Source organism: Podarcis vaucheri (assembly GCF_965113315.1).
Source record: "Podarcis vaucheri genome assembly, chromosome: 5".
NCBI lineage: Eukaryota > Metazoa > Chordata > Lepidosauria > Squamata > Lacertidae > Podarcis > Podarcis vaucheri.
This window is the reverse complement of record NC_138763.1, coordinates 91318759-91390346: the sequence shown is the minus strand read 5'-3', so window position 1 is coordinate 91390346 and position 71588 is coordinate 91318759. Positions and strand designations below refer to the sequence as shown.

The 71588-nt window shown below is 42.6% G+C and overlaps 1 protein-coding gene across 4 annotated transcripts; it reads left to right on the top strand.

Annotated features, from left to right (window-relative positions):
- Nucleotides 1-43733: 43733 nt before the first annotated feature.
- Nucleotides 43734-71207, top strand: LOC309532860 (uncharacterized protein). 4 transcript variants are annotated; one of them, XM_082223618.1, is made up of 8 exons: nt 43754-44417; nt 50333-51117; nt 56246-56407; nt 61331-61518; nt 63816-63963; nt 64336-64362; nt 65664-65782; nt 71101-71207. In XM_082223618.1, exons 1-8 carry the CDS (start codon nt 44303-44305, stop codon nt 71195-71197), a joined length of 1641 nt encoding a protein of 546 aa, XP_082079744.1. In that variant the 5' UTR covers nt 43754-44302; the 3' UTR covers nt 71198-71207. The 4 variants fall into 4 exon arrangements, with proteins under 4 accessions (XP_082079746.1, XP_082079745.1, XP_082079744.1 ...); XM_082223617.1 differs by having other exon boundaries at nt 43758-44417; nt 61331-61514; nt 63812-63963; XM_082223620.1 differs by lacking the exon at nt 65664-65782 and having other exon boundaries at nt 43734-44417; nt 61331-61514; nt 63812-63963.
- The last annotated feature ends 381 nt before the right edge of the window (nt 71208-71588 follow it).

Below are 71588 nucleotides of genomic sequence, written 5' to 3'. Positions count from 1 at the left end.
ATTTTTCAGTGAAATTGAGAACGTCAGATTTTTGCTGAAATTGTGACCGCGCGGCTTCAGGATTTTTTCAAAAAAAGATGTGCAGACGTCGAGGGCAAATTCTGTTTCCGATGATAAAAACCCATCTGTTTTCACCGAAAAACATTTCAGAGGATCGTTTGAAACAGTTTAGCACCGTATTTGAGTGAATTGTAGAACGTCAGATTTTTGCTGAAATTGTGACCGCGTGGCTTAGGGATTTTTTCAAAAAAAGTTGTTCAGACGTCGAGGGCAAATTCTGTTTCCCATGATAAAAACCCATCTGTTTTCACCGAAAAACATTTCAGGGGATCATTTGAAACAGTTTAGCACCGTTTTTGAGTGAATTGCAGAACGTCAGATTTTTGCAGAAATTGTGACCGCGCGGCTTAGGGATTTTTTTAAAAAAAAGTTGTACAGACGTCGAGGGCTAATTCTCTTTCCGATGATAAAAACCCAGCTGATTCCACCGAAAAACATTTCAGGGGATCGTTTGTACCAGTTTGCCAACATTTTTGAGTGAATTGCAGAATGTCAGATTTTTGCTGAAATTGTGACCGCGCGGCTTAGGAATTTTTTCAAAAAAGGTTGTTCAGATGTCAAGGGCTAATTCTGTTTCCCATGATGAAAACCCATCTGTTTCCAGGAAAAAACCTTTCAGGGGATCGTTTGCAACAGTATGCCAACATTTTTCAGTGAAATTGAGAACGTCAGATTTTTGCTGAAATTGTGACCGCGCGGCTTCAGGATTTTTTCAAAAAAAGATGTGCAGACGTCGAGGGCTAATTCTGTTTCCGATGATAAAAACACAACTGTTTTCACCGAAAAACATTTCAGGGGATCGTTTCAACACTTTGCCAACATTTTTCAGTAAATTTCAGAACGTCAGATTTTTGCTGAATTTGTGACCGCGCGGCTTAGGGATTTTTTCAAAAAAAGTTGTTCAGACGTCGAGAGCTAATTCTGTTTCTGATGATAAAATGCCATCTGATTCCACCGAAAAACATTTCAGGGGATCGTTTGCAACAGTTTGCCAACATTTTTGAGTGAATTGCAGAACGTCAGATTTTTGCTGAAATTGTGACCGCGCGGCTTAGGGATTTTTTCAAAAAAAGTTGTTCAGACGTAGAGGGCTGATTCTGTTTCCAGTGATAAAAACACATCTGTTTCCACAGAAAAACCTTTCAGGGGATCGTTTGCAACAGTTTGGCACCATTTTTGAGTCAATTGCAGAATGTCAGATTTTTGCTGAAATTGTGACCGCGCGGCTTAGGGATTTTTTTCAAAAAAAGTTGTTCAGACGTCGAGGGATAATTCTGTTTCCAGTGATAAAAACCCATATGTTTCCACCGAAAAACCTTTCAGGGGAACGTTTGAAACAGTATGCCAACATTTTTGAGTGAATTTCAGAATGTCAGATTTTTGCTGAAAGTGTGACCGCGCGGCTTAGGGATTTTTTCAAAAAAAGTTGTTCAGACGTCGAGGGCTAATTCTGTTTCCGATGAGAAAAACCCGTTTGTTTCCACCAAAAAACCTTTCAGGGGAACGTTTGAAACAGTATGCCAACATTTTTGAGTGAATTGCAGAACGTCAGATTTTTGCTGAAATTTTGACTGCGCAGCTTAGGGATTTTTTCAAAAAAAGTTTTTCAGACGTACAGGGCTAATTCTGTTTCCAGTGATAAAAACCCATCTGTTTGTACAGAAAAGCCTTTCAGGGGATTGTTTGCAACAGTTTGGCACCATTTGTGAGTGAATGTCAGAACGTCAGATGTTTGCTGAAATTGTGACCGCGCGGCTTAGGGATTTTTTCAAAAAAAGTTGTTCAGACGTCGAGGGCTAATTCTGTTTCCGATGATAAAAACCCATCTGTTTTCACCGAAAAACATTTCAGGGGATCGTTTGAAACAGTTTAGCACCGTTTTTGAGTGAATTGCAGAACATCAGATTTTTGCTAAAATTGTGAAAAAAAGTTTTTCAGACGTTGAGGGCTAATTCTGTTTCCGATGATAAAAACACATCTGTTTTCACCGAAAAACATTTCAGGGGATCGTTTCAACACTTTGCCAACATTTTTCAGTAAATTTCAGAACGTCAGATTTTTGCTGAATTTGTGACCGCGCGGCTTAGGGATTTTTTCAAAAAAAGTTGTTCAGACGTCGAGAGCTAATTCTGTTTCTGATGATAAAATGCCATCTGATTCCACCGAAAAACATTTCAGGGGATCGTTTGCAACAGTTTGCCAACATTTTTGAGTGAATTGCAGAACGTCAGATTTTTGCTGAAATTGTGACCGCGCGGCTTAGGGATTTTTTCAAAAAAAGTTGTTCAGACGTAGAGGGCCGATTCTGTTTCCAGTGATAAAAACACATCTGTTTCCACAGAAAAACCTTTCAGGGGATCGTTTGCAACAGTTTGGCACCATTTTTGAGTCAATTGCAGAATGTCAGATTTTTGCTGAAATTGTGACCGCGCGGCTTAGGGATTTTTTTCAAAAAAAGTTGTTCAGACGTCGAGGGATAATTCTGTTTCCAGTGATAAAAACCCATATGTTTCCACCGAAAAACCTTTCAGGGGAACGTTTGAAACAGTATGCCAACATTTTTGAGTGAATTTCAGAATGTCAGATTTTTGCTGAAAGTGTGACCGCGCGGCTTAGGGATTTTTTCAAAAAAAGTTGTTCAGACGTCGAGGGCTAATTCTGTTTCCGATGAGAAAAACCCGTTTGTTTCCACCAAAAAACCTTTCAGGGGAACGTTTGAAACAGTATGCCAACATTTTTGAGTGAATTGCAGAACGTCAGATTTTTGCTGAAATTTTGACTGCGCAGCTTAGGGATTTTTTCAAAAAAAGTTTTTCAGACGTACAGGGCTAATTCTGTTTCCAGTGATAAAAACCCATCTGTTTGTACAGAAAAGCCTTTCAGGGGATTGTTTGCAACAGTTTGGCACCATTTGTGAGTGAATGTCAGAACGTCAGATGTTTGCTGAAATTGTGACCGCGCGGCTTAGGGATTTTTTCAAAAAAAGTTGTTCAGACGTCGAGGGCTAATTCTGTTTCCGATGATAAAAACCCATCTGTTTTCACCGAAAAACATTTCAGGGGATCGTTTGAAACAGTTTAGCACCGTTTTTGAGTGAATTGCAGAACGTCAGATTTTTGCTGAAATTGTGAAAAAAAGGTGTGCAGACGTCGAGGGCCAATTCTGTTTCCGGTGATAAAAACCCATTTGTTTCCACCGAAAAACGTTTCAGGGGATTGTTTGCAACAGCTTGCCAACATTTTTGAGTGAATTGCAGAACGTCAGATTTTTGCTGAAATTGTGAAAAAAAGGTGTCCAGACGTCAAGGGCTAATTCTGTTTCCAGGGATAAAAAACCATCTGTTTCCACCAAAAAACCTTTCAGGGGATTGTTTGCAACAGATTGGCATAATTTTTGAGTGAATTGCAGAACGTTAGATTTTTGCTGAAATTGTGACCGCGCGGCTTAGGGATTTTTTCAAAAAAAGTTGTTCAGACGTCGAGGGCCGATTCTGTTTCCAGTGATAAAAACACATCTGTTTCCACAGAAAAACCTTTCAGGGGATTGTTTGCAACAGTTTGGCACCATTTTTGAGTCAATTGCAGAATGTCAGATTTTTGCTGAAATTGTGACCGCGCGGCTTAGGGATTTTTTTCAAAAAAAGTTGTTCAGACGTCGAGGGCTAATTCTGTTTCCGGTGATAAAAACCCTTCTGTTTCCACCGAAAAACCTTTCAGGGGATTGTTTGCAACAGCTTGCCAACATTTTTGAGTGAATTGCAGAACGTCAGATTTTTGCTGAAATTGTGAAAAAAACGTTTCCAGACGTCGAGGGCTAATTCTGTTTCCGATGATAAAAACCCATCTGTTTCCACCGAAAAACCTTTCAGTGGATTGTTTGCAACAGCTCGCCAACATTTTTGAGTGAATTCCAGAATGTCAGATTTTTGCTGAAATTGTGACCGCGCGGCTTAGGAATTTTTTCAAAAAAAGTTGTTCAGACGTCGAGGGCTAATTCTCTTTCCGATGATAAAAACCCATCTGATTCCACCGAGAAACATTTCAGGGGATCGTTTGTTAGAGTTTGCCAACATTTTTGAGTGAATTGCAGAACGTCAGATTTTTGCTGAAATTGTGACCGCGCGGCTTAGGGATTTTTTCAAAAAAAGGTGTCCAGATGTCGAGGGCTAATTCTGTTTCCGGTGATAAAAACACATGTGTTTCCACCGAAAAACCTTTCAGGGGATTGTTTGCAACTGCTTGCCAACATTTTTGAGTGAATTGCAGAACGTCAGATTTTTGCTAAAATTGTGAAAAAAAGGTGTCCAGATGTTGAGGGCTAATTCTGTTTCCGGTGATAAAAACCCATCTGTTTCCACAGAAAAACCTTTCAGGGGATCGTTTGAAACAGTATGACAACATTTTTGAGTGAATTTCAGAATGTCTGATTTTTGCTGAAATTGTGACCGCGCGGCTTAGGGATTTTTTCAAAAAAAGTTGTTCAGACGTCGAGGGTTAATTCTGTTCCCCATGATAAAAACCCATCTGATTCCACCAAAAAACCTTTCAGGGGATCGTTTGTAACAGTTTAGCACCATTTTTGAGTGAATTGCAGAACGTCAGATTTTTGCTGAAATTGTGACCGCGCGGCTTAGGGTTTTTTTCATAAAAAGTTGTTCAGACGTTGAGGGCTAATTCTGTTTCCAGTGATAAAAACCCATCTGTTTCCACAGAAAAACTTTTCAGGGGGTTGTTTGCAACAGATTGGCACCATTTTTGAGTGAATTACAGAACGTTAGATTTTTGCTGAAATTGTGAAAAAAAGGTTTCCAGACGTCGAGGGCTAATTCTATTTCCGATGAAAAAAAACTATCTGTTTCCACCAAAAAACCTTTCAGGGGATCGTTTGTAACAGTTTGCCAACATTTTTCAGTGAATTTCAGAATATCAGATTTTTTGTTGAAATTGTGAATGAGGCTTAGAGATTTTTTCAAAAAATGTTATTCAGGCGTTGAGGGCTAATTCTGTTTACGAATATAAAAACCCATCTGATTCCACCGAAAAACATTTCAGGGGATCGTTTGTAACAGTTTGCCAACATTTTTGAGTGAATTGCAGAATGTCAGATTTTTGCTGAAATTGTGACCGCGCGGCTTAGGGATTTTTTCAAAAAAAGTTGTTCAGACGTCAAGGGCTAATTCTGTTTCCGATGATAAAAACCCATCTGATTACACTAAAAAACCTTTCAGGGGATCGTTTGCAACAGTTTAGCACCATTTTTGAGTGAATTGCAGAACGTCAGATTTTTGCTGAAATTGTGAAAAAAAGGTTTCCAGACGTAGAGGGCTAATTCTATTTCCGATGAAAAAAAACTATCTGTTTCCACCAAAAAACCTTTCAGGGGATCGTTTGTAACAGTTTGCCATCATTTTTCAGTGAATTTCAGAATATCAGATTTTTGTTGAAATTGTGAATGCGGCTTAGGGATTTTTTCAAAAAATGTTATTCAGGCGTTGAGGGCTAATTCTGTTTACGAATATAAAAACCCATCTGATTCCACCGAAAAACCTTTCAGGGGATCGTTTGTAACAGTTTGTCAACATTTTTGAGTGAATTCCAGAATGTCAGATTTTTGCTGAAATTGTGACCGCGCGGCTTAGGGATTTTTTCAAAAAAAGTTGTTCAGACGTCAAGGGCTAATTCTGTTTCCGATGATAAAAACCCATCTGATTTCACCGAAAAACATTTCAGGGGATCGTTTGTAACAGTTTGCCAACATTTTTGAGTGAATTGCAGAATGTCAGATTTTTGCTGAAATGGTGAAAAAAAGGTGTCCAGACGTCGAGGGCTAATTCTGTTTCCCGTGATAAAAACCTATCTGTTTCCACCGATAAACCTTTCAGGGGATCGTTTGCAACAGCCGGACAACATTTTTGAGTGCATTGCAGAATATCAGATTTTTGTTGAAATTGTGACCGCGCGGCTTAGGGATTTTTTCAAAAAAAGTTGTTCAGACGTCGAGGGATAATTCTGTTTCCAGTGATAAAAACCCATATGTTTCCACCAAAAAACATTTCAGGGGATCGTTTGCAACAGTTTAGCACCATTTTTGAGTGAATTGCAGAACGTCAGATTTTTGCTGAAATTGTGACCGCGCGGCTTAGGGATTTTTTCAAAAAAAGTTGTTCAGACGTCGAGGGCTAATTCTGTTTCCGATGATAAAAACCCATCTGATTCCACTGAAACACATTTCAGGGGATCGTTTGCAAGAGTTTAGCACCATTTTTGAGTGAATTTCAGAACGTCAGATTTTTGCTGAAATTGTGACCGCGCGGCTTAGGGATTTTTTCAAAAAACGTTGTTCAGACATCGAGGGCTAATTCTGTTTCCCATGATAAAAACCCATCTGTTTCCACCAAAAAACCTCTCAGGGGATCGTTTGTTACATTTGCCAACATTTTTCAGTGAATTTCAGAATATCAGATTTTTGTTGAAATGGTGACCACGCGGCTTAGGGATTTTTTCAAAAAAAGTTGTTCAGACGTCGAGGGCTAATTCTGTTTCCGATGATAAAAACCCATCTGATTCCACCGAAACACATTTCAGGGGATCGTTTGCAACAGTTTAGCTCCATTTTTGAGTGAATTGCAGAACGTCAGATTTTTGCTGAAATTGTGACCGCGCGGCTTAGGGATTTTTTTCAAAAAAAGTTATTCAGGCGTTGAGGGCTAATTCTGCTTCCGATGATAAAAACCCATCTGATTCCACCGAAAAACATTTCAGGGGATCGTTTGTAACAGTTTGCCAACATTTTTGAGTGAATTGCAGAACGTCAGATTTTTGCTGAAATTGTGAAAAAAAGGTGTCCAGACGTCGAGGGCTAATTCTGTTTCCGGTGATAAAAACCCATCTGTTTCCACCGATAAACCTTTCAGGGGATCGTTTGCAACAGCCGGACAACATTTTTGAGTGAATTGCAGAATATCAGATTTTTGTTGAAATTGTGACCGCGCGGCTTATGGACTTTTTCAAAAAAAGGTGTTCAGATGTCAAGGGCTAATTCTGTTTCCGATGATAAAAACCCATCTGATTCCACCCAAAAACATTTCAGGGGATCGTTTGAAACAGTTTAGCACCATTTTTGAGTGGATTGCAGAACGTCAGATTTTTGCTGAAATTGTGACCGCGTGGCATACGGATTTTTTCAAAAAAAGTTGTTCAGACGTCGAGGGCTAATTCTGTTTCCGATGATAAAAACCCATCTGATTCCACCGAAACACATTTCAGGGGATCGTTTCAACACTTTGCCAACATTTTTGAGTGAATTGCAGAATGTCAGATTTTTGCTGAAATTGTGACCGCGCGGCTTAGGGATTTTTTCAAAAAAAGTTGTTCAGACGTCAAGGGCTAATTCTGTTTCCGATGATAAAAACCCATCTGATTACACTAAAAAACCTTTCAGGGGATCGTTTGCAACAGTTTAGCACCATTTTTGAGTGAATTGCAGAACGTCAGATTTTTGCTGAAATTGTGAAAAAAAGGTTTCCAGACGTAGAGGGCTAATTCTATTTCCGATGAAAAAAAACTATCTGTTTCCACCAAAAAACCTTTCAGGGGATCGTTTGTAACAGTTTGCCATCATTTTTCAGTGAATTTCAGAATATCAGATTTTTGTTGAAATTGTGAATGCGGCTTAGGGATTTTTTCAAAAAATGTTATTCAGGCGTTGAGGGCTAATTCTGTTTACGAATATAAAAACCCATCTGATTCCACCGATAAACCTTTCAGGGGATCGTTTGCAACAGCCGGACAACATTTTTGAGTGAATTGCAGAATATCAGATTTTTGTTGAAATTGTGACCGCGCGGCTTATGGACTTTTTCAAAAAAAGGTGTTCAGATGTCAAGGGCTAATTCTGTTTCCGATGATAAAAACCCATCTGATTCCACCCAAAAACATTTCAGGGGATCGTTTGAAACAGTTTAGCACCATTTTTGAGTGGATTGCAGAACGTCAGATTTTTGCTGAAATTGTGACCGCGTGGCATACGGATTTTTTCAAAAAAAGTTGTTCAGACGTCGAGGGCTAATTCTGTTTCCGATGATAAAAACCCATCTGATTCCACCGAAACACATTTCAGGGGATTGTTTGCAACAGTTTGGCATCATTTTTGAGTGAATTTCAGAACGTCAGATTTTTGCTGAAATTGTGAAAAAAAGGTTTTCAGACGTCGAGGGCTAATTCTATTTTCGATGAAAAAAAACTATCTGTTTCCACCAAAAAACCTTTCAGGGGATCGTTTGTCACAGTTTGCCAACATTTTTCAGTGAATTTCAGAATATCAGATTTTTGTTGAAATTGTGACCACACGGCTAAGGGATTTTTTCAAAAAAGATTGTTCAGACGTCGAGGGCTAATTCTGTTTCCAATGATAAAAACCCATCTGATTCCACCGAAACACATTTCAGGGGATTGTTTGCAACAGTTTAGCACCATTTTTGAGTGAATTGCAGAACGTCAGATTTTTGCTGAAATTGTGACCGCGCGGCTTAGGGATTTTTTCAAAAAAAGTTGTTCAGACGTCAAGGGCTAATTCTGTTTCCGATGATAAAAACCCATCTGATTTCACCGAAAAACATTTCAGGGGATCGTTTGTAACAGTTTGCCAACATTTTTGAGTGAATTGCAGAATGTCAGATTTTTGCTGAAATGGTGAAAAAAAGGTGTTCAGACATCGAGGGCTAATTCTGTTTCCCATGATAAAAACCCATCTGTTTTCACCGAAAAACATTTCAGGGGATCGTTTGAAACAGTTTAGCACCATTTTTGAGTGAATTGCAGAACGTCAGATTTTTGCTGAAATTGTGAAAAAAAGGTGTCCAGACGTCGAGGGCTAATTCTGTTTCCGGTGATAAAAACCCATCTGTTTCCACCGATAAACCTTTCAGGGGATCGTTTGCAACAGCCGGACAACATTTTTGAGTGAATTGCAGAATATCAGATTTTTGTTGAAATTGTGACCGCGCGGCTTATGGACTTTTTCAAAAAAAGGTGTTCAGATGTCAAGGGCTAATTCTGTTTCCGGTGATAAAAACCCATCTGTTTCCACCGATAAACCTTTCAGGGGATCGTTTGCAACAGTTTAGCACCATTTTTGAGTGAATTGCAGAACGTCAGATTTTTGTTGAAATTGTGACCGCGCGGCTTAGGGATTTTTTCAAAAAAAGTTGTTCAGACGTGAAGGGCTAATTCTGTTTCCGATGATAAAAACCCATCTGATTCCACCAAAAAACATTTCAGGGGATCGTTTGCAACAGTTTAGCACCATTTTTGAGTGAATTGCAGAACGTCAGATTTTTGCTGAAATTGTGACCGCGCGGCTTAGGGATTTTTTCAAAAAAAGTTGTTCAGACGTCGAGGGCTAATTCTGTTTCCGATGATAAAAACCCATCTGATTCCACTGAAACACATTTCAGGGGATCGTTTGCAAGAGTTTAGCACCATTTTTGAGTGAATTTCAGAACGTCAGATTTTTGCTGAAATTGTTACCGCGCGGCTTAGGGATTTTTTCAAAAAACGTTGTTCAGACATCGAGGGCTAATTCTGTTTCCCATGATAAAAACCCATCTGTTTTCACCTAAAAACATTTCAGGGGATTGTTTGCAACAGTTTGGCACCATTTTTGAGTGAATTGCAGAACGTCAGATTTTTGCTGAAATTGTGAAAAAAAGGTTTCCAGACGTTGAGGGCTAATTCTTTTTCCGATGAAAAAAAACTATCTGTTTCCACCAAAAAACCTCTCAGGGGATCGTTTGTTACAGTTTGCCAACATTTTTCAGTGAATTTCAGAATATCAGATTTTTGTTGAAATGGTGACCACGCGGCTTAGGGATTTTTTCAAAAAAAGTTGTTCAGACGTCGAGGGCTAATTCTGTTTCCGATGATAAAAACCCATCTGATTCCACCGAAACACATTTCAGGGGATCGTTTGCAACAGTTTAGCTCCATTTTTGAGTGAATTGCAGAACGTCAGATTTTTGCTGAAATTGTGACCGCGCGGCTTAGGGATTTTTTCAAAAAAAGTTATTCAGGCGTTGAGGGCTAATTCTGCTTCCGATGATAAAAACCCATCTGATTCCACCGAAAAACATTTCAGGGGATCGTTTGTAACAGTTTGCCAACATTTTTGAGTGAATTGCAGAACGTCAGATTTTTGCTGAAATTGTGAAAAAAAGGTGTCCAGACGTCGAGGGCTAATTCTGTTTCCGGTGATAAAAACCCATCTGTTTCCACCGATAAACCTTTCAGGGGATCGTTTGCAACAGCCGGACAACATTTTTGAGTGAATTGCAGAATATCAGATTTTTGTTGAAATTGTGACCGCGCGGCTTATGGACTTTTTCAAAAAAAGGTGTTCAGATGTCAAGGGCTAATTCTGTTTCCGATGATAAAAACCCATCTGATTCCACCCAAAAACATTTCAGGGGATCGTTTGAAACAGTTTAGCACCATTTTTGAGTGGATTGCAGAACGTCAGATTTTTGCTGAAATTGTGACCGCGTGGCATACGGATTTTTTCAAAAAAAGTTGTTCAGACGTCGAGGGCTAATTCTGTTTCCGATGATAAAAACCCATCTGATTCCACCGAAACACATTTCAGGGGATCGTTTCAACACTTTGCCAACATTTTTGAGTGAATTGCAGAATGTCAGATTTTTGCTGAAATTGTGACCGCGCGGCTTAGCGATTTTTTCAAAAAAAGTTGTTCAGACGTCAAGGGCTAATTCTGTTTCCGATGATAAAAACCCATCTGATTACACTAAAAAACCTTTCAGGGGATCGTTTGCAACAGTTTAGCACCATTTTTGAGTGAATTGCAGAACGTCAGATTTTTGCTGAAATTGTGACCGCGCGGCTTAGGGATTTTTTCAAAAAAAGTTGTTCAGACATCGAGGGCTAATTCTGTTTCCCATGATAAAAACCCATCTGTTTTCACCTAAAAACATTTCAGGGGATCGTTTGAAACAGTTTAGCACCATTTTTGAGTGAATTGCAGAACGTCAGATTTTTGCTGAAATTGTGACCGCGCGGCTTAGGGATTTTTTCAAAAAAAGTTGTTCAGACGTTGAGGGCTAATTCTGTTTCCAGTGATAAAAACCCATCTGTTTCCACAGAAAAACCTTTCAGGGGATTGTTTGCAACAGTTTGGCACCATTTTTGAGTGAATTGCAGAACGTCAGATTTTTGCTGAAATTGTGAAAAAAAGGTTTCCAGACGTTGAGGGCTAATTCTTTTTCCGATGAAAAAAAACTATCTGTTTCCACCAAAAAACCTTTCAGGGGATCGTTTGTTACAGTTTGCCAACATTTTTCAGTGAATTTCAGAATATCAGATTTTTGTTGAAATGGTGACCACGCGGCTTAGGGATTTTTTCAAAAAAAGTTGTTCAGACGTCGAGGGCTAATTCTGTTTCCGATGATAAAAACCCATCTGATTCCACCGAAACACATTTCAGGGGATCGTTTGCAACAGTTTAGCTCCATTTTTGAGTGAATTGCAGAACGTCAGATTTTTGCTGAAATTGTGACCGCGCGGCTTAGGGATTTTTTCAAAAAAAGTTATTCAGGCGTTGAGGGCTAATTCTGCTTCCGATGATAAAAACCCATCTGATTCCACCGAAAAACATTTCAGGGGATCATTTGTAACAGTTTGCCAACATTTTTGAGTGAATTGCAGAACGTCAGATTTTTGCTGAAATTGTGAAAAAAAGGTGTCCAGACGTCGAGGGCTAATTCTGTTTCCGGTGATAAAAACCCATCTGTTTCCACCGATAAACCTTTCAGGGGATCGTTTGCAACAGCCGGACAACATTTTTGAGTGAATTGCAGAATATCAGATTTTTGTTGAAATTGTGACCGCGCGGCTTATGGACTTTTTCAAAAAAAGGTGTTCAGATGTCAAGGGCTAATTCTGTTTCCGATGATAAAAACCCATCTGATTCCACCCAAAAACATTTCAGGGGATCGTTTGAAACAGTTTAGCACCATTTTTGAGTGGATTGCAGAACGTCAGATTTTTGCTGAAATTGTGACCGCGTGGCATATGGATTTTTTCAAAAAAAGTTGTTCAGACGTCGAGGGCTAATTCTGTTTCCGATGATAAAAACCCATCTGATTCCACCGAAACACATTTCAGGGGATCGTTTGCAACAGTTTAGCACCATTTTTGAGTGAATTGCAGAACGTCAGATTTTTGCTGAAATTGTGAAAAAAAAGGTTTCCAGACGTTGAGGGCTAATTCTGTTTCCGATGATAAAAACACATCTGATTCCACCGAAACACATTTCAGGGGATCGTTTGCAACAGTTTAGCACCATTTTTGAGTGAATTTCAGAACATCAGATTTTTGCTGAAATTGTGACCGCGCGGCTGAGGGATTTTTTCAAAAAAAGTTGTTCCGACGTTGAGGGCTTATTCTGTTTTTGATGATAAAAACCCATCTGTTTCCACCAAAAAACCTTTCAGGGGATTGTTTGTACCAGTTTGCCAACATTTTTGAGTGAATTGCAGAATATCAGATTTTTATTGAAATTGTGACCGCGCGGCTTAGGAATTTTTTCAAAAAAAGTTGTTCAGACGTCAAGGGCTAATTCTGTTTCCCATGATAAAACCCCATCTGTTTTCACCGAAAAACATTTCAGGGGATCGTTTGAAACAGTTTAGCACCATTTTTGAGTGAATTGCAGAACGTCAGATTTTTGCTGAAATTGTGACCACGCGGCTTAGGGATTTTTTCAAAAAAAGTTGTTCAGACGTTGAGGGCTAATTCTGTTTCCGATGATAAAAACCCATCTGTTTTCACCGAAAGACATTTCAGGGGATCGTTTGAAACAGTTTAGCACCATTTTTGAGTGAATTGCAGAATGTCAGATTTTTGCTGAAATTGTGACCGCGCGGCTTAGGGATTTTTTGAAAAAAAAGTTGTTCAGACGTTGAGGGCTTATTCTGTTTCCGATGATAAAAACCTCTCTGTTTCCACCAAAAAAACCTTTCAGGGGATTGTTTGTACCAGTTTGCCAACATTTTTGAGTGAATTGCAGAATATCAGATTTTTGCTGAAATTGTGACCACGCGGCTTAGGGATTTTTTCAAAAAAAGTTGTTCAGACGTTGAGGGCTAATTCTGTTTCCGATGATAAAAACCCATCTGATTCCACCGAAACACATTTCAGGGGATCGTTTGCAACAGTTTAGCACCATTTTTGAGTGAATTGCAGAACATCAGATTTTTGCTGAAATTGTTGAAAAAAAAGGTTTCCAGACGTCGAGGGCTAATTCTGTTTCCGATGATAAAAACCCATCTGATTCCACCGAAACACATTTCAGGGGATCGTTTGCAACAGTTTAGCACCATTTTTGAGTGAATTTCAGAACGTCAGATTTTTGCTGAAATTGTGACCGCGCGGCTGAGGGATTTTTTCAAAAAAAGTTGTTCCGACGTTGAGGGCTTATTCTGTTTCCGATGATAAAAACCCATCTGTTTCCACCAAAAAACCTTTCAGGGGATTGTTTGTACCAGTTTGCCAACATTTTTGAGTGAATTGCAGAATATCAGATTTTTATTGAAATTGTGACCGCGCGGCTTAGGGATTTTTTCAAAAAAGGTTTTTCAGACGTCGAGGGCTAATTCTGTTTCCGATGATAAAAACCCATCTGATTCCACCTAAAAACATTTCAGGGGATCGTTTGCAACAGTTTAGCACCATTTTTGAGTGGATTGCAGAACGTCAGATTTTTGCTGAAATTGTGACCGCGCGGCTTAGGGATTTTTTCAAAAAAAGTTGTTCAGACGTTGAGGGCTAATTCTGTTTCCGATGATAAAAACCCATCTGATTCCACCGAAACACATTTCAGGGGATCGTTTGCAACAGTTTAGCACCATTTTTGAGTGAATTGCAGAACGTCAGATTTTTGCTGAAATTGTGAAAAAAAAAGGTTTCCAGACGTCGAGGGCTAATTCTGTTTCCGATGTTAAAAACCCATCTGATTCCACCGAAACACATTTCAGGGGATCGTTTGCAACAGTTTAGCACCATTTTTGAGTGAATTTCAGAACGTCAGATTTTTGCTGAAATTGTGACCGCGCGGCTGAGGGATTTTTTAAAAAAAGTTGTTCAGACGTCGAGGGCTAATTCTGTTTCCGATGATAAAAACCCATCTGATTCCACCGAAAAACATTTCAGGGGATCGTTTGCAACAGCCTGACAACATTTTTGAGTGAATTGCAGAACGTCAGATTTTTGCTGAAATTGTGAAAAAAAGGTGTCCAGACGTCGAGGGCTAATTCTGTTTCCGGTGATAAAAACCCATCTGTTTCCACCGAAAAACCTTTCAGGGGATCGTTTGCAACAGCCTGACAACATTTTTGAGTGAATTGCAGAACGTCAGATTTTTGCTGAAATTGTGAAAAAAAGGTGTCCAGACGTCGAGGGCTAATTCTGTTTCCGGTGATAAAAACCCATCTGTTTCCACTGAGAAACCTTTCAGGGAATCGTTTGCAACAGCCTGACAACATTTTTGAGTGAATTGCAGAACGTCAGATTTTTGCTGAAATTGTGACCGCGCGGCTTAGGGATTTTTTCAAAAAAAGTTGTTCAGACGTAGAGGGATAATTCTGTTTCCAGTGATAAAAACCCATCTGATTCCACCGAAACACATTTCAGGGGATCGTTTGCAATAGTTTGGCACAATTTTTGAGTGAATTTCAGAATATCAGATTTTTGTTGAAATTGTGACCGCGTGGCATAGGGATTTTTTCAAAAAAAGTTGTTCAGACGTAGAGGGATAATTCTGTTTCCAGTGATAAAAACCCATCTGATTCCACCAAAAAACATTTCAGGGGATCGTTTGCAACAGCTTGCCAACATTTTTGGGTGAATTGCAGAATGTCAGATTTTTGCTTTAATTGTGACCGCGCGGTTTAGGGATTTTTTTCAAAAAAAGTTGTTCAGATGTCGAGGGCTAATTCTCTTTCCCATGATAAAAACCCACCTGTTTTCATCGAAACACATTTCAGGGGATCGTTTGAAACAGTTTAGCACCATTTTTGAGTGAATTTCAGAATATCAGATTTTTGTTGAAATTGTGACCGCGTGGCATACGGATTTTTTCAAAAAAAGTTGTTCAGAAGTAGAGGGCTAATTCTGTTTCCAGTGATAAAAACCCATCTGTTTCCACCGAAAAACCTTTCAGGGGATTGTTTGCAACAGTTTGGCACAATTTTTGAGTGAATTGCAGAACGTCAGATTTTTGCTGAAATTGTGACCGCGCGGCTTAGGGATTTTTTCAAAAAAAGTTGTTCAGACGTCGAGGGCTAATTCTGTTTCCGATGATAAAAACCCATCTGATTCCACCGAAACACATTTCAGGGGATAGTTTGCAACAGCCTGACAACATTTTTGAGTGAATTTCAGAATATCAGGGGATCGTTTGTAACAGTTTAGCACCATTTTTGAGTGAATTTCAGAACGTCAGATTTTTGCTGAAATTGTGAAAAAAAGGTGTCCAGACGTCGAGGGCTAATTCTGTTTCCGGTGATAAAAACCCATCTGTTTCCACCGAAAAACCTTTCAGGGGATCGTTTGCAACAGCCTGACAACATTTTTGAGTGAATTTCAGAATATCAGGGGATCGTTTGTAACAGTTTAGCACCATTTTTGAGTGAATTTCAGAACGTCAGATTTTTGCTGAAATTGTGACCGCGCAGCTGAGGGATTTTTTCAAAAAAAGTTGTTCAGACGTCGAGGGCTAATTCTGTTTCCGATGATAAAAACCCATCTGATTCCACCGAAACACATTTCAGAGGATCGTTTGCAACAGTTTAGCACCTTTTTTGAGTGAATTGCAGAACGTCAGATTTTTTTTAAATTGTGACCGCGCGGCTTAGGGATTTTTTTAAAAAAAGTTGTTCAGGCGTTGAGGGCTAATTCTGTTTCCGGTGATAAAAACCCATCTGTTTCCACCGATAAACCTTTCAGGGGATCGTTTGCAACAGCCTGACAACATTTTTGAGTGAATTGCAGAACGTCAGATTTTTGCTGAAATTGTGAAATAAAGTTGTCTAGACGTCGAGGGCCAATTCTGTTTCCGGTGATAAAAACCCATCTGTTTCCACCGAAAAACCTTTCAGGGGATCGTTTGCAACAGCCTGACAACATTTTTGAGTGAATTGCAGAACGTCAGATTTTTGCTGAAATTGTGAAAAAAAGGTGTCCAGACGTCGAGGGCTAATTCTGTTTCCGGTGATAAAAACCCATCTGTTTCCACTGAGAAACCTTTCAGGGGATCGTTTGCAACAGCCTGACAACATTTTTGAGTGAATTGCAGAACGTCAGATTTTTGCTGAAATTGTGACCGCGCGGCTTAGGGATTTTTTCAAAAAAAGTTGTTCAGACGTCGAGGGCTAATTCTGTTTCCGATGATAAAAACCCATCTGATTCCACCGAAACACATTTCAGGGGATCGTTTGCAACAGTTTGGCACAATTTTTGAGTGAATTTCAGAATATCAGATTTTTGTTGAAATTGTGACCGCGTGGCATACGGATTTTTTCAAAAAAAGTTGCTCAGAAGTAGAGGGCTAATTCTGTTTCCAGTGATAAAAACCCATCTGTTTCCACCGAAAAACCTTTCAGGGGATTGTTTGCAACAGTTTGGCACAATTTTTGAGTGAATTGCAGAACGTCAGATTTTTGCTGAAATTGTGAAAAAAAGGTGTCCAGACGTCGAGGGCTAATTCTGTTTCCAGTGATAAAAATCCATCTGTTTCCACCAAAAAACCTTTCAGGGGATCGTTTCAAACAGTATGCCAACATTTTTGAGTGAATTTCAGAATGTCAGATTTTTGCTGATATTGTGACCGCGCGGCTTAGGGATTTTTTCAAAAAATGTTGTTCTGATTCCACTGAAACACATTTCAGGGGATAGTTTGCAACAGTTTAGCACCATTTTTGAGTGAATTTCAGAACGTCAGATTTTTGCTGAAATTGTGAAAAAAAGGTGTCCAGACGTCGAGGGCTAATTCTGTTTCCAGTGATAAAAACCCATCTGTTTCCACCGAAAAACCTTTCAGCGGATTGTTTGCAAAAGTTTGGCACAATTTTTGAGTGAATTGCAGAACGTCAGATTTTTGCTGAAATTGTGACCGCGCGGCTTAGGGATTTTTTTAAAAAAAAAGTTGTTCAGACGTCGAGGGCTAATTCTGTTTCCGATGATAAAAACCCATCTGATTCCACCGAAACACATTTCAGGGGATCGTTTGCAACAGTTTGGCACAATTTTTGAGTGAATTTCAGAATATCAGATTTTTGTTGAAATTGTGACCGCGTGGCATACGGATTTTTTCAAAAAAAGTTGCTCAGAAGTAGAGGGCTAATTCTGTTTCCAGTGATAAAAACCCATCTGTTTCCACCGAAAAACCTTTCAGGGGATTGTTTGCAACAGTTTGGCACAATTTTTGAGTGAATTGCAGAACGTCAGATTTTTGCTGAAATTGTGAAAAAAAGGTGTCCAGACGTCGAGGGCTAATTCTGTTTCCGGTGATAAAAACCCGTTTGTTTCCACCAAAAAACCTTTCAGGGGATCGTTTCAAACAGTATGCCAACATTTTTGAGTGAATTTCAGAATGTCAGATTTTTGCTGAAAGTGTGACAGCGCGGCTTAGGGATTTTTTCAAAAAAAGTTGTTCAGACATCGAGGGCTAATTCTGTTTCCCATGATAAAAACCCATCTGTTTTCACCGAAAAACATTTCAGGGGATCGTTTGACACAGTTTAGTACCATTTTTGAGTGAATTTCAGAACGTCAGATTTTTGCTGAAATTGTGAAAAAAAGGTGTCCAGACGTCTAGGACTAATTCTGTTTCCGGTGATAAAAACCCATCTGTTTCCACCGAAAAACCTTTTAGGGGATTGTTTGCAACAGCCTGACAACATTTTTGAGTGAATTGCAGAACGTCAGATTTTTGCTGAAATTGTGAAAAAAAGGTGTCCAGACGTCGAGGGCTAATTCTGTTTCCAGTGATAAAAATCCATCTGTTTCCACCGAAAAACCTTTCAGCGGATTGTTTGCAACAGTTTGGCACAATTTTTGAGTGAATTGCAGAACGTCAGATTTTTGCTGATATTGTGACCGCGCGGCTTAGGGATTTTTTCAAAAAATGTTGTTCTGATTCCACTGAAACACATTTCAGGGGATAGTTTGCAACAGTTTAGCACCATTTTTGAGTGAATTTCAGAACGTCAGATTTTTGCTGAAATTGTGAAAAAAAGGTGTCCAGACGTCGAGGGCTAATTCTGTTTCCAGTGATAAAAACCCATCTGTTTCCACCGAAAAACCTTTCAGCGGATTGTTTGCAACAGTTTGGCACAATTTTTGAGTGAATTGCAGAACGTCAGATTTTTGCTGAAATTGTGAAAAAAAGGTGTCCAGACGTCGAGGGCTAATTCTGTTTCCGGTGATAAAAACCCGTTTGTTTCCACCAAAAAACCTTTCAGGGGATCGTTTGAAACAGTATGCCAACATTTTTGAGTGAATTTCAGAATGTCAGATTTTTGCTGAAAGTGTGACAGCGCGGCTTAGGGATTTTTTCAAAAAAAGTTGTTCAGACATCGAGGGCTAATTCTGTTTCCCATGATAAAAACCCATCTGTTTTCACCGAAAAACATTTCAGGGGATCGTTTGACACAGTTTAGTACCATTTTTGAGTGAATTTCAGAACGTCAGATTTTTGCTGAAATTGTGAAAAAAAGGTGTCCAGACGTCTAGGACTAATTCTGTTTCCGGTGATAAAAAACCATCTGTTTCCACCGAAAAACCTTTCAGGGGATTGTTTGCAACAGCCTGACAACATTTTTGAGTGAATTGCAGAACGTCAGATTTTTGCTGAAATTGTGAAAAAAAGGTGTCCAGACGTCGAGGGCTAATTCTGTTTCCAGTGATAAAAACCCATCTGTTTCCACCGAAAAACCTTTCAGCGGATTGTTTGCAACAGTTTGGCACAATTTTTGAGTGAATTGCAGAACGTCAGATTTTTGCTGAAATTGTGACCGCGCGGCTTAGGGATTTTTTTAAAAAAAAAAGTTGTTCAGACGTCGAGGGCTAATTCTGTTTCCGATGATAAAAACCCATCTGATTCCACCGAAACACATTTCAGGGGATCGTTTGCAACAGTTTGGCACATTTTTTGAGTGAATTTCAGAATATCAGATTTTTGTTGAAATTGTGACCGCATAGGGATTTTTTCAAAAAAAGTTGTTCAGACGTAGAGGGCTAATTCTGTTTCCAGTGATAAAAACCCATCTGTTTCCACCGAAAAACCTTTCAGGGGATTGTTTGCAACAGTTTGGCACAATTTTTGAGTGAATTGCAGAACGTCAGATTTTTGCTGAAATTGTGACCGCACGGCTTAGGGATTTTTTCAAAAAAAAGTTGTTCAGATGTCGAGGGCTAATTCTGCTTCCCATGATAAAAACCCATCTGTTTCCACCAAAAAACCTTTCAGGGGATTGTTTGCAACAGTTTGGCACCATTTTTGAGTCAATTGCAGAACGTCACATTTTTACTGAAATTGTGACCGTGCGACTTAGGGTTTTTTTCAAAAAAACTTGTTCAGACGTCGAGGGCAAATTCTGTTTCCCATCATAAAAACCCATCTGTTTTCACCGAAAAACATTTCAGGGGATCGTTTGCAACAGTTTGCCAACATTTTTCAGTAAATTTCAGAACGTCAGATTTTTGCTGAATTTGTGACCGCGCGGCTTAGGGATTTTTTCAAAAAAAGTTGTTCAGACGTTGAGAGCTAATTCTGTTTCTGATGATAAAATGCCATCTGATTCCACCGAAAAACATTTCAGGGGATCGTTTGCAACAGTTTGCCAACATTTTTGAGTGAATTTCAGAACGTCACATTTTTGCTGACATTGTGACCGCGCGGCTTAGGGTTTTTTAAAAAAAAAGTTGTTCAGACGTCGAGGGCTAATTCTGTTTCCCATGATAAAAACCCATCTGTTTCCACCGAAAAATATTTCGGGGGATCGTTTGCAACAGTTTAGCACCATTTTTGAGTCAATTGCAGAACGTCAGATTTTTACTGAAATTGTGACCGCATAGGGATTTTTTCAAAAAAAGTTGTTCAGACGTAGAGGGCTAATTATGTTTCCAGTGATAAAAACCCAACTGTTTCCACCGAAAAACCTTTCAGTGGATTGTTTGCAACAGTTTGGCACAATTGTTGAGTGAATTGCAGAACGTCAGATTTTTGCTGAAATTGTGAAAAAAGGTGTCCAGACGTCGAGGGCTTATTCTGTTTCCGATGATAAAAACCCATCTGATTCCACCGAAACACATTTCAGGGGATTGTTTGCAAGAGTTTAGCACCATTTCTGAGTGAATTTCAGAACGTCAGATTTTTGCTGAAATTGTGACCGCGCGGCTTAGGGTTTTTTTCAAAAAAAGTTGTTCAGACGTCGATGGCAAATTCTGTTTCCAGTGATAAAAACCCATCTGATTCCACCGAAACACATTTCAGGGGATTGTTTGCAAGAGTTTAGCACCATTTTTGAATGAATTTCAGAACGTCAGATTTTTACTGAAATTGTGACCGCATAGGGATTTTTTCAAAAAAAGTTGTTCAGACGTAGAGGGCTAATTATGTTTCCAGTGATAAAAACCCAACTGTTTCCACCGAAAAACCTTTCAGTGGATTGTTTGCAACATTTTGGCACAATTGTTGAGTGAATTGCAGAACGTCAGATTTTTTAGTGAATTGCAGAACGTCAGATTTTTGCTGAAATTGTGACTTAGGGATTTTTTCAAAAAACGTTGTTCAGACGTCGAGGGCTAATTCTGTTTCCGATGATAAAAAACCCATCTGATTCTACCGAAAAACATTTCAGGGGATCGTTTGCAACAGTTTAGCACCATTTTTGAGTGAATTGCAGAATGTCAGATTTTTGCTGAAATTGTGAAAAAAGGGTGTGCAGACGTCGAGGGCTAATTCTGTTTCCGGTGATAAAAACCCATCTATTTCCCCCGATAAACCTTTCAGGGGATCGTTTGCAACAGCCTGACAACATTTTTGAGTGAATTGCAGAACGTCAGATTTTTGCTGAAATTGTGAAAAAAAGGTGTCCAGACGTCGAGGGCTAATTCTGTTTCTGGTGATAAAAACCCATCTCTTTCCACCGAAAAACCTTTCAGGGGATCGTTTGCAACAGCCTGACGACATTTTTGAGTGAATTGCAGAACCTCAGATTTTTGTTGAAATTGTGACCGCGTGGCATAGGTATTTTTTCAAAAAAAGTTGTTCAGAAGTAGAGGGCTAATTCTGTTTCCAGTGATAAAAACCCATCTGTTTCCACCGAAAAACCTTTCAGGGGATTGTTTGCAACAGTTTGGCACAATTTTTGAGTGAATTGCAGAACGTCAGATTTTTGCTGTAATTGTGACCGCGCGGCTTCGGGATTTTTTCAAAAAAAGTTGTTCAGACGTCGAGGGCTAATTCTGTTTCCGATGATAAAAACCCATCTGATTCCACCGAAACACATTTCAGGGGATCGTTTGCAACAGTTTGGCACAATTTTTGAGTGAATTTCAGAATATCAGATTTTTGTTGAAATTGTGACCGCGTGGCATACGGATTTTTTCAAAAAAAGTTGTTCAGAAGTAGAGGGCTAATTCTGTTTCCAGTGATAAAAACCCATCTGTTTCCACCGAAAAACCCTTCAGCGGATTGTTTGCAACAGTTTGGCACAATTTTTGAGTGAATTGCAGAACGTCAGATTTTTGCTGATATTGTGACCGCGCGGCTTGGGGATTTTTTCAAAAAAAGTTGTTCTGATTCCACTGAAACACATTTCAGGGGATAGTTTGCAACAGTTTAGCACCATTTTTGAGTGAATTTCAGAACGTCAGATTTTTGCTGAAATTGTGAAAAAAAGGTGTCCAGACGTCGAGGGCTAATTCTGTTTCCAGTGATAAAAACCCATCTGTTTCCACCGAAAAACCTTTCAGCGGATTGTTTGCAACAGTTTGGCACAATTTTTGAGTGAATTGCAGAACGTCAGATTTTTGCTGAAATTGTGAAAAAAAGGTGTCCAGACGTCGAGGGCTAATTCTGTTTCCGGTGATAAAAACCCGTTTGTTTCCACCAAAAAACCTTTCAGGGGATCGTTTGAAACAGTATGCCAACATTTTTGAGTGAATTTCAGAATGTCAGATTTTTGCTGAAAGTGTGACAGCGCGGCTTAGGGATTTTTTCAAAAAAAGTTGTTCAGACATCGAGGGCTAATTCTGTTTCCCATGATAAAAACCCATCTGTTTTCACCGAAAAACATTTCAGGGGATCGTTTGACACAGTTTAGTACCATTTTTGAGTGAATTTCAGAACGTCAGATTTTTGCTGAAATTGTGAAAAAAAGGTGTCCAGACGTCTAGGACTAATTCTGTTTCCGGTGATAAAAACCCATCTGTTTCCACCGAAATACCTTTCAGGGGATTGTTTGCAACAGCCTGACAACATTTTTGAGTGAATTGCAGAACGTCAGATTTTTGCTGAAATTGTGAAAAAAAGGTGTCCAGACGTCGAGGGCTAATTCTGTTTCCAGTGATAAAAACCCATCTGTTTCCACCGAAAAACCTTTCAGCGGATTGTTTGCAACAGTTTGGCACAATTTTTGAGTGAATTGCAGAACGTCAGATTTTTGCTGAAATTGTGACCGCGCGGCTTAGGGATTTTTTCAAAAAAAAAGTTGTTCAGACGTCGAGGGCTAATTCTGTTTCCGATGATAAAAACCCATCTGATTCCACCGAAACACATTTCAGGGGATCGTTTGCAACAGTTTGGCATATATTTTGAGTGAATTTCAGAACGTCAGATTTTTGCTGAAATTGTGACTGCGCGGCTCAGGGATTTTTTCAAAAAAAGTTGTTCAGACGTCGAGGGCTAATTCTGTTTCCGGTGATAAAAACCCATCTATTTCCCCCGATAAACCTTTCAGGGGATCGTTTGCAACAGCCTGACAACATTTTTGAGTGAATTGCAGAACGTCAGATTTTTGCTGAAATTGTGAAAAAAAGGTGTCCAGACGTCGAGGGCTAAGTCTGTCTCTGGTGATAAAAACCCATCTCTTTCCACCGAAAAACCTTTCAGGGGATCGTTTGCAACAGCCTGACGACATTTTTGAGTGAATTGCAGAACCTCAGATTTTTGTTGAAATTGTGACCGCGTGGCATAGGTATTTTTTCAAAAAAAGTTGTTCAGAAGTAGAGGGCTAATTCTGTTTCCAGTGATAAAAACCCATCTGTTTCCACCGAAAAACCTTTCAGGGGATTGTTTGCAACAGTTTGGCACAATTTTTGAGTGAATTGCAGAACGTCAGATTTTTGCTGAAATTGTGACCGCGCGGCTTAGGGATTTTTTCAAAAAAAGTTGTTCAGACATCGAGGACTAATTCTGTTTCCCATGATAAAAACCCATCTGTTTTCACCGAAAAACATTTCAGGGGATCGTTTGAAACAGTTTAGCACCATTTTTGAGTGAATTTCAGAACGTCAGATTTTTGCTGAAATTGTGAAAAAAAGGTGTTCAGACGTCGAGGGCTAATTCTGTTTCCGGTGATAAAAACCCGTTTGTTTCCACCAAAAAACCTTTCAGGGGATCGTTTGAAACAGTATGCCAACATTTTTGAGTGAATTTCAGAATGTCAGATTTTTGCTGAAAGTGTGACAGCGCGGCTTAGGGATTTTTTCAAAAAAAGTTGTTCAGACATCGAGGGCTAATTCTGTTTCCCATGATAAAAACCCATCTGTTTTCACCGAAAAACATTTCAGGGGATCGTTTGACACAGTTTAGCACCATTTTTGAGTGAATTTCATAACGTCAGATTTTTGCTGAAATTGTGAAAAAAAGGTGTCCAGACGTCTAGGACTAATTCTGTTTCCAGTGATAAAAACCCATCTGTTTCCACCGAAAAACCTTTCAGCGGATTGTTTGCAACAGTTTGGCACAATTTTTGAGTGAATTGCAGAACGTCAGATTTTTGCTGAAATTGTGACCGCGCGGCTTAGGGATTTTTTCAAAAAAAAAGGTTGTTCAGACGTCGAGGGCTAATTCTGTTTCCGATGATAAAAACCCATCTGATTCCACCGAAAAACATTTCAGGTGATCGTTTGCAACAGTTTAGCACCATTTTTGAATGAATTTCAGAACGTCAGATTTTTGCTGACATTGTGACCGCGCGGATTAGGGTTATTTTCAAAAAAAGTTGTTCAGACGTAGAGGGCTAATTCTGTTTCCATTGATAAAAACCCATCTGTTTCCACCGAAAAACCTTTCAGGGGATTGTTTGCAACAGTTTGGCACAATTTTTGAGTGAATTGCAGAACGTCAGATTTTTGCTGAAATTGTGACCGCGCGGCTTAGGGATTTTTTCAAAAAAAGTTGTTCAGACGTCGAGGGCTAATTCTGTTTCCGATGATAAAAACCCATCTATTTCCACCGATAAACCTTTCAGGGGATCGTTTGCAACAGCCTGACAACATTTTTGAGTGAATTGCAGAACGTCAGATTTTTGCTGAAATTGTGAAAAAAAGGTGTCCAGACGTCGAGGGCTAATTCTGTTTCTGGTGATAAAAACCCATCTCTTTCCACCGAAAAACCTTTCAGGGGATCGTTTGCAACAGCCTGACGACATTTTTGAGTGAATTGCAGAACCTCAGATTTTTGTTGAAATTGTGACCGCGTGGCATAGGTATTTTTTCAAAAAAAGTTGTTCAGAAGTAGAGGGCTAATTCTGTTTCCAGTGATAAAAACCCATCTGTTTCCACCGAAAAACCTTTCAGGGGATTGTTTGCAACAGTTTGGCACAATTTTTGAGTGAATTGCAGAACGTCAGATTTTTGCTGAAATTGTGACCGCGCGGCTTAGGGATTTTTTCAAAAAAAGTTGTTCAGATGTCGAGGGCTAATTCTGTTTCCGGTGATAAAAACCCGTTTGTTTCCACCAAAAAACCTTTCAGGGGATCGTTTGAAACAGTATGCCAACATTTTTGAGTGAATTTCAGAATGTCAGATTTTTGCTGAAAGTGTGACAGCGCGGCTTAGGGATTTTTTCAAAAAAAGTTCTTCAGACATCGAGGGCTAATTCTGTTTCCCATGATAAAAACCCATCTGTTTTCACCGAAAAACATTTCAGGGGATCGTTTGACACAGTTTAGCACCATTTTTGAGTGAATTTCAGAACGTCAGATTTTTGCTGAAATTGTGAAAAAAAGGTGTCCAGACGTCTAGGACTAATTCTGTTTCCAGTGAAAAAAACCCATCTGTTTCCACCGAACAACCTTTCAGCGGATTGTTTGCAACAGTTTGGCACAATTTTTGAGTGAATTGCAGAACGTCAGATTTTTGCTGAAATTGTGACCGCGTGGCTTAGGGATTTTTTCAAAAAAAAAATTGTTCAGACGTCGAGGGCTAATTCTGTTTCCGATGATAAAAACCCATCTGATTCCACCGAAACACATTTCAGGGGATCGTTTGCAACAGTTTGGCACATTTTTTGAGTGAATTTCAGAATATCAGATTTTTGTTGAAATTGTGACCGCATAGGGATTTTTTCAAAAAAAGTTGTTCAGACGTAGAGGGCTAATTCTGTTTCCAGTGATAAAAACCCATCTGTTTCCACCGAAAAACCTTTCAGCGGATTGTTTGCAACAGTTTGGCACAATTTTTGAGTGAATTGCAGAACGTCAGATTTTTGCTGAAATTGTGACCGCGCGGCTTAGGGTTTTTTTTAAAAAAAGTTGTTCAGAGGTCGAGGGCTAATTCTGTTTCCCATGATAAAAACCCATCTGTTTCCACCAAAAAACCTTTCAGGGGATCATTTGCAACAGTTTGGCACAATTTTTGATTGAATTTCAGAATATCAGATTTTTGTTGAAATTGTGACCGCATAGGGATTTTTTCAAAAAAAGTTGTTCAGACGTAGAGGGGTAATTCTGTTTCCATTGATAAAAACCCATCTGTTTCCACCGAAAAACCTTTCAGGGGATTGTTTGAAACAGTTTGGCACAATTTTGGAGTGAATTGCAGAACGTCAGATTTTTGCTGAAATTGTGACCGCGCGGCTTAGGGATTTTTTCAAAAAAAGTTGTTCAGACATCGAGGGCTAATTCTGTTTCCCATGATAAAAACCCATCTGTTTTCACCGAAAAACATTTCAGGGGATCGTTTGAAACAGTTTATCACCATTTTTGAGTGAATTTCAGAACGTCAGATTTTTGCTGAAATTGTTAAAAAAAGGTGTCCAGACGTCGAGGGCTAATTCTGTTTCTGGTGATAAAAACCCGTTTGTTTCCACCAAAAAAGCTTTCAGGGGATCGTTTGCAACAGTTTAGCACCATTTTTGAGTGAATTGCAGAATGTCAGATTTTTGCTGAAATTGTGACCGCGTGGCATACGGATTTTTTCAAAAAAAGTTGTTCAGAAGTAGAGGGCTAATTCTGTTTCCAGTGATAAAAACCCATCTGTTTCCACCAAAAAACCTTTCAGGGGATTGTTTGCAACAGTTTGGCACAATTTTTGAGTGAATTGCAGAACGTCAGATTTTTGCTGAAATTGTGACCACGCGGTTTAGGGATTTTTTCAAAAAAAGTTTTTCAGACGTTGAGGGCTAATTCTGTTTCCCATGATACAAACCCATCTGATTCCACCGAAACACATTTCAGGGGATCGTTTGCAACAGTTTAGCACCATTTTTGAGTGAATTTCAGAACGTCAGATTTTTGCTGAAATTGTGAAAAAAAGGTATCCAGATGTCGAGGGCTAATTCTGTTTCCGGTGATAAAAACCCATCTGTTTCCACCGAAAAACCTTTCAGGGGATCGTTTGCAACAGCCTGACAACCTTTTTGAGTGAATTTCAGAATATCAGGGGATCGTTTGTAACAGTTTAGCACCATTTTTGAGTGAATTTCAGAACGTCAGATTTTTGCTGAAATTGTGACCGCGCAGCTGAGGGATTTTTTCAAAAAAAGTTGTTCAGACGTCGAGGGCTAATTCTGTTTCCGATGATAAAAACCCATCTGATTCCACCGAAACACATTTCAGAGGATCGTTTGCAACAGTTTAGCACCCTTTTTGAGTGAATTGCAGAACGTCAGATTTTTGCTGAAATCGTGAAAAAAAGGTGTCCAGACGTCGAGGGCTAATTCTGTTACCAGTGATAAAAACCCATCTGTTTCCACCGAAAAACCTTTCAGCGGATTGTTTGCAAGAGTTTGGCACAATTTTTGAGTGAATTGCAGAACGTCAGATTTTTGCTGAAATTGTGAAAAAAAGGTGTCCAGACGTCGAGGGCTAATTCTGTTTCCGGTGATAAAAACCCGTTTGTTTCCACCAAAAAACCTTTCAGGGGATCGTTTGAAACAGTATGCCAACATTTTTGAGTGAATTTCAGAATGTCAGATTTTTGCTGAAAGTGTGACAGTGCGGCTTAGGGATTTTTTCAAAAAAAGTTGTTCAGACATCGAGGGCTAATTCTGTTTCCCATGATAAGAACCCATCTGTTTTCACCGAAAAACATTTCAGGGGATCGTTTGACACAGTTTAGCACCATTTTTGAGTGAATTTAAGAACGTCAGATTTTTGCTGAAATTGTGAAAAAAAGGTGTCCAGACGTCTAGGACTAATTCTGTTTCCGGTGATAAAAACCCATCTGTTTCCACCGAAAAACCTTTCAGGGGATTGTTTGCAACAGCCTGACAACATTTTTGAGTGAATTGCAGAACGTCAGATTTTTGCTGAAATTGTGAAAAAAAGGTGTCCAGACGTCGAGGGCTAATTCTGTTTCCAGTGATAAAAACCCATCTGTTTCCACTGAAAAACCTTTCAGGGGATCGTTTGCAACAGCCTGACAACCTTTTTGAGTGAATTTCAGAATATCAGGGGATCGTTTGTAACAGTTTAGCACCATTTTTGAGTGAATTTCAGAACGTCAGATTTTTGCTGAAATTGTGACCGCGCGGCTGAGGGATTTTTTCAAAAAAAGTTGTTCAGACGTCGAGGGCCAATTCTGTTTCTGATGATAAAATGCCATCTGATTCCACCGAAAAACATTTCAGGGGATCGTTTGCAACAGTTTAGCACCATTTTTGAATGAATTTCAGAACGTCAGGTTTTTCCTGACATTGTGACCACGGGGATTAGGGTTTTTTTTAAAAAAAAAGTTGTTCAGAGGTCGAGGGCTAATTCTGTTTCCCATGATAAAAACCCATCTGTTTCCACCAAAAAACCTTTCAGGGGATCGTTTGCAACAGTTTGGCACAATTTTTGAGTGAATTTCAGAATATCAGATTTTTGTTGAAATTGTGACCGCACAGGGATTTTTTCAAAAAAAGTTGTTCAGACCTAGAGGGCTAATTCTGTTTCCATTGATAAAAACCCATCTGTTTCCACCAAAAAAACTTTCAGGGGATTGTTTGCAACAGTTTGGCACCATTTTTGAGTCAATTGCAGAACGTCAGATTTTTACTGAAATTGTGACCGCGCGGCTTAGTGTTTTTTTCAAAAAAACTTATTCAGACGTCGACGGCAAATTCTGTTTCCCATGATAAAAACCCATCTGTTTTCACTGAAAAACATTTCAGGGGATCATTTGCAACAGTTTGCCAACATTTTTCAGTAAATTTCAGAACGTCAGATTTTTGCTGAATTTGTGACCGCGCGGCTTAGGGATTTTTTCAAAAAAAGTTGTTCAGACGTCGAGAGCTAATTCTGTTTCTGATGATAAAATGCCATCTGATTCCACCGAAAAACATTTCAGGGGATCGTTTGCAACAGTTTGCCAACATTTTCGAGTCAATTGCAGAACGTCAGATTTTTACTGAAAATGTGACCGCATAGGGATTTTTTCAAAAAAAGTTGTTCAGACGTAGAGGGCTAATTCTGTTTCCAGTGATAAAAACCCAACTGTTTCCACCGAAAAACCTTTCAGTGGATTGTTTGCAACAGTTTGGCACAATTTTTGAGTGAATTGCAGAACGTCAGATTTTTGCTGAAATTGTGACCGCGCGGCTTAGGGATTTTTTCAAAAAAAGTTGTTCAGACGTCGAGGGCTAATTCTGTTTCCGATGATAAAAACCCATCTGATTCCACCGAAACACATTTCAGGGGATCGTTTGCAACAGTTTAGCACCATTTTTGAATGAATTTCAGAACGTCAGATTTTTGCTGAAATTGTGACTGCGCGGCTTAGGGATTTTTTCAAAAAAAGTTGTTCAGACGTCGAGGGCTAATTCTGTTTCCCATGATAAAAACCCATCTGTTTCCACCAAAAAACCTTTCAGGGGATTGTTTGCAACAGTTTGGCACCATTTTTGAGTCAATTTCAGAACGTCAGATTTTTGCTGAATTTGTGACCGTGCGGCTTAGGGTTTTTTTTAAAAAAAAGTTGTTCAGAGGTCGAGGGCTAATTCTGTTTCCCATGATAAAAACCCATCTGTTTCCACCAAAAAACCTTTCAGGGGATTGTTTGCAACAGTTTGGCACCATTTTCGAGTCAATTGCAGAACGTCAGATTTTTACTGAAAATGTGACCGCATAGGGATTTTTTCAAAAAAAGTTGTTCAGACGTAGAGGGCTAATTCTGTTTCCAGTGATAAAAACCCAACTGTTTCCACCGAAAAACCTTTCAGTGGATTGTTTGCAACAGTTTGGCACAATTTTTGAGTGAATTGCAGAACGTCAGATTTTTGCTGAAATTGTGACCGCGCGGCTTAGGGATTTTTTCAAAAAAAGTTGTTCAGACGTCGAGGGCCAATTCTGTTTCTGATGATAAAATGCCATCTGATTCCACCGAAAAACATTTCAGGGGATCGTTTGCAACAGTTTAGCACCATTTTTGAATGAATTTCAGAACGTCAGGTTTTTCCTGACATTGTGACCACGGGGATTAGGGTTTTTTTTAAAAAAAAAGTTGTTCAGAGGTCGAGGGCTAATTCTGTTTCCCATGATAAAAACCCATCTGTTTCCACCAAAAAACCTTTCAGCGGATTGTTTGCAACAGTTTGGCACAATTTTTGAGTGAATTGCAGAACGTCAGATTTTTGCTGAAATTGTGACCGCGCGGCTTAGGGTTTTTTTTAAAAAAAGTTGTTCAGAGGTCGAGGGCTAATTCTGTTTCCCATGATAAAAACCCATCTGTTTCCACCAAAAAACCTTTCAGGGGATCATTTGCAACAGTTTGGCACAATTTTTGATTGAATTTCAGAATATCAGATTTTTGTTGAAATTGTGACCGCATAGGGATTTTTTCAAAAAAAGTTGTTCAGACGTAGAGGGGTAATTCTGTTTTCATTGATAAAAACCCATCTGTTTCCACCGAAAAACCTTTCAGGGGATTGTTTGAAACAGTTTGGCACAATTTTGGAGTGAATTGCAGAACGTCAGATTTTTGCTGAAATTGTGACCGCGCGGCTTAGGGATTTTTTCAAAAAAAGTTGTTCAGATGTCGAGGGTTAATTCTGTTTCCGATGATAAAAACCCATCTGATTCCACCGAAACACATTTCAGGGGATCGTTTGCAAAAGTTTAGCACCATTTTTGAGTGAATTTCAGAACGTCAGATTTTTGCTGAAATTGAGACAGCGCGGCTTAGGGATTTTTTCAAAAAAAGTTGTTCAGACATCGAGGGCTAATTCTGTTTCCCATGATAAAAACCCATGTGTTTTCACCGAAAAACATTTCAGGGGATCGTTTGAAACAGTTTATCACCATTTTTGAGTGAATTTCAGAACGTCAGATTTTTGCTGAAATTGTTAAAAAAAGGTGTCCAGACGTCGAGGGCTAATTCTGTTTCTGGTGATAAAAACCCGTTTGTTTCCACCAAAAAAGCTTTCAGGGGATCGTTTGCAACAGTTTAGCACCATTTTTGAGTGAATTGCAGAATGTCAGATTTTTGCTGAAATTGTGACCGCGTGGCATACGGATTTTTTCAAAAAAAGTTGTTCAGAAGTAGAGGGCTAATTCTGTTTCCAGTGATAAAAACCCATCTGTTTCCACCAAAAAACCTTTCAGGGGATTGTTTGCAACAGTTTGGCACAATTTTTGAGTGAATTGCAGAACGTCAGATTTTTGCTGAAATTGTGACCACGCGGTTTAGGGATTTTTTCAAAAAAAGTTTTTCAGACGTTGAGGGCTAATTCTGTTTCCCATGATACAAACCCATCTGATTCCACCGAAACACATTTCAGGGGATAGTTTGCAACAGTTTAGCACCATTTTTGAGTGAATTTCAGAACGTCAGATTTTTGCTGAAATTGTGAAAAAAAGGTATCCAGATGTCGAGGGCTAATTCTGTTTCCGGTGATAAAAACCCATCTGTTTCCACCGAAAAACCTTTCAGGGGATCGTTTGCAACAGCCTGACAACCTTTTTGAGTGAATTTCAGAATATCAGGGGATCGTTTGTAACAGTTTAGCACCATTTTTGAGTGAATTTCAGAACGTCAGATTTTTGCTGAAATTGTGACCGCGCAGCTGAGGGATTTTTTCAAAAAAAGTTGTTCAGACGTCGAGGGCTAATTCTGTTTCCGATGATAAAAACCCATCTGATTCCACCGAAACACATTTCAGAGGATCGTTTGCAACAGTTTAGCACCCTTTTTGAGTGAATTGCAGAACGTCAGATTTTTGCTGAAATCGTGAAAAAAAGGTGTCCAGACGTCGAGGGCTAATTCTGTTACCAGTGATAAAAACCCATCTGTTTCCACCGAAAAACCTTTCAGCGGATTGTTTGCAAGAGTTTGGCACAATTTTTGAGTGAATTGCAGAACGTCAGATTTTTGCTGAAATTGTGAAAAAAAGGTGTCCAGACGTCGAGGGCTAATTCTGTTTCCGGTGATAAAAACCCGTTTGTTTCCACCAAAAAACCTTTCAGGGGATCGTTTGAAACAGTATGCCAACATTTTTGAGTGAATTTCAGAATGTCAGATTTTTGCTGAAAGTGTGACAGTGCGGCTTAGGGATTTTTTCAAAAAAAGTTGTTCAGACATCGAGGGCTAATTCTGTTTCCCATGATAAGAACCCATCTGTTTTCACCGAAAAACATTTCAGGGGATCGTTTGACACAGTTTAGCACCATTTTTGAGTGAATTTAAGAACGTCAGATTTTTGCTGAAATTGTGAAAAAAAGGTGTCCAGACGTCTAGGACTAATTCTGTTTCCGGTGATAAAAACCCATCTGTTTCCACCGAAAAACCTTTCAGGGGATTGTTTGCAACAGCCTGACAACATTTTTGAGTGAATTGCAGAACGTCAGATTTTTGCTGAAATTGTGAAAAAAAGGTGTCCAGACGTCGAGGGCTAATTCTGTTTCCAGTGATAAAAACCCATCTGTTTCCACTGAAAAACCTTTCAGGGGATCGTTTGCAACAGCCTGACAACCTTTTTGAGTGAATTTCAGAATATCAGGGGATCGTTTGTAACAGTTTAGCACCATTTTTGAGTGAATTTCAGAACGTCAGATTTTTGCTGAAATTGTGACCGCGCGGCTGAGGGATTTTTTCAAAAAAAGTTGTTCAGACGTCGAGGGCCAATTCTGTTTCTGATGATAAAATGCCATCTGATTCCACCGAAAAACATTTCAGGGGATCGTTTGCAACAGTTTAGCACCATTTTTGAATGAATTTCAGAACGTCAGGTTTTTCCTGACATTGTGACCACGGGGATTAGGGTTTTTTTTAAAAAAAAAGTTGTTCAGAGGTCGAGGGCTAATTCTGTTTCCCATGATAAAAACCCATCTGTTTCCACCAAAAAACCTTTCAGGGGATCGTTTGCAACAGTTTGGCACAATTTTTGAGTGAATTTCAGAATATCAGATTTTTGTTGAAATTGTGACCGCACAGGGATTTTTTCAAAAAAAGTTGTTCAGACCTAGAGGGCTAATTCTGTTTCCATTGATAAAAACCCATCTGTTTCCACCAAAAAAACTTTCAGGGGATTGTTTGCAACAGTTTGGCACCATTTTTGAGTCAATTGCAGAACGTCAGATTTTTACTGAAATTGTGACCGCGCGGCTTAGTGTTTTTTTCAAAAAAACTTATTCAGACGTCGACGGCAAATTCTGTTTCCCATGATAAAAACCCATCTGTTTTCACTGAAAAACATTTCAGGGGATCATTTGCAACAGTTTGCCAACATTTTTCAGTAAATTTCAGAACGTCAGATTTTTGCTGAATTTGTGACCGCGCGGCTTAGGGATTTTTTCAAAAAAAGTTGTTCAGACGTCGAGAGCTAATTCTGTTTCTGATGATAAAATGCCATCTGATTCCACCGAAAAACATTTCAGGGGATCGTTTGCAACAGTTTGCCAACATTTTCGAGTCAATTGCAGAACGTCAGATTTTTACTGAAAATGTGACCGCATAGGGATTTTTTCAAAAAAAGTTGTTCAGACGTAGAGGGCTAATTCTGTTTCCAGTGATAAAAACCCAACTGTTTCCACCGAAAAACCTTTCAGTGGATTGTTTGCAACAGTTTGGCACAATTTTTGAGTGAATTGCAGAACGTCAGATTTTTGCTGAAATTGTGACCGCGCGGCTTAGGGATTTTTTCAAAAAAAGTTGTTCAGACGTCGAGGGCTAATTCTGTTTCCGATGATAAAAACCCATCTGATTCCACCGAAACACATTTCAGGGGATCGTTTGCAACAGTTTAGCACCATTTTTGAATGAATTTCAGAACGTCAGATTTTTGCTGAAATTGTGACTGCGCGGCTTAGGGATTTTTTCAAAAAAAGTTGTTCAGACGTCGAGGGCTAATTCTGTTTCCCATGATAAAAACCCATCTGTTTCCACCAAAAAACCTTTCAGGGGATTGTTTGCAACAGTTTGGCACCATTTTTGAGTCAATTTCAGAACGTCAGATTTTTGCTGAATTTGTGACCGCGCGGCTTAGGGTTTTTTTTTTAAAAAAGTTGTTCAGAGGTCGAGGGCTAATTCTGTTTCCCATGATAAAAACCCATCTGTTTCCACCAAAAAACCTTTCAGGGGATTGTTTGCAACAGTTTGGCACCATTTTCGAGTCAATTGCAGAACGTCAGATTTTTACTGAAAATGTGACCGCATAGGGATTTTTTCAAAAAAAGTTGTTCAGACGTAGAGGGCTAATTCTGTTTCCAGTGATAAAAACCCAACTGTTTCCACCGAAAAACCTTTCAGTGGATTGTTTGCAACAGTTTGGCACAATTTTTGAGTGAATTGCAGAACGTCAGATTTTTGCTGAAATTGTGACCGCGCGGCTTAGGGATTTTTTCAAAAAAAGTTGTTCAGACGTCGAGGGCCAATTCTGTTTCTGATGATAAAATGCCATCTGATTCCACCGAAAAACATTTCAGGGGATCGTTTGCAACAGTTTAGCACCATTTTTGAATGAATTTCAGAACGTCAGGTTTTTCCTGACATTGTGACCACGGGGATTAGGGTTTTTTTTAAAAAAAAAGTTGTTCAGAGGTCGAGGGCTAATTCTGTTTCCCATGATAAAAACCCATCTGTTTCCACCAAAAAACCTTTCAGGGGATCGTTTGCAACAGTTTGGCACAATTTTTGAGTGAATTTCAGAATATCAGATTTTTGTTGAAATTGTGACCGCACAGGGATTTTTTCAAAAAAAGTTGTTCAGACCTAGAGGGCTAATTCTGTTTCCATTGATAAAAACCCATCTGTTTCCACCAAAAAAACTTTCAGGGGATTGTTTGCAACAGTTTGGCACCATTTTTGAGTCAATTGCAGAACGTCAGATTTTTACTGAAATTGTGACCGCGCGGCTTAGTGTTTTTTTCAAAAAAACTTATTCAGACGTCGACGGCAAATTCTGTTTCCCATGATAAAAACCCATCTGTTTTCACCGAAAAACATTTCAGGGGATCATTTGCAACAGTTTGCCAACATTTTTCAGTAAATTTCAGAACGTCAGATTTTTGCTGAATTTGTGACCGCGCGGCTTAGGGATTTTTTCAAAAAAAGTTGTTCAGACGTCGAGAGCTAATTCTGTTTCTGATGATAAAATGCCATCTGATTCCACCGAAAAACATTTCAGGGGATCGTTTGCAACAGTTTGCCAACATTTTCGAGTCAATTGCAGAACGTCAGATTTTTACTGAAAATGTGACCGCATAGGGATTTTTTCAAAAAAAGTTGTTCAGACGTAGAGGGCTAATTCTGTTTCCAGTGATAAAAACCCAACTGTTTCCACCGAAAAACCTTTCAGTGGATTGTTTGCAACAGTTTGGCACAATTTTTGAGTGAATTGCAGAACGTCAGATTTTTGCTGAAATTGTGACCGCGCGGCTTAGGGATTTTTTCAAAAAAAGTTGTTCAGACGTCGAGGGCTAATTCTGTTTCCGATGATAAAAACCCATCTGATTCCACCGAAACACATTTCAGGGGATCGTTTGCAACAGTTTAGCACCATTTTTGAATGAATTTCAGAACGTCAGATTTTTGCTGAAATTGTGACTGCGCGGCTTAGGGATTTTTTCAAAAAAAGTTGTTCAGACGTCGAGGGCTAATTCTGTTTCCCATGATAAAAACCCATCTGTTTCCACCAAAAAACCTTTCAGGGGATTGTTTGCAACAGTTTGGCACCATTTTTGAGTCAATTTCAGAACGTCAGATTTTTGCTGAATTTGTGACCGCGCGGCTTAGGGTTTTTTTTTAAAAAAAGTTGTTCAGAGGTCGAGGGCTAATTCTGTTTCCCATGATAAAAACCCATCTGTTTCCACCAAAAAACCTTTCAGGGGATTGTTTGCAACAGTTTGGCACCATTTTTGAGTCAATTGCAGAACGTCAGATTTTTACTGAAATTGTGACCGCATAGGGATTTTTTCAAAAAAAGTTGTTCAGACGTAGAGGGCTAATTCTGTTTCCAGTGATAAAAACCCAACTGTTTCCACCGAAACACATTTCAGGGGATCGTTTGCAACAGTTTGCCAACATTTTTGAGTGAATTGCAGAATGTCAGATTTTTGCTGAAATTGTGACTGCGCGGATTAGGGATTTTTTCAAAAAAAATGTTTAGACGTCGAGGGCTAATTCTGTTTCTGATGATAAAATGCCATCTGATTCCACCGAAAAACATTTCAGGGGATCGTTTGCAACAGTTTGCCAACATTCTTGAGTGAATTTCAGAACGTCTGATTTTTGCTGACATTGCGACCGTGTGGATTAGGGATTTTTTCTAAAAAAGTTGTTCAAACGTCGATGGCAAATTCTGTTTCCAGTGATAAAAACCCATCTGTTTTCACCGAGAAACATTTCAGGGGATCGTTTGCAACAGTTTGCCAACATTTTTGATTGAATTCCAGAACGTCAGATTTTTGCTGAAATTGTGACCGCGCGGCTTAGGGATTTTTTCAAAAAAAGTTGTTCAGACGTCGAGGGCTAATTCTGTTTCCGACGATAAAAATCCATCTGATTCCACCGAGACAGCTTTCGGGGGATCGTTTGCAACAGTTTGGCATTATTTTTGATAGAATTCCAGAACGTCAGATTTTTGCTGAAATTGTGACCGCGCGGCTTAGGGATTTTTTCAAAAAAAGTTGTTCGGACGTCGAGGGCTAATTCTGTTTCCGATGATAAAAACCCATCTGATTCCACCGAAAATCCTTTCACGGGATCGTTTGCAACAGTTTGGCACTATTTTTGATTGAATTCCAGAACGTAAGATTTTTGCTGAAATTGTGACCGCGCGGCTTAGGGATTTTTTCAAAAAAAGTTGTTCGGACGTCGAGGGCTAATTCTGTTTCCGATGATAAAAACCCATCTGATTCCACCGAAAATCCTTTCACGGGATCGTTTGCAACAGTTTGGCACTATTTTTGATTGTATTCCAGAACGTCATATTTTTGCTGAAATTGTGACCGCGCGGCTTAGGGATTCTTTCAAAAAAAGTTGTTCAGATGTCGAGGGCTAATTCTGTTTCCGATGATAAAAACCCATCTGATTCCACCAAAAAACTTTTCAGGGGATCGTTTGCAACAGTTTGGCACCATTTTTGATTGAATTCCAGAACGTCATATTTTTGCTGAAATTGTGACCGCACGGCTTAGTGATCTTTTAAAAAAAAAATGTTTAGGGGTCGAGGGCTAATTCTGTTTCTGATGATAAAAACACATCTGTTTCCACAGAAAAACCTTCCAGGGGATCGTTTGCAACAGTTTGGCACCGTTTTTGAGTGAATTTCAGAACGTCAGATTTTTGCTGACATTGTGACCGCGCGGATTAGGGATTTTTTATAAAAAAGGTGTTCAGACGTCGAGGGCTAATTCTATTTCCGATGATAAAAACCCATCTGATTCCACCGAAAAACATTTCAGGGGATCGTTTGCAACAGTTTAGCACCATTTCTGAGTGAATTACAGAACGTCAGATTTTTGCTGAAATTGTGACCGCGCGGCTTAGGGATTTTTTCAAAAAAAGTTGTTCAGAAGTCGAGGGCTAATTCTGTTTCCGATGATAAAAACCCATTTTTATCCACTGAAAAACCTTTCAGGGGATCGTTTGCAACAATTTGGCACCGTTTTTGCGTGAAATGTAGAATGTCAGATTTTTTGCTGAAATTGTGACCACGCGGCTTAGTGATTTTTTCCAAAAAAGTTGTTCAGACGTCGAGGGCTGATTCTGTTTCCGATGAGCAAAACCCATCTGTTTCCACCAAAAAGCCTTTCAGGCGATTTTTTACTACAGTTTGGCACCATTTTTGAGGGAATTGCAGAACGTCAGATGTTTCCTGAAATTGTGACCGCGCGGCTTAGGGATTTTTTCAAAAAAAAAAAAAGTTTTTCTGCAAGTTCAGACGTCGAGGGCTAATTCTGTTTCTGATGATAAAAATCCATCTGTTTCCACCGAAAACCCTTTCAGGGGATCGTTTGCAACAGTTTGGCACCGTTTTTGAGTGAAATGTAGAACGTCAGATTTTTTGCTGAAATTGTGACCACGCGGCTTAGTGATTTTTTCCAAAAAAGTTGTTCAGACGTCGAGGGCTGATTCTGTTTCCGATGATCAAAACCCATCTGTTTCCACCAAAAAGCCTTTCAGGCGATTTTTTGCAACAGTTTGGCACCATTTTTGAGGGAATTGCAGAACGTCAGATGTTTCCTGAAATTGTGACCGCGCGGCTTAGGGATTTTTTCCAAAAAAATTGTTCAGACGTCGAGGGTTAATTCTGTTTCCGATGATAAAAACCCATCTGTTTCCACTGAAAAACCTTTGAGGGGATCGTTTGCTACAGTTTGGCACCATTTTGGACGGAATTCCAGAACGTCAGATGTTTCCTGAAATTGTGACCGCACGGCTTAGGGATTTTTTTTAAAAAAAGTTGTTCCACAAGTTCAGACGTCGACGGCTAATTCTGTTTCTTATTTTGTGTTTGTAACTTTCTGTTTTGTTTTGTTTTTTTGTTCTGTTGGTTTGTTTTTTGTATAGTTTTATTTTGATTTTAAGGGGTGGGGTCAGGGCTGCCTGGGAATGGGTCCCAGCATACTGCGACAACCGATCTCAGTCATCACGGGTAGGAGCAGGAGTTACGCTAAGACCAGACCATGTCATTACCGAGGAGGCAGGTTTAGTTGTTGCTTGAGGACTATCCCAGCCTCCAGTTCTGGTCCTTACCGGATGGATACTGGAATCAGCAAGGGATACCCACACAACCTGAAGGTGCTGCTGTGCAATGCCAGGTCAATGATCCATAAAACCACATTGATCCATGACTTGATCATGGATGGAGGATTTGACCTGGCTTGTGTAACAGAGACTTGGTTGGATGAAGCTGATGGGCTTGTCCTTGCCGCTGCTTGTCCGCCAGGTTTCTCTTATGCATAACAACGCAGGCCTTGTGGGCGGGGAGGGGGGTTGCAGAGATTTTTAGGAAGTCATTAGTCTGCACCAGGCGTCCTATTGAGAAAACTCAGTTTTCTGAGTGCATGTTCTGGAAGTTGGGCAATAGGGGCAGTACAGGATTCCTATTGGTGTACCGACCTCCCCGCTGCACCAAGGATTCCCTGCCCTAGCTGCTTCAGGTCGTGTCGGATGTTCTCCTGGAAACACCTAGTTTGGTTGTCCTAGGGGATTTTAACATCCATGCCGACACGACCTTACAAGGGGCCTCCATGGGGCTGTCCCTGAATAAGTCTGGCCCAACCCATAGCTATGGACATGCCTTGGACCTGGTGTTTACCTCTATGGATGTTAGTGATCTGACACCAAGTAAAAGCGAAACGAAAGAAGTGTCATGGTCAGATCACTTCCTGGTGCAACTGGACTTCTCCGTGACCCTTCCCCTCTGCAGGGAGGTGGGACCGATTCGGATGGTCCGCCCCCGCCACTTAATGGATCCAAATGGTTTCCAAAGAGTGGTAGGGGGTGTTTTATCCCATGTTGATGGCCTTTCAGCTGATTCCCTGGTGGCCCGCTGGAATGTGGAGTTAACCAGGGATATTGACGGTTTGGCTCCGAAGCGCCCTCTCTGATTGCATGGAGCCCAGACAGCCCCGTGGTTTTCCCTGGAGCTGAGAGCGATGAAACAATAGTTGAGACGGCTAGAGCGCCGGTGGCGGATAACTCATTCTGAAGCTGACCGGACACAGGTTAGAGCTCAATGTCGAGCCTACCAAGTGGCAATAGCGACGGCGAAGAAGAATTTTTCACCGCCTCTATTGCATCTGCGGAAAACAGCAGCAGGAGACTTTTTCAGGTGGTTCGCAATTTAGCGGAACCACCTGCTCCAACAGGGCCCAGTACGGGCCACATGATCTCCTGCAATGATTTTGCAAAGTTTTTTTGCAGATAAAGTCGCTCAGATTCGAGAAGAGGTAGACTCCACCGTGTGAGCAGGGCCGGGGCGGGAGAGTGCTAGAGTCCTGTCTAGTCAAGTTGTATGGGATCAATTCCAATCTGTTACCCCCGAGGATGTGGACAGGCTGCTTGGATGAGTGAAACCAACCACTTGTCTCCTTGATCCTTGCCCATCCTGGCTTATAAAAGCTAGCCGGGAAGGACTGGGCAATGGGCTTCGTGGGGTGGTGAATGGTTCCCTCCGTGAGAGAGCCTTCCCAGACCCGCTGAAAGAGGTGGTTATTAAACCGCTTCTTAAAAAACCATCTTTGGATGCAGCCACGATGGCCAACCATCGCCCAGTCTCAAATCTTCCATTCTTGGGCAAGGTGATTGAGCGAGTGGTTGCTGAACAACTCCAGGCACGCCTGGAAGAAGCGGACCATTTGGATCCCTTCCAGTCGGGATTCAGGCCTCATCATGGGACTGAAACTGCCTTGGTTGCACTGGTTGATGATCTCTGGCGGGCTAGGGACAAAGGTGAGAGCTGTTTCCTAGTTCTGCTAGATCTCTCAGCAGCGTTTGATACCATCGACCATAACATCCTTCTGGACCGTCTTGAGGGGCTGGGAGCTGGGGGCACTGTTCTACAGTGGTTCCGCTCCTTTCTCCTGGGCCGTGTTCAGAAAGTGGGGGGGGGTGAGTGTTCAGACCCCTGGGCTCTCACTTGTGGGGTGCCTCAGGGTTCCGTCCTCTCCCCCATGCTTTTCAACATCTATATGAAGCCGCTGGGAGAGATCATCAGGGGGTTTGGACTGGGTGTTCATCAGTATGCGGATGATACCCAGCTCTACCTCTCTTTCAAATCAGAACCAGTGAAGGCGGTGAAGGTCCTATGTGAGTGCCTGGATGCGGTTGGAGGTTGGATGGCGGCTAACAGATTTAGGTTGAATCCTGACAAGACAGAAGTACTGTTCTTGGGGGACAGGAGGCGTGCAGGTGTGGAGGATTACCTGGTCCTGAATGGGGCAACTGTGCCCCTGAAGGACCAGGTGCGCAGCCTGGGAGTCATTTTGGACTCGCAGCTCTCCATGGAGGCACAGGTCAAATCTGTGTCCAGGGCAGCTGTTTACCAGCTCCATCTGGTACGCAGGCTGAGACCCTATCTGCCTGCGGACTAACTCGCCAGAGTGGTGCATGCTCTGGTTATCTCCCGCTTGGACTACTGCAATGCACTCTACATGGGGCTACCTTTGAAGGTGACCCGGAAACTACAACTAATCCAGAACGCGGCAGCTAGACTGGTGACTAGGAGCGGCCACCGAGACCACATAACACCGGTCTTAAAAGACCTATATTGGCTCCCAGTACGTTTCCGAGCACAATTCAAAGTATTGGTGCTGACCTTTAAAGCCCTAAACGGCCTCGGCCCAGTATACCTGAAGGAGCGTCTCCACCCCCATTGTTCAACCCGGACACTGAGGTCCAGCTCCGAGGGCCTTCTGGCGGTTCCCTCATTGCGAGAAGCAAAGCTACAGGGAACCAGGCAGAGGGCCTTCTCAGTAGTGGCGCCCGCCCTGTGGAACGCCCTCCCTTCAGATGTCAAAGCGATCAACAATTACCTGACATTCAGAAGACATCTTAAGGAAGCCCTGTCCAGGGAAGTTTTTAATGTGTGGTTTTAGTGTATTTTTGGTTTCTATGGAAGCCCTCTAGAGTGGCTGGGGAAACCCAGCCAGATGGGTGGGGTACAAATAATAAATTATTATTATTATTATTATTATTATTATTATTATTATTATTCGGCGATCAGCCTTCTTTATGGTCCAGCTTTCACTTCCATACATCACTACTGGGAAAACCATAGCTTTAACTATACGGACCTTTGTAATAAATATATTACCAATGCCATTATAACCCTTCTTTCAGGCAATAGGCTCTTCTCCAGGGCAGAGTGCGGGCAGTGAATCAAGCGGCCATTCTTAGCAGTTGGACACCAGCTGCTTGAGCTGTTCCTGATGAACTCGAGTCCCTTATTTCAAGGGATTGTTACTAAGATGAAGGGCACTACAACTCCCATCATCTCTGCAGACCCTTCAAGTGTCTCTATTTTCCAGGGACAGTCCCAGACTTACAGAAGCCATCCCGGTTTCTGATTTGATCCCGGAATGTCCCGCTTTTCTTTAGGATGTCCCTATTTTCATCAGAGAAACGTTGAAAGGTATGGAGTTATCCGCCCCCCAAACCAAGGAGATACGGAAGCATACAAGCTTTAGATGGGGGCTTTCCCCAGACATTTTGCCGATTTAGAAAAAAAACCCCACCTGAACGCTATTTTTATGAGTGATACCTGGACGTATGGCAGTTCAGTACATCTTGAATGGTAACGGGCCTGCTGAGGTATTAGCTTATTGGGTCAACACAAGCAATTCTTCTTCTCATCTCTCTGTAAAATGGACGCAGTAGTGACCAACACGAAGGGGTTTATTTAGTATGAACATTCAGCCATCTCCGCCACTAATGAAATGACGTTTTCTTTACTCCTTTATTATATTGCACGTGAAATTGGTAAGGCTGCTATCGTTGGTCCACTTTCCTGGGAGTAAGCCCCACTAAATTCAGTAGGACTTCTTTTTTTTTTTTCTTCCAAGGCTTTGAGCATTTTTATTTCAGATACAGCTTTTGGAGAGTCCACCAGATTGCTTTACCAGTACTGACTGTACAAATTTACACTAATGTTAAAGCATAAAGGGTAAAGGGACCCCTGACAATTAAGTCCAGTCGTGAACGACTCTGGGGTTGTGGCACTCATCTCGCTTTATTGGCCGAGGGACCTGGCGTTCATCCTCTTCCGCAGACAGTTTTTCCAGGTCATGTGGCCAGCATGACTAAGCCGCTTCTGGCGAAACCAGAGCAGTGCATGGAAACGCCACTTACCTTCCTGCCTTAGTGGTACCTATTTATCTACTTGCACTTTGTGCTTTCGAACTGCTAGGTTGGCAGGAGCTGGGACCAAGCAACAGCAGCTCACCCTGTCGCGGGGATTCGAACTGCCAACCTTTTGATCGGCAAGCCCAAACGGCACAGTGGTTTAACCCACAGCGCCACCAGCATCCCTCTGTTCAAGCATAATAGCAGCCAATAGAATTTTAGGCTGAATTCAATAGGACTTCTGTTAGAACTGGGCTGAAAATAAATAAGAAATTGTTCTTTTAGAGATAGGGCTAGCTGTGCATTTGATTCCCCCAGTCTTCCTGCTGTTCTGTTTGCAGTCATTGTGGTAGCAGTGAAAATTGCAAGGCAGCGGAATATAACCGGAATACGTTTCTGTGTTGTGGTGGTGTGTTTGTTTAACCTATTTTTGAATTGAATTCCATAGACTAGGATCTTGAAGGCCCCCAGGGAGAGGGGAGGCACACAAGCTAGTGGGCCCCTAGTACCTTTGAGATTCTCTTTTTCAGATCCCTACTTTCCCATCGCCCTCATCCTGATGTGGATTCAGAAGGGAAGAGGATGGGTGGGTTGCCTGCCGCAGTTCCTTCCTGCCATTGAGCCCAGGCAAAGAAAGGAAAGCTGGACTTAACAAACATGTGTTTATATGTGGCTTGCTGTAATTATATATTTTCCCTAATTTTGTGCGCTGCTGCTGGCTACTCTGAGCTCTTGTTTTTTTTAAAAAAGAAAACATTACGGGATTGACTTTGAGAAAGTGAAAGAAATAAACAAACGCTGCAGTCCTCCTCACTGTAGATCTGGGTCCTTGAGGTTTGGGAGGAATTGTCTAAATGTCCCCAATCTTTCCCACAGCTTGGTAGGATCTTAAAGTTAAAGGAAAAGGTCCGAAACAGCGTTGTCCAGGAGAGCAGGAAAAATATAATACTCTATGCTGTTTCCTCTCCCTGCTGAGATTTAAAAAATGAGAAACAGCAAAACCTGACGTTGTGCAAACAAACGGGTATCTTTGTTTTTTCAGGAGGGCATTCTTGATAGCGAAGGTAGTCCGAACCCCTCCAGTCGTCTTGGCTTATCAACCAAGGGAGATGCATTCCAGAGAGCTGCTCCCTTTTTATGTCACAGCTGGCTGAATGCCTGCGCTTGCAATTCCGCAGCTTGCAAAAGAACAGCCCCTTTGGCCGCTGCCGCAGCTGCTGGAATGAGAGAATTCCTTCTCCCCTGAGCAAGAAAACTCCTGCCTCCATTCCTTTGGGACTAGGGTGAGAAAACAAAACATGTGAGTCTCTCTCTCTCCCTCCCTGTTCTTCCTGGGAGCCCAAAGATGACAGGCTGGGCTTGCGAAGCCCACCCTGCACTCTGCTGCTACACCCTCTGGGGACTTTGGAATATCCTTCTCCTGGAAGCATGATTCTTTCGGCCACCAGCGTTCCCACATGTCTCTGAAGGGCTTCAACTCATGGGCCCGCGCTTCCATCGGCCAGATGTTTAGCCCCTCCAAGATGTTCAGCTGGCACCAGTCCTTCTCCATCAGCGCTCCGTGGAAGAAAGGTAAGCGGCTGGAACCGATGGGAGCGTTTTTGTGGGCTTTTGGAGACCGGGGAGAATTTGGGCCAGCAAGTTAGGACGGCAGCGGAAATGTAAGAGGCAGGATTTGGGGCAGAGTGTACTTGGACTTGTGGAGACCATCTCCCCTTGGGTGGGTTTCATGGGATTCCAGATGTTGGGCAAACACCACCTGTTCTGAATGCTAAATCTGAATGCAGGAAAACAGAAGAACATAGAAACATAGAATTGCAAGCACTATCTTAGGTGGCAGAGCTAAAACCCTCAATTTTGGAGAAGATCCCTGGAACAAGGATGTGGGTCAGTCACGTTTGCCCAGATCTGAACGTAAAAGCTCGCTACCCAACTCTGCTTAAATGGTTTACCCAATAAAAGGTGTGGTCTGAAGCACGTTGGGTCTCATCTTTGGGATTCAAGATCCCCGATTTCAGATCGTGATCTCCACTTTAAAAATGTTTCACCTGGATTTTCGAATGCGGAGGAAAGTGAAATTCCTGGATTGTTCCCTCGTTGCTTTTCTAGTCACCACTAATTACTCTGACTTTTCCACAGCCCAAGGCTGCCTGCTGGGACATTTCAAACTTGTGTTCTGGGCTTATAACTTGGTCATAAAACCATGAATATACATGAAAGCAGATAACTGAGCTAGTGAACTAGGATCAGGTTTTATTTTAGAATAGAAAGTGGGTTAGGAAAAACAAAATAATTGGAAAAGGAAAAACACACAAACAGATATACTTCATAGTATATATAAGGAGAATATTATAGTTTAGAGGGAAACGTGAGATTCCCAATCCCTTCTTCTGATAGCAACAGTGCAGTGTGAAGGAGAATTCTGCAAAGGAGAATCAGTGGGCAGGAACCCCACAATAAACTGGCATCAGTTGTTCAGTTTATTTTAGTTTCTTATAGGACAGCAGCTCTTTCTGCCTGTGAATGGTCTCAGGACCAGAATGTTTTTTCCCCTAGTTTACGGCGCAATTCTGAAATCCCGTGGTGATGACATTGGCCACGGCTAGAAAAAATGGTACATTTCCAACTGACTACAGGATACGAGTTAACTCAACTCAATGAACCTTTAAGAATTTAGCAGGGACCAGAGTAAGTGAAGGTACAACTTTGGCCTTCTCATCAGCCTGGGTCTGGGGCACAAATCATTTTTTTCCAAATGGGAAAAAAAAACACTGAGTCCCAGAGCATTGAGGAGGTCCAGCATAAATGTGTAGATACAACTCGGTCAGCCAGTTGGTGGTACATGGATGTGTTGAGTCATCTATGCATGGGGAGGCAAATTCTGGGTAGAAAGCTTCCTGCATTGCTGAGGGTTAGACTACATGACCCTTGTTGTCCTTTCCAAGTCCACAATGTTATGATTCTGTGAAGGGTGCCACAACCATAGCTGTGCATTTCGTAAATACTCTGGGGCCATGGCCAGTCCAGAGAGGAAGAATCTGAACTGGAAGCAGCAATGCAAGCACCAGATAACCATTTGAAAATAAAATCTCCTTCGAGGCTGTGGAGGTGAACTAATCCCCAGTGTAGAAGGCTGTTGGCAAAAGTTAGCATTCTAAACTTCCTTCACGTAATAAGGGCACACCAGACTGAAGCGATGATGTCCAGCTCTGAGAAGTTCTGGAGGTTGTTTTACACAGGGACAGAAACCCAAATGTGGAGCTGTACTGAGACCAAGAAGAAGAAGACATGGCCTCTGCCTCCTTCCTTCTCCTTTTCCTGACGTCTCCCTGGACTGAATAAATCATACCCCTCTATTCTGCTTTGTTCAGACTGCACCTGGAACCCATTGTATGAGATCCCTTCCAGTTCTTCAATTTTGACAGGGACCTGGCTTCTTTTGCTGTGTAAAATACCATGCATATTGACGGTGCTTTATAAATAAGTGGATAATATTTTCTATACCAGTTTTGTCATCCAGATTTAGCGTATTTGTCTTCCACCATATTCCATGAATGAAACACAGACCCTCCAAGGGTCCCTATTTTCCAGGGACTGGTCCCATATTTACAGAAGCCGTCCCGGTTTTTGATTCGATCCCAGAATGTCCCACTTTTCCTCAGGACGTCCCTATTTTCATCAGAGAAATGTTGGAGGGTGTGGAGTTATGCGACCCCTGAGCCAAGGAGATAAGGGACTCTACAACCTTAAGAAGACATCTGAAGGCAGCCCTGTATAGGGAAGCTTTTTAATGTTTAATGTTTTGTTATGTTTTTATATATGTTGGAAGCCACCCAGAGTGGCTGGGCAACCCTGTAAGATGGGTGGGGTATAAATAATACATTGATGATGCTGATGGGATAGTAAAGGTAAAGGGACCCCTGACCATTAGGTCCAGTCGTGGCCGACTCTGGGGTTGCAGCGCTCATCTCGCTTTATTGGCCGAGGGAGCTGGTGTACAGCTTCCGGGTCATGTGGCCAGCCTGACTAAGCCGCTCCTGGCAAACCAGAGCAGCGCACGGAAACACTGTTTACCTTCCCGCCAGAGCGGTACCTATTTATCTACTTGCACTTTGACGTGCTTTCGAACTGCTAGGTTGGCAGGAGCAGGGACCGAGCAATGGGAGCTCACCCCATCGCAGGGATTCAAACCGCCGACCTTCTGATTGGCAAGTCCTAGGCTCTGTGGTTTAACCCACAGCGCCACCCGCGTCCCACTATGGGATAGGATAGGATGGATGGGATAGGATGTCCCTATTTTCACCAGAGAAATGTTGGAGGGTATGGAAGCATCATTAACATTTCTGTTTTACTGTTGGGAGATCAAAGTGTGAAACATGGGGGATCACTTGCTCAGTGTGTCTACAACGGAGGACCACTTCACACATGGCATGCTTAGCAAGGTGTATGCCTAAAAATGCAATGTTTGTGCATGACAGTTGCTTGCTGGATGGAGCCAGCTCTTCTGTTGGATAAGGTTGACCAGCGGCCTATATGAGGAACAGAGCCATGGGCCTCTTAGAGCAGCGTTCTCAGGGGTGTCTGATTACTTAGTTCCCTTTCCCACCGCACGAGACAGGAGCCATCAGAGAAGTGGAAAATGTCCATTGTTTCAGAAAGGAAATGACTATTTTCTTGGAGATGGCGGAAAATGCAGATGTCGCCATGTGTTTAAAATAAGACTCATGAGGTGAAAAGTTTGTGTTGTGTGCTGAGGGAAGGACCACCTATGGCGCCCTGGGAAGGAGAAGGTGGGGAACAAAGAACCCAGGAATTAACCCTAATCCTCAAATCCACATTTATAAATACCCAACCTGTTGTCTTTCTCGCAAGTCTTTATCTAATGTTATGAGGTTCTGGAGATAATTGTAGGGTAGGATCCATTGTGGTCCAAAACAAAAACACCTTGATTTCAAAGTAAATTAAAAACAGTCAATATTATCAACGAAAAAACAAGATTGCCTTCCTGTTTAATATCAGTCACAGAGCTCCCTGATTGAATCCCACCCCCCCCAAAAAAACATCCCACAGCCATGGAAAATGTTCTTTGGATCCACACTGCTCCTTATAGCAGTTTTTCTTCTGTTGATTCTCATCCATCCACTGGTGCAGAGATTCAATCTAGATGTCTAAAGTTAGAACTCCGTTCCCTAATGTGCTACCTTTCCACAGACAGGGAGTTTGAGATACGGGAGAATATTCAATATTTGTGACTTCTGTGATGCAATTCCAAGATAAGCGATGCAGAAATTCCATGCATAACCTCCACCTTTGTCTTGACTGTTAGCATGCATCAAGATCATTGCCCTGCTCTCTGAATATTTACAGCCAGTCTCTGCATAATATGTCAGCCTGTGGGCAGAGAATCTTACAAATTAAACATTACAGGAGGTCAAGGAAGTCATGAATCTCCCTATAATTGGATTGTATTACATAGCTATGAGATGACCTTAAGGATGGAAATACTCTGCAGTGGTGTAGCTTGTGGGGAACCAGGGTGCATGGCCCTGGGCACAAAATTATGAGGGGGCACAACCACGACAGGCTCCCTGCTGAGCTCCTGCCACCTTCTGGATTGGCTCCCAGTACGTTTCTGAGCACAATTCAAAGTGTTGGTGCTGACCGTTAAAGCCCTAAATGCCTCAGTCCTGTATACTTGAAGGAGCGTCTCCACCCCCATCATTCTGCCTGGACACTGAGGTCCAGCGCCGAGGGCCTTCTGGCGGTTCCCTCATTGCGAGAAATGAGGTTGCAGGGAACCAGACAGAGGGCCTTCTCGGTAGTGGCACCCACCCTATGGAACACCCTCCCTTTAGATGTGAAGGAAATAAGCAGCTAACCTATCTTTAAAAGACATCTGAAGGCAGCCCTGTTCAGGGAAGCTTTTAATATTTAACGCTGTACTGTTTTTAACACTTGATTGGGAGCCGCTCAGAGTGGCTAGGGAAACTCAGCCAGATGGGTGGGGTATAAATAATAAATTATTATTATTATTATTATTATTATTATTATTATTCCATAGCTATGGGGGGACAAGCCATACTGAGGCTGGGCCATCACCCTATGGGGCTGAGGTGTGCCTTCTTTCCCAGTGCCTGCAAGCATCTTGCCCCTGGGCTGGCTGAGAGGCACTGGTTCTCCTGGCCTGTGAAGTGGCGAGGATGCAGCAGGCGGGGACCGGAGAGTGAGGGCACCGGTGGGAGCGGTGGCCAAGGCCCAGGCCAAGGAGAAAGAGGCTACTTGTGCAGAGATGGAAGCCGAGGCCAAGCTATGGTCACTGCGGGCAGTGCATCCACTCTGCGTTCTTGTTGCGGCCATAAAGCGTGTTCTCCTTCATGGAGAGCACGTGTTGCGGTGGGGGCTGCCAGGACACTCCAAAGTTGGGGGGCGGGCTAATTGATCGTTGGCCACTGATACGATTGGGGCTTCCCTTCTTGTTGGGAAGAAGTTAATGTTGCCATTTTTTTGATTGACAGCCAGAAATAGTAAAACTCTTTGCACGAGGCTAGGGCTTCCTCTTTTCGACAGTGCATCAGATTGCCCGTCCCTCCCTCCCTAGAATAGGGTTGTTTGCTTTGACCTTGCTATGCCTGTCATGGGGTCGTCTGCTTTGGAGCGGGGGCCTGGTAGGAATTTTGTCCATCTGGCTGATTGGCTGGGGCCATTTGGTTTTTGCCTACTGCGTAGCAAATCGTCACAACTTGTAAGGTTCGCAGTTAGGCATTGGTTTATGGTTTGGTTGGTTGGTTGAGGGGCATGGATTGGCTGTGCCTGCCCCTCCAATGCTGCTGCTGCAAGGGATTCCGTTAAAGGAATTGGGGGCTAACTATTGCTTGTCCACTCTGTCAAGGGGGCTCGGGCCATAGCAATGAGCTCCTGGTTGCATTTGGGGTGAGGGCAGGTTCCCTGCTCCGCATAACCCCCAAGTGTATTCCCCCATTCTGACTTTTGCATCGTGCGGAATGTCAGTCTGTCCCCCATGGTGGGGGCAGATAGTCGCAACCAATGCCTACGCAACCACTCACAAATTTGTATTTTAATAAAGTGGTGGCCAAAATTATGCCAAAAATCTTAAACAAAAACTTCTGTGTGATGTGTGAGTTATTGGGGTGGACCTGGGGACCTCGACACGCAACTGGCAGGCAATGTTAGGGCATGCAAGGGCAGACCTGAGCTCTCCCACACCAATGCCCGCCAGAATGCCACTCCCACACCCCGCTACCCACAAGGGTTCCAGCCTGGTTGAGGGGGAGGGGGCTGCCGCCACCCACCAAGGAGGGAGGGAGGCAGGAAAGGGCCCAAAGGAGGAAGGGCCGCCCCCCCCCGGCACCTGCCTCAACCCCAGCTGCCCAGCCCACCAAGGCAGCGCAACCTTCGCCCCGCCCCATGTGCCGGCAACCCACGGTATGCCACTGATACTTTATAGCTGTCCTCTCTCTCTTTTTTAGGCAAAAGGACCCGGCTAGCTGACAGCAGGGTGGTTCTGACCAATATGAAGATAATAAGCAATGATAAAAATCGAAGCGAAGGGCTAAGACCAGACCCTCCAGCCACCTCCGACTCTGCAGCAGAACCTTGTCCTCCTGAATCAAGCGTCGCCCCAGAGTGCCCAGCAAGTTCATCCATCATATGTGAGGCGCCAGTGAAAGCCGAGTGTATTACTACGCTCCCTGGCCCTGACACATTAACGCCGAAACACCAGGTGCTGAGATTAGCCAAGTTTGAATCGGAAGACTCTGGTGTGGAGTTGCCGAGTGGGGCCAACTCTCCCTCGACCCCCAAGGGCTCTGAGAAAAGCTTTGTGCTCCACAGCAGAGATCCTTCTTGCGACTCTGGGGTGCTGAGCGCCTCTTCCTCTCCAGCAGCTGACCACGCAATCGCAAGAGTGTGCAAAGACGCTGTAGATGCTTGTCTGTGCATGTCGGATGGCAAACCGGCAGTGGGACACCGCGCAGGGCAGTCTCCTGAAGTTTGCTTGGAGGACGGCACTGATTGCCCAGAGGGGGGGAATCCTGAACCATCTTTTTTGGGTGGCAGCCAAGGAGAGCACGAGGAAGAGAAAGCCAGCGGATCCCTGCTCCCCACTCAACCTCCAGAAGAAGAGAAAAGACCTGGTGATGGTTACGGAAAAGACAACTTCGAAGAGATGCTCCTGCAGGGGCACCCCTTGAGAAAATACCCCACAAGTGACAGTTTGGATGAGTACATGGACGAATGCTGTAGGCTGAGCAAGGTAAGATTCCTCTTCGGATGAAATGCCCAGACTCTTCTTCAATTAGTTATTGCAGAACAAAAGGCACCTTTTTGGCAAGTGAACTGCCCATTTCCTTGGACGGTGTTCTTTCAAGTTACAGTATTTTTTGCTCTATAAGACTCACTTTTTCCCTCCTAAAAAGTAAGGGGAAATGTGTGTGCATCCTATAGAGTGAATGCAGGCTGCGCAGCTATCCCAGAAGCCAGAACAACAAGAGGGATTGCTGCTTTCACTGCGCAGCAATCCCTCTTGTTCTCCTGGATTCTGAGATTCAGAATGTTTTTTTTTCTTGTTTTCCTCTTCCAAAAACTAGGTGCGTCTTATGGTCTGGTGTGTCTTATAGAGTGAAAAATACGGTAACTGCACAATCTTAACCAACTCTACTCAGAAGTAAGTCCTATTGAATTAAATGGGGTTTACTCCCAGTTGTGGTGTTAGAATTGCAGCTCCGGTGGTTGATTGTTCTGAGTTGTCTGTTCTCTATTCCAGTTTCCACACACTGTGTTGGTTTCCTAATAGAGAGGCTGTACAAGTGTGTTTTGTCGTGAGCTGTTTAATGTGATTTCCAGACAGCTGTTTCTGAATGGAGGGCTGGAAGTTCTCCAGAATAACTGCAGAATACAGTGGTACCTCAGGTTACATACACTTCAGGTTACAGACGCTTCAGGTTACAGACTCCGCTAACCCAGAAATAGTGCTTCAGGTTAAGAATTTTGCTTCAGGATGAGAACAGAAATTGTGCTCCGGTGGCGTGGCAGCAGCAGGAGGCCCCATTGGCTAAAGTGGTGCTTCAGGTTAAGAATGGACCTCCAGAACAAATTATGTACTTAACCCGAGGTACCACTGTAATCTACTGAAAGATACCAGTGCAATTGCAATCAGCTTTCCACACTAAGCATTCTTCTAGAACACCTGTTTATTGAGCATTCATCCTGAACTGGGAGCAACCCAGCCAGATGGGCAGGGAATAATAATAATAATAATAATAATAATAATAATAATAATAATAATAATAATATCTGCTTGCATGAAGCTTATGTTCTAGAGCAGTGTTTCCCAGTGTGGGCACACACCCAGCAGGAACAGGGACCGAGCAACGGGAGCTCACCCCGTTGCGGGGATTCAAACCGCCGACCTTCCAATCGGCAAGCCCTAGGCTCTGTGGTTTAACCCACAGCGCCACCCGTGTCCAACAAGCAGTTTAGGAAGCAATTAATTAAGGGGCTGCTGGGATGGAGAGCCAAGAAAATAGAAATTTGATTTGTGTGGCGGTTTACAGTGTTGAAGTGTTTGATTAAGTTGAATATGAGGATTAAAAGGAAGGAAACGTCAAGGGAAAGGACTTGTGCATTGGAACAGGAAATCATAGCATTGTAGCATTTGAAGGGACCTGAGGATAGTCTGGTCCAACTCCCTGGAATGCCGGAATATGCAGGTGGCCCTTGCAGGAATTGAACCTGCAACCTTGGCATTATCAGCACTATGCTCTAACCAACTGAGCTAATCTAAACTCTCCAGGTAGGGCCATTTCACTCAGGCAGAAAGCACTCTGTGAAAGCAAGCACTCTGTGAAAGAAAAGGGTGTCGGCATTTTATTACACGTGGCTTCTGGGATGCAGGTGGTGCTGTGGTCTAAACCACTGAGCCTCTTGGGCTTGCTGATCTGAAGGTTGGTGGTTTGAATCCCTGTGATGGAGTGAGCTCCCGTTGCTCTGTCCCTGCTCCTGCCAACCTAGCAGTCCGAAAGCATGCCAGTACAAGTAGATAAATAGATACTGCTGTGGCGGGAAGGTAAATGGTGTTTCTGTGCGCTCTGGTTTCCGTCAAGGTGTTCTGTTGCGCCAGAAGCAGTTTAGTCATGCTGGCCATATGCCCCGGAAAGCTGTCTGTGGACAAACACCAGCTCCCTTGGCTTGAAAGCAAGATGAGCACCGCAACCCCATAGTCGCCTTTGACTGGACTTAACTGTCCAGGGGTCCTTTAACATGTGGCTCTAATGTAATGTGCACTTTACCACAAAGTTGGCTCTTGCTGAACTTTTCTGCAATACTTGCTTATTGCCCAGAATTGGTATCGTAATGTAGTTTCTATGGAAGTTTTATAGATTCATGCATCAATCCCATCAAGTTAAGTTGCTATCCTGGACGATTTCCCCACCCCTGAATATGGGTTTATTGCATAGAATGGATATCAGGACAGTATTTGTGGACGTTTCGTGGCTTACAGCATGAATCCCAGCTAGTTATGCGTAACTAGTGGATTTGGTTGGTTCATTTAGCACAGAAATTGGTTGTCCCAGGCCATTTTCCTGGAATACTGTCTACTGCATAGAATGGGTTTTTGGAACATTGGGTGGTATTCAGGCAACGTTTACTCAGAGTAGACCCGTTGAAATTCATGACCACAATAGAGTTTGGCTCGTGAATTTCAGTGAGTCTGCTCTGAATAAAACTTAAGTTGGCTAGATTTGATTTCCACGGACGTTTTATTTCCATGGAAGTCAGTTTCAGCTACTCAGATATGGGATGAATCTGGTTGGTTTCGCTAGCTCAGAAGTTGGCACTCTGGGCTGTTTGGTTCTAGGTGTGAAGTGGTTAATAAAAGTGTAATACCAGAATGGTTTTGGGTGTAAAATATTGTGTCCAAATGGGAAGAAGACTCAGATCCAGGGGAGTGGTGGTGGGACAAGGATGAGTGGTCAGAGGGAGAAGAGGGAGAGGACTTTGGGAGAAGGAGCTGTTGGAAGCTGAAGAGATAACAAGGCTCAGTTGGGAGAGTCTGTGGCAAAGAGAAGCCAGAATCAGAGGCCGAGATGAGTCAGGCTGCTGAAGGGTCACGGGTTTCTCTCCTTCCTGCTGCAACAAATTCCCTTCCCAGCTGGTTTCCCAGAACCAGAAGGGGCATGAAAAGGGGTGGAGGAGATTTGGACTTCATGAAGGTGCAGTCTTAAATTGCTTGGATAAAGCACTGGACAGGAGGGGGCTCAGACAGCCGTGGGGAAGCAGGGACTTTCAGCAACTGATTCATGGGAGAAGAGCTACTGCAGATGCGCCGCTGGTGCTCATTAGGCGTGATGCTCAGCCCAGCCTGTGACGATCGCGTTCTTACTTCTAAAGAATTGACTCCGATTTTGAGTGATCTTTGTGATTTCCTGCAGGCGTGCTCTGTGGCACAACCCAACTCGCTGTTTTTGAAGCAAGTTTTATTTATAAAGGGGCCGTTGCTTTTCCGTTCTGGCACTTCCAGCTTCCCAGTTTGAATTCACAGCGCTGTGAAGTTTCAGTGCAGCACTCCAGCATCACTGCTGGCAAATTTCCAGTTCTAAACATGTTTCTTGATGTAAAAAAATGTGACTCAAAGCTGCACACACACACAAAATGCATAGCTGTGTGATAGTCAGGCCAATGTTTTAGGGTGGCCCTGGGGGCCTTCAGATCTCCTGCTCCTTCCCTCATTTTTAATCTCTCTCTCTCTCTCTCTCTCTCTCTCTCTCTCTAAATTTGCTTGCAGCCCTGCTGGGCATGCTGCAAATCACAGTGCTGGAGAGACCACAGCAAACTAGCCTTTTAAATTTGCATCCATACACATACATTACCATATACACATTTATCCACACACTTAAATTACCATATACACATTTGTGCTGTGGGCTTGTGCCCTGAGTCTTTAAAGTCCCCAGATTGTAGCCAGTGCTGGATTTAGGGCGCTGATCCAAGGGGGCGCAAAATTGAGAAGACCCATTTAGGGGTGCCAAATTTTTGCCTTGCTCAGGGTGGCATATTACCAAAGTCTGCCCCTGGTTGTAGCAGCACAGGCTACACAAGCAAATTACAGTCACCTACCATGGAGCAATTTCCATTTTTTTCTTTTGAAAAGCCCTACTTATTACCGTATTTTTCGCTCTATAACACGCACCCGACCATAACACGCACATAGTTTTTAGAGGAGGAAAATCCGTAGGCACGCCACCCGTAGGCATTCCCTCCATAACACGCACAGACATTTCCCCTTACTTTCTAGGAGGAAAAAAGTGAGTGTTATGGTGCAAAAAATACGGTGCCTTAAAAGGGACACGGGTGGCACTGGGGTTAAACCACAGAGCCTAGGACTTGCCGATCAGAAGGTCAGCGGTTCGAATCCCCGTGACGGGGTGAGCTCCCGTTGCTCGCTCCCTGCTCCTGCCAACCTAGCAGTTCAAAAGCATGTCAAAGTGCAAGTAGATAAATAGGTACCACTCCGGTGGGAAGGTAAACGGTGTTTCCGAGCGCTGCTCTGGTTCGCCAGAAGCGTCTTTGTCATGCTGGCCACATGACCCGGAATCTGTACGCCGGCTCCCTCGGCCAATAAAGCGAGATGAGCGCCGCAACCCCAGAGTCGGTCACGACTGGACCTAACGTTCAGGGGTCCCTTTACCTTTACCTTACGTATTACCTTGCCTATTTTGAATAACTGAAGTACAGTATCAAATTCAGAGAATGATGAGGAAATAGGCTGGGCTTGCGTCTTCTCTGCACCCAAGCCAGTCTCTTGCTGTTCCAAGTCTAGATATTATGTAGATGTTGAACCTCTTCGCCTACATGGGCAACATCTTTTGCATGGACTTAGCTGCATCAATGGGAGCAGTAAATTTCTGTTTCAATGGAGCATCTCCCAAGGACTATACAGTGGTACCTCGGGTTAAGTACTTAATTCGTTCAGGAGGTCCATACTTAACCTGAAATTGTTCTTAACCTGAAGCACCACATTAGCTAATGGGGCCTCGTGCTGCTGCTGCGCCCCCAGAGCATGATTTCTGTTCTCACCCTGAAGCAAAGTTCTTAACCTGAAGCACTATTTCTGGGTTAGCAGAGTCTGTAACCTGAAGCGTCTGTAACCTGAGGTACCACTGTATAATATTTGATAATAATAATTTATCATTTATACCCCGCCCATCTGGCTGGGCTTCCCCTAGACTTAACTGAGCCACGGTCAAGCTGGTTAGGGTTGAGGATTCCTTGTGGATGCCAGTATAGGAGCAGTAGCTAGGTTGCAACGTTTTCTGGAAACATCGTGTGTGTTTGAACCAAAAATACCTAACATTTGTGGGGTGCTTTCTTCCTCATTGTAGGTGAACCAAGGAAATGCCAAGGCTCACAGCTCAGGCCTGGGTTACCTGGAACACATCTGCCAACTTATTGAAAAAATCGGGCAGCTACAGGAGCACAACCTGAGGTTACAGAAGCAAGTTAGCAGCTTGCAGAAGGAGCAGAAAGCAAGCCAGCTAACAGAGGTAAGAAGAAAGGGCACAGGACTCCTTTTTGCCAGGTTGTAGATATGGCTCCCCTGCTATGCCAGCTAAACCTCTGCTTCTGCCTGTGCCCACCCAGGCAGAGGGGTGAAACTCTCTGCTCAAAAGCAAACATGGCAGGAAAAAAAGACAGAAGGCCCCACCACAGACCATAAATCAGAGATGGTACAGTGGTGCCTCGCAAGACGAAAAGAATCCGTTCTGTGATTCTCTTCGTCTAGCGGTTTTTTCGTCTTGCGAAGCAAGCCCATTGACGGATTAGAGGATTAGCGCTATTAGCGCTATTAGCGGCTTTTAGCAGCTTATCAGCTTATCGGATCATCTGATAAGCGGCTTAGCGGCTTAGAAAAAGGGGGGGAGGGAGAAAAAAACCCGCAGGAACTCGCAAGACATTTTCGTCTTGCGAAGCAAGCCCATAGGAGATTCGTTTTGCCAAGCACCTCCAAAACGGAAAACTCTTTCGTCTAGCGCGTTTTCCGTTTTGCGAGGCATTCGTCTTGTGGGGCACCACTGTACTAGTGTTTGGGTGTGGTTTTTCCCCTCAGCGGGAGAGAAGTTCTTCACTCCGCGTCTGGGAGTGATGTAAACTTCTGTCGTCCACCAGGTCTTTGCCTGAGTGAGTTCAGGATTTGATGTCATTATATGCCCCCATCCCAGCCACGATTCAACCCTTTTTTGTCCTGTTCTGCCGTGATAATTCTGCCAGCAGAACAGCTCTATTACGCCTGGGATGGATCTCAAGATCCTCTGGCATGGGTGGCCCTTCCATCGCTTTCTAAATGTCCCTCAGCCAGCAAATCTCTGCAAGCTTGACTCCCAAATTTAATCTGAGCATCGAATCAGTTTGCTGCTTTCTGCTGTTTTGTAGTATTGGAAAGTTACCATAGAATCAAGTTGGAAGGCTCCTGCTGTCACGAAGAGTCATCCCGCAGTTCACCGGCTCAGTCTACACAAGCAAGATTATGCGTCTCTGTCAAGGTCACAGATCAGGACAGTGTTGGAGCTGAGAAAAGAATGTAATCTCTCAGCTTCCTCTTGATTAGTCATATCATTATCTCCTTCCTCAGTTTTGTCCTTTTGATGTCCATGCAGCTGGTTTTGTGCTCAGATTGTCTCCTACCATCTCCCAGCCAGGGGGCCCAATCTGGCCTCTGTGGCAGTTTATTTTCTGGGTTAAAATCCTAAAAAAAAACTTTTGGGTTAAGCTCAACAACTTCAATCCTAAAAAAGGTCAACAACTTTGGTCGGCCCTCATGCATGTTCACTTCATCAAATTTGGACACCTCTGTATCTAATCTATTCTTTTTCTCATCCTTCTGATGTCGTTTTCAGCTGCAAAATCCAGCGATTTTTACCTGTGCTCCCCACATGGGACTTGGTTTTAGGGTCACGGCTATTCTCACAAGTTTTCAGATGGCATGATGTTGTGCATAGTGCCTATGGCGATTTTGTTCTGCAGAGAGTGTAGCACTATGTTGATTAATTTGAGCGGCATTGCCAAAGTCCATAATTACCTGGTTTAGAATATGATTTTGTCCAGCTCATAATGCATGCAAGCATTATGAATCATACAGAAGTTCTTTTCCACTTAGAAAAATGCAAAACAGAATTCTGCAAAATGAACAGAACGTGCTCTTAGCTGAAGTACTTTTTGCGCAATACACTAATCACAGCTCAGACTGAGTTAAGCAAACATCTTTAAACAATGATTTAAATGCCTCTGCAAGCTATGGGGCAAGCCCGGGGAATCTCTGGAGCCAAACGTAGGGAGGGCAGAGGTACAAAAGAGTTGCGTAGTTCTTGAACTTCTCTGACCAAGTGCATGACCTGAATGATTCTACATTGTAAAGGTAAAAGGGTACCTTTTACCTCTATATTGTTCACAAGGTGCAAACCTACCTAATTCTCACCCAAACCAGTAACTGAATGTAACAGAGCTTTGACATGATCACTTCTCTCAGTTTTATGATGCAGTTCTCTGACCCAAACATGTGCAGAAAAAAGCACATATTAATTAAAATAATATATGCATTAGATGAGATATTGCATGAAAAAATGCATGTATTATGAGAAACACACATGAAAATGCATGCAGATTTTTACCTGCTGATTATTTAAAATAAAAATTTGCAAATTAATGCACAACTGATGGGCAAACTGAACAGAAGGATGGAAACAGGAGAGAAACTGAAATGGACAGATTTTGCCTTTTATCTCATGGCTGTACACACTAGCCTCTTTGCTTAGGCCTAAAAGACAGGATCTCTCTGTACTTGTTAGTTCCAGATATCTTATTGTCAGGGCTTTTTTTCAGCCAATGTCTGAGGTGGGTACCATTGCCATTCTAAGAGAACAAGGGAGAAGTTCATGGTGAGCTCTGGCACCTATTTTTCTAGAAAAATAGCACTGTTTATTGTTATAAGTATGGCTTCCTTGTTGTTGTTTAGTCGTTTAGTCGTGTCCAACTCTTTGTGACCCCATGGACCAGAGCACGCCAGGCACTCCTGTCTTCCACTGCCTCCGCAGTTTGGTCAAACTCATGCTGGTAGCTTCGAGAACACTGTCCAACCATCTCGTCCTCTGTCATCCCCTTCTCCTTGTGCCCTCCATCTTTCCCAACATCAGGGTCTTTTCAAGGGAGTCTTCTCTTCTCATGAGGTGGCCAAAGTATTGGAGCCCCAGCTTCACGATCTGTCCTTCCAGTGAGCACTCAGGGCTGATTTCCTTCAGAATGGAGAGGTTTGATCTTCTTGCAGACTCTCAAGAGTCTCCTCCAGCACCATAATTCAAAAGCATCAATTCTTCGGCAATCAGCCGCCTTTATGGTCCAGCTCTCACTTCCATGCATCACTACTGGGAAAACTATGGCTTTAACTATATGGACCTTTGTTGGCAAGGTGATGTCTCTACTATTTAAGATGCTGTCTACTTTTTTAGATGGCTCCCTTACAGCTGTGCAATTCTTATTTATTTTATTTTATTATTTATTGGAAATTTTATTTACAACATAACATCACCCCCCCCCAATACAGAAATCCACCCTCATTAAACGTGAACATGTATTCTCTGCATTTTCCCCATGCTTTTTGAAACTCTTGTCTAATTGCCTCTGTTAATCTAGCCAGTTCAATATACTCTGTCAGTTTGTCTTGCCATTCCTTTTTTGTTGGCGCAATTTCTTTTTTCCAATTTTTAGCAATTGTTAAATTGCTAAAAATTCTTGGTTGTAAGCCTGAGGTTTGGCCAGGGGAAGGTTAATGAAAGAAGCAGGGCATCTGGAGATTATCTTGATGGCTCTGGCTGAGTGGCCAAGGAGTTTGCTTCTCTGAAGGAGATGCCTCTCTGTGGAAGAGCTCTAATGGAATGTGAGAGCCATTTGAGAATCAGCTGCACCTCTCTGTGTTGTCGTCAAGGTATCTCTCTTTGTGTGTGAGATAAAGAAAAATAAAATCTACGCACTAATTTGTAAATATGATACAGAGTCACAACAAGTTAAGGAATGTAATACGTGGTGAGAAAGGGCTCAGGACAATGTCCCAGTGGATATCTGGGGATATATATATATATATATATATTCTGTAAAAGCACATACAGATTTTGTTTAAAAACGGCAACAAGAGAAAACTGTTTTAAAACAATGAGCAAATAGTATACAGTGGTACCTCGGGTTACATACGCTTCAGGTTACATATGCTTCAGGTTACAGACTTCACTAACCCAGAAATAGTGCTTCAGGTTAAGAACTTTGCTTCAGGATGAGAACAGAAATCGGGCTCCGGCGGCGCAGCAGCAGCAGGAGGCCCCATTAGCTAAAGTGATGCTTCAGGTTAAGAATAGTTTCAGGTTAAGAACGGACCTCCGGAACGAATTAAGTACTTAACCTGAGGTACCACTGTACTGCCCCAGTAAAGATACACACACTCAATAAAAACAACCCGGCCACTTGTTGGAAGTGTCGGAAAAAGAGAGGGGACTTTTTTCCACACGTGATGGGAATGTCATATGGCATATGCTAAATAAATATTGGGGGGAAATAAAAAGTCAACCAAAAAAGTATTTTAAGTTATGTGGAAGGTTCAGTGAGGTGGGACCATAAAAGATTGGTTTCTTATATGCTGGAAGCAACTAGAATTCTATATTCCATCAGTATCCAGACATTACATACGAAGATAGATTGTTATTAATTTTAAATGTGATATTAATCGGTTTATTGTCATCTTACTTTCCATTTGTTGAGCTTCTTGTTAAACCAGACATACAGTGGTACCTCTGGTTACGTACTTAATTCATTCCGGAGGTCCGTTCTTAACCTGAAACTGTTCTTAACCTGAAGCACCACTTTAGCTCATGGGGCCACCACGTCACTGCCGCGCAATTTCTGTTCTCATCCTGAAGCAAAGTTCTTAACATGAGGTAATATTTCTGGGTTAGCGGAGTCTGTAACCTGAAGCGTCTGTAACCCGAGGTACCACTGTATAATGTTCTGTATTGTAAGTGGTAATATAACATATGCATAACAGTGCATATGAAAATATTGAAGGGATTTTACCGCTCTGAAATGCTTATTATGGATAACTTCACAAAGAAACTGGTATCTGGAGCAGAAATTAGTTACTTAGGAATGTCAAAATCGTATTTTATGTTTGTAGAATGGAACATACAACTGAAGAACTGCAAGTAGGGTCTCCAAAGGGTCTTGGTGTTCTGGGGTGAAGTTTCACTATACAGTATTCCTAGATTATGTTAGGCACGTTTATTTTGGCCAGACAGTTCCTAGGGAAGAAGCTGGCCATCTCTCTCATGGAATTCCAGCAATTTGTTTGTGCTATCTCGTGGCGCCAAGTTGCATACCCCTGACTAGCTGCAAATTAAACTCAGGCATATCTCCTCTTTCACCTGGCGTAGGAGTGTTTTCTACAGCATTGCTCCTGCGGAGCTGCCAGCATTTTGTTGAGCTCACACCAAGAAGGGAAGATTTTTTTTCCTCCGAAGAGCAGACCGCACAGCCTATTGGTGCAGAACGGAAACATGTCCGACCTCTCAATCATTCCAGAAGGAGGAGGAGGAAGCAGTGACAAAACAAGCAAAGGTAGGTTTCTGTCTTCTGGACCACTGACCTTAATGTATAATGCACTTGTTATGGAATAGGTCTTAATCAGCGGCCACAGTCGTTCAGTGGGTGAACGCAATAGGACATTATTCAGTAGACATGGGCAACATTAAACAAAGCACATGCTTTTCACCAGATCTGCTCCCAGATAATTCCTTTCTAACACAGCCATCACTTTAACAGGGGCAGTAACAGACCCTCCAAGTGTCCCTGTTCTTCAGGGACAGTCCCAGATTTACAGAAGCTGTCTCGGTTTCTGGTTTGATCCCAGAATGTCCCGCTTTTCCTTAGGACGTCCCTATTTTCATCAGAGAAATGTTGGAGACTATGGTAAAGGTAAAGGGACCCCTGACCATTAGGTCCTGTCTGGCGCTCATCTCGCTTTATTGGCCGAGGGAGCCGGCGTACAGCTTCCAGGTCATGTGGCCAGAATGACTAAGCCGCTTCTGGCGAACCAGAGCAGCACATGGAAATGCCGTTTACCTTCCCGCCACAGCGGTACCTATTTATCTACTTGCACTGGTATGCTTTTGAACTGCTAGGTTGGCAGGAGCTGGGACCGAGCAATGGGAGCTCACCCCGTTGCGGGGATTTGAACCGCCGACCTTCTGATCGGCAAATTCTAGGCTCTGTGGTTTAACCCACAGCGCCACCCGTGTCCCTCCACTTTTCCTTAGGACATCCCTATTTTCATCGGCGAAATGTTGGAGGGTATGGTAGGGATGCCTCCGTTTTCATCGGAAAAATGTTGGAGGGTATGGAGTTCTGCAACCCCCGAGCCAAGGAGATAAGTAACTGTACAACCTTTAGAAATCATCTGAAGGCAACCCTGTATAGGGAACGTTTTTTTAAAAAAACTATTACTCTTTCATTATATTTTATATATGTTGGAAGCTGCCAAGAGTGGTTGAAGTAATCCAGTCAGATGGGCAGGGTATGAATTATAACTATTATTATTATTATTCATGTCCCTGTTTTCATCAGAGAAAGGTCGGAGGGGAGGCAGTAACTTTGGCCTGGATCTCTGAGTGACCAACACATCATGGCATTCTCTAGCTTAGTCTTTGCATATACTGTGTATCTCCTTCAGGGCCGGCCCTGCCATTAGACAGAATGAGTTGGCTAGGAAGTGGCAGCAAGGAGTTAACAGCACAGAGCTGAATATGCCAGGAGGCCTGTCCTGTGCTCCCTAAACCAGTGATGGCCAAATTTGGCCCTCCTGCTGTTTTGGGACTACAATTCCCATCATCCCTGACCATGGGTCCTGTTAGCTAGGGATGATGGGAGTCGTAGACCCAAAACAGCTGGAGGGCCAAGTTTGGCCATCACTGCCCTAAACAATCCTGCTGCTCTCAGTTGAAGCGGAGAGTGCTTTCTCATCACAAGGACTGAAGTAAGATTCAATACTTCAAGTCTGGTTGGCATTTGTGCATGGAGTGGAAAGCGGGGCGGGGGGGGGGGAGAGACACCATCTTATCCTTTGCCTCAGGTGGTGAGATGTCTTGAACCATTCCAAATCTCCCTTCGCCATTGCAAAAGAAGTCAACGGCAGCAAAAGTACACTTTGTTGTTTAGTCGTTTAGTCATGTCCGACTCTTCGTGACCCCATGGACCAGAGCACGCCAGGCACTCCTGTCTTCCACTGCCTCCAGCAGTTTTGTCAAACTCATGCTGGTAGCTTCGAGAACACTGTCCAACCATCTCATCCTCTGTCGTCCCCTTCTCCTTCTGCCCTCCATCTTTCCCAACATCAGGGTCTTTTCTAGGGAGTCTTCTCTTCTCATGAGGTGGCCAAAGTCTTGGAGTCTCAGCTTCAGGATCTGTCCTTCCAGTGAGCACTTGGGGCTGATTTCCTTCAGAATGGAGAGGTTTGATCTTCTTGCAGTCCATGGGACTCTCAAGAGTCTCCTCCAGCACCAGAATTCAAAAGCATCAATTCTTCAGCGATCAGCCTTCTTTATGGTCCAGCTCTCACTTCCATACATCACTACTGGGAAAACCATAGCTTTAACTATACGGACCTTTGTTGGCAAGGTGATGTCTCTGCTGTTTAAGATGCTGTCTAGGTTTGTCATTGCTTTTCTCCCAAGAAGCAGGCGTCTTTTAATTTCATGGCTGCTGTCACCATCTGCAGTGATCATGGAGCCCAAGAAAGTAAAATCTCTCACAAACGTACACTAGGCGCTCGCTTTTCTAACTCTGAACAGTTGTAACAGCTGGTAAAAAGCAAGACGACATAAGCTACCTGTTTACATCGGTCAATCTTCTGACTGCAGGGAGAGATGTTCGCCTGGATCCGGAAAATAACCAGCTGATAATGGACTTACAGCTGTCGAATGGAAAGAAAAGTGGACAGAAGGAGTGCAGGGATGGATACTGTGCGACTGGCGGCCAAGCTCAGCTCCTAAAGGAGTCAGCCATGAAAACGGTGAGCGATATATGTTCACGTGGCATAGGTTTTTGTGGACTGGACCCCACTTTGTCAGACGCACTTTTACAGTGGAAGCTGGTTCTGCAGCAGCTGCTATTGCACATTCCTGCCCATCTTCTCATGCTGTCTGCAGAGGAATAGCTCTCATAATAATACTGGATGATATCAAGATAAATTTTGATTACATCCTAGCAGGGCAATGCAAAGCTTTGTGCTGGGTGGGGTGGGCAGGATGGGGGTTAGATTGCACCCTCGACCTGCTTCCCTTAAACAGCTTTGCGCTCTTCATACGGTGGCTGGAAGGCTTTAGAGCGGATTCTAAGGTGTACCCCCAATATTAATTCTATGCTCTCTTCTTTTTATTTCTAGGGCTTTGACATTAGCAGAAATGCCTCGGTAAGTAATCACTTTGGGAAAGCAATTCATACCAAATTTCCCCTTGGATGCTGCTGCTACCATCCCTTGTTTCCCTACTTTCTCCTCCCACTGCTGAAATGAAGATTGCGCCTGGCTCAGAGCAGGAGCGTTCCTTTGTCATATATATCTATATTACTTTAGAGAGACACATGCAATGATTCACCGATATTCATTATGCGCTAATAGCATAATGAATACCCTGTTAAGTAGACTAGGAGGGCAAATTCCTTGTGGATCACACAAAAAACACGGCATATTCCTGCTGTGTGGTGGTGGTGGCGGCTTGGGGATTATGCCATCTGGCAAGTGGCTCTTGCTTCTGAAGGCAGAATGGAACTTACGTATGACACCACTCCATTTCTCAGATAGGGAATAATAATTATTATTATTTTAAAAAATTATTTATACCCCACCCTTCCCGGTTTAAAAACTGGGCTCAGGGCAGCTAACAGCAAATATAAAATGTTGATTAAAAATGCGACTTAAAAACAGCATAATATACAACATAAATAAATACAATATAAAATAGGTAAAGGGTAGTCACAAACGACTCTGGGGTTGCAGTGCTCATCTCGCTTTACTGGCCAAGGGAGCCAGCATACAGCTTCCGGGTCATATGGCCAGCATGACTAAGCCACTTCTGGCAAACCAGAGCAGTGCACAGAAATGCTGTTTACCTTCCCGCCAGAGCGGTACCTATTTATCTCCTTGCACTTTGAGGTGCTTTCGAACTGCTAGGTTGGCAGGAGCAGGGACCGAGCAACGGGAGCTCACCCTGTCGCGGGGATTCGAACCGCTGACCTTCTGATCGGCAAGTCCTAGGCTCTGTGATTTAACCCACAGTGCCACCCCCATCCCTACCACAAAAGCCTGCTTTAAAAAAAGAAGGTGTGACTGCTGCGATAGGGTGACATTGTGCTTTAATTGCACAAACCTAAAGTTCCACTATGTGAGCAAATTCCTCCTGTTAAATGCTGCCAGCCCAGAGGCACCTGCAGCTATTTCATGCTTTTTTCCTGGGCTGTTTCTCACGATGCCAGCATATTATCACGGATCATCCTTTTACAGTATACCGGAAGCTGCTGCCGTTGCTAATTATAGCCTACGTCTCAAAATAACTTACCGTAAAGAGGCTACTCGGAACCTTTTTTGAGAAAAAGAGATTTCACCTTTCAAGCATGCGCCTTGTGTTTACCAGTTACGTGGGGACCATGTACAAGCTTAGGAACTCTTTCCATGTCCACTCGCCTTGTGCTAAAACGGCTTTGCATATTCTGCAGGGTGACAATCTGGCCTGGGGAAGAATGAGAGATCTCCTGAGAAAGAGTAGGGGAAGGAACCAGAGCAAGCTGGGCTTGTCGTCAGCTGCCTTGAAAAGGTCATGCCCTCAGCTCTATAGGTAAGCTTCCTATGGTTGTGGCTACACTCAGGTGTTAACGGGTCACTGTTTCCATGTTTGTGAACTTTCATCCACACTCTCATGAACGCTCTCAGTTTAAGGCCTCTGATATTTGTCTCAGTGTTTCCTGCGCATGAGAAAGTGTGGTTGCCATTAGGATAAGGGAGGGTGTTGAATGCTGTGAAAAAGATAAAAAATAGAGATGCAGAGCAGCTTCACATCCACAGTAAACTCCGGTGTGGCTGAGACCTAGGATCTGAACATTCATTTGAGGGTGCAAGGGTGATGGGGGGCAGCAAAGATTCTGGGAGGCCCTGTTCTGGACTGCATGCTATTTACTGCACATTGTAGAACTACTGTGGTTTAGTAACTGGACTCCTAAACTTGGACCGATTCAGGAGAGTTGGCTTCAAAGTCCTGTCCGCATATGATGGAGCGAGCTTGTTCTCTTCTGCTCTGGAGGGTAGGACTCAAACCAGTGGCTTCAAATTACGAGAAAGGAGATTCCAACTAAACGTCAGGAAGAACTTTCTGACAGTAAGAGCTGTTCAACAGTGGAATGGTCTCCACTGGAAGGTTGTGGACTCTCCTGTGGACGTTTTTAAGCAGAGGCTGAATGGCCACCTGTCATGGATTAGTTGAGATTTCTGCATTGCAGGGGGTTGGATGAGATGGCCCTTGGGGAGCCTTCCAACTCTATGGTTCTATGAAATCAAAAATAATAATAATAACAATAATATTTTTATTGCCATTGTACAAGCTGTGTACATTGAAATTAAATGAGCGTCCCTCCCCAGCACTCAATCTCTTATTGAACAACACCCCCCCCCCTTTCAAGGCAATTGCTCTATGTTATTTCCCGTTTAACAGCCTTACAGCCCACGGATAGAAGCTATTTTTTACCCTGTTGGTATGGCTGATTATAAGGGACGCATGTGGCGTTGTGGGTTAAACCACAGAGCCTAGGGCTTGCCGATCAGGTCAGCGTTTCGAATCCCCACGATGGGGTGAGCTCCCGTTGCTCAGTTCCTGCTCCTGCCCCCCTAGCAGTTCGAAAGCATGTCAAAATGCAAGTAGATAAATAGGGGGGAAGGTAAACTGCGTTTCCGTGCGCTGCTCTGGTTTGCCAGAAGTGGCTTAGTCATGCTGGCCACATGACCCGGAAGCTGTACGCCGGCTCCCTCGGTCAATAAAGCGAGATGAGCGCCACAACCCCAGAGTCGGTCACGACTGGACCTAATGGTCAGGGGTCCCTTTACCTTTATTCCATATGAGGATTGAACCTGCCACCTTGCCATTATCAGCACCATGCTCTAACCAGCTGAGCTATCCATGCACTGATTTCTTCTAATAAATTACAATGATTTGCTGTTATCTATCTTGACAGGCTTTCTGCTGTTGTTTGAGGTGTCTATTAAGCTATGTATCTCCTCCATTTTGCAAAGGCACAGCCCTGAATGGTGTCCAAGGAATACTTTAAATAAATATGTAAAATATGAACCATAGCAATGGCAATGATGAGGTTGACAATACTTGGCAATTCCTGTAGCATACATCTGAGTTTATGCTGGCCCATATAGGCTGGGAGCTGCAACCACCCACATTGTTGTTTAACATTATTCTTTTGCAAGACCCGGAGGAAATGGAGTATCTGTTGGGCCTTTCTGACCACGTGAGTTGTGTTGACTTTCCAAGTGAGGTCCTCACTAAGGTAAACTCCCAGGAATTTAAAGGAGGAGACTCTCTCTCCACAACGCGCCCCCGACATACAATGGGGCAGAACCTGGATAAGCTGCTGTAGTTCTGCACTGGGCAGCTCACCAATAAAAGATGAGGGTTATTAAGCATTCTTCCTGAACATGAAGGTCAGGTTTGGAGCTCTCCTTGCCATTCTCATCAGGCTGGCTGAGATGAGGGAGATGCAACTGAACCCTTCTCTGGAGGAATTGCATTTGGCTGCTTCAGTTCAGGGTTTCAAATGGGCCTTAAATGTTACCTCTTCCAGGCCGACTTCCTTAATGGGTTATAGACTATGTGACTGTGAGTCATTTCTTCCCTCCCTCCAATACTGAAATCCTGTGGTTTCGCCTAAGTTTACAATGCATAAGTGTTTTCATAGAATTACAGAACCGGAAGGGACCTTGAGGTTCATCTAGTCCAATCGCTGCAATGCAATAACATGCAGCTGTGGCGCTGTGGGTTAAACCACAGAGCCTAGGACTTGCCGATCAGAAGGTCGGCGGTTCGAATCCCCGCGACGGGGTGAGCTTCCGTTGCTCAGTTCCCACCTAGCAGTTCGAAAGCATGTCAAAATGCAAGTAGATAAATAGGTACCACTCTGGCGGGAAGGTAAATGGTGTTTCCGTGCACTGCTCTGGTTTGCCAGAAGTGGCTTAGTCATGCTGGCCACATGACCCGGAAGCTGTACGCCGGCTCCCTCGGTCAATAAAGCGAGATGAGCGCCACAACCCCAGAGTCGGTCACGACTGGACCTAATGGTCAGGGCTCCCTTTACCTTTATTCCATATGAGGATTGAACCTGCCACCTTGCCATTATCAGCACCATGCTCTAACCAGCTGAGCTATCCATGCACTGATTTCTTCTAATAAATTACCGTATTTTTTGCACCACAACACTCACTTTTTTCCTCCTAGAAAGTAAGGGGAAATGTCTGTGCGTGTTATGGAGCGAATGCCTGCGGGTGGCGGGGGGGATCTGCTGCAGTCATGAGCAGAGGATCCATGGTTCCCCTTCCTTCCCTCCTCCGTGGTTACAAAGCATAGATCCACATGGATCCTCAGGATTTTTGCATTGGGCTACTCCAAACTCACTGTCAGATCACATGTCTGCGGCCACAGCATGAACCACAAAAATCATATATCCACTATTTCGTTTAGAATTTTTTTCCCCTTGTTTTCCTCCTCTAAAAACTACGTGCGTTTTATGGTCTGGTGCGTGTTATAGAGCGAAAAATACGGTACATTGATTTGCTGTTATCTATCCTGACAGGCTTTCTGCTGTTGTTTGAGGTGTCTATTAAGCTCTTTATCTCCTCCATTTTGCAAAGGCACAGCCCTGAATGGTGTCCAAGGAATACTTTAAATAAATATGTAAAATATGAACCATAGCAATGGCAATGATGAGGTTGACAATACTTGGCAATTCCTGTAGCATACATCTGAGTTTATGCTGGCCCATATAGGCTGGGAGCTGCAACCACCCACATTTTCCAAGTTCTTGTTTGTTTTTTGTTTTCTTGGGGGGTTTTGGCCATGGACAGAGGAAACGGATTATCTTGTTTGCATACGCAGATGTGTTATGCAACGCTGCGAACCCCCCATGTCTCTTTAGATGGGGATTCTGCCAGAGCCCAGGGTCTTTCCTGAAATGACTGTCGGTGTCTTTCGATTTCCAGTGGGATAAGCAGCTGTTTAATCATTCCGCCTGGGATTCTCCTGTCGTGTGCACTTGAATATCAAATACACCTGGTATTTACACTCCGGACTCCAGTTGCAGCTGTGTAGTCCTTTATTGGCCTCCCCCACCCCCAGAGCAGCTTCACAGCTGGAACAGAAAACGTCCTGCTATTGTTTGAGCAGCTGAAACAAATACAGAGGCGGAAGAGATCAAAATGGGTGCTGTGAGCAAAAACAGCTGGGGATCAAACGAGCAGATGTGGACATTTCTTGAAATATGGACTGGAAGCCCAGCTTACCTTCCTTCTGAGAAAGGGCAGCTCCTAATTTCATTTATGAACAGCAGTTTCACCTTCTGCGCCCCAAACTGCTCTCACTTGTGCACTACATGCAACAAAAAATATTGTTGATCTTCAGCAAAAGAAAAGCAGAGTGCCTAAACATCTGCTGCTATCCATTATCCTTTCACCTCAGTGGAAGAACCATATTATACGTTCAGCAGAACCGAGTGGCAAAAATCTTTAGCTCTCCCATGCTGAGATTTGTAATTTTGACATCATTCGTTTGCTTTCATAATAATAATAATTTATTATTTATACCCTGCCCATCTGTTTCCCCAGCCACTCTGGGCGGCTCCCAATCAAATATTAAAAACAGAATACAGCATTAAACACTAAAAACTTCCCTAAACAGGGCTGCCTTCAGATGTCTTTTAAAAGTAGGATAGTTGCTTATTTCCTTGACATCTAATGGGAGGGCGTTCCACAGGGTGGGCGCCACTACCGAGAATGCCCTCTGCCTGGTTCCCTGTAACCTTGCTTCTCGCAGTGAGGGAACTGCCAGGAGGCCCTTGGCGCTGGATCTCATCACGTTGTATAAGCTGCCTTAAGAGCTTAGTTACAAAAGTCTTAAAACTAAAATAATATTAGACTGCAGGGTTGGAGTTGTACGTTTAAATAGCCTGCCTTAACTCCCTCGTAGCCCTGATAAAAAAAAACCCTAGAAATCCCATGATCCACTGTAGAAAATATTTATTCTTTTTATGTACCTCTTGACATACTCAGGAACATCATTTCCAAAGAGATGTCAAGAAGCCCTTTGCCTTCTCCAAGTGTAAAATGGGGGGGGGGGAGAGATTGGCAAGGAGAGTTAGCCAGCAGCAAAGGTGGGATGAATCACATTTTGACCCAATTTGAATCTGAAGGCATCTTGGCCCAGCTCCTACCCTGCACTGGTTCCTGGTCGTTGAAGAGTGACAGTGCCTCCTTATAGCAGGATGGATGTAACGTTCATGTTTATCTGTTTCTCCCACGCCGGTTTGCTTGTTTCTCAGTGCAGCGAAGGATTGGGCAGTAGATTGTTTTTACCCCCGGTTAGAATGATGTTGGGTAGAAACTAAGTGGCCTTTTGCTGTAATGCTATAAGGGAATATGAGGAAATGGTTATTAATAGGTAAAAAAATTAATGTTATAATATTTAAAAATTGGAGATTAAGATGAATGAAGAGGGGAGGGATTTGCTGAATTAACAATTGGAATTGGAATACAGAAAAGGAAGGCGTGAGGAGGTCCGGGAAATAAGCAAATGAAAAATATGTGATAGAAAGATTGAACTGTTTTTTAACTATTTTTATTTTGTATTTTTCTTTCTTCTTTTTATTCTGTAATTTTTTTGAAAATCTTAATAAATATCTTATAAAAAAAATAAAATAGATTGTTTTTACCCCCGATAACTATTTTTTGAAAGCTTACACAAATGTTTTGAAGAGCAGCTGTTTTGGAGTATGGGTGGAAAATATCTGGTGTCAGGTGTGTCTGTTTTATCATCCAACAACATGCGGAAATTTACAGCCATTATTCCCAGTGCTTTGTATTAACAGTAACTTTTACCTGTCTGTTCAGGCCGGATTCTGCATGTTTGGATTTAAGGAAAACAGAGAGGAACTCGATGATTGCCTTGGGACAAAGTTCAAAGAATGAAAGCCTTTGGCCTTTCTGACTGGACAGAGGTAAGAGAGCCAGACAATGGCTGAACAGAATTCCCCCCACCATGACACAGTGATGATATATAACCAACCCTTTGTGGCCATTTTCAACGTCCAAAATGAAGGAAGGGAGCTAGCGCTAGCAGACCCTGCTGTCAAAGTTTAAATGCAAGACCTGATCTTTCAAGGACTCCTTGTTCAGATGCACGGAACAAGGTGTTGGAGAAGTTAGGGAAACCAATCTAAATGATTGGGGGAAGGAGGGAGAGAGCAGCGAGGAAAAAGAAAGGAAGCAATTGCTTCTCAAAAGGTTATTACCTCTGCCGCAGGCCCCCAACTTTAAAGACAAGGTATTTTGTAGTTATTTGTCAGCTAATAAGTAGCATGGTTGGTTATGCGGCCATA

Coding starts and splice junctions, on each gene's coding strand:
- LOC309532860 (XM_082223618.1), top strand. CDS start 44,303: ATGTCTCTGAAGGGCTTCAACTCATGGGCCCGCGCTTCCATCGGCCAG. Junction 64,363..65,663: donor ACATTAGCAGAAATGCCTCG/GTAAGTAATCAC, acceptor CATATTCTGCAG/GGTGACAATCTGGCCTGGGG. Junction 65,783..71,100: donor TCATGCCCTCAGCTCTATAG/GTAAGCTTCCTA, acceptor CTGTCTGTTCAG/GCCGGATTCTGCATGTTTGG.